At 37.6% G+C, this 72,089-nt stretch overlaps 3 protein-coding genes and 1 long non-coding RNA gene across 7 annotated transcripts; 3 read left to right on the top strand and 1 right to left on the bottom strand.

The window, feature by feature from the left end:
- Positions 1-17,999: 17,999 nt before the first annotated feature.
- LOC109073593 (gastrula zinc finger protein XlCGF7.1-like) lies at positions 18,000-22,013 on the bottom strand. Of its 2 annotated transcripts, none has more exons than XM_019089692.2 (3): positions 21,911-22,013; positions 21,418-21,527; positions 18,000-18,965 (listed from the first exon to the last, which is right to left on the bottom strand). In XM_019089692.2, exons 2-3 carry the CDS (start codon positions 21,500-21,502, stop codon positions 18,151-18,153), a joined length of 900 nt encoding a protein of 299 aa, XP_018945237.2. In that variant the 5' UTR covers positions 21,503-21,527; positions 21,911-22,013; the 3' UTR covers positions 18,000-18,150. The 2 variants fall into 2 exon arrangements, with proteins under 2 accessions (XP_018945237.2, XP_018945236.2); XM_019089691.2 differs by having other exon boundaries at positions 21,745-21,993.
- A 1,832-nt stretch (positions 22,014-23,845) lies between these two features.
- Positions 23,846-39,208, top strand: LOC122137092. 2 transcript variants are annotated; one of them, XR_006154600.1, is made up of 3 exons: positions 23,846-23,895; positions 24,409-24,565; positions 28,508-30,268. It is a non-coding gene; the product is annotated as an uncharacterized LOC122137092 (long non-coding RNA). The 2 variants fall into 2 exon arrangements; XR_006154599.1 differs by lacking the exons at positions 23,846-23,895; positions 28,508-30,268 and adding exons at positions 33,624-33,717; positions 38,590-39,208 and having other exon boundaries at positions 23,908-24,565.
- Positions 39,209-41,463: 2,255 nt separating this feature from the next.
- LOC109065335 (polyunsaturated fatty acid 5-lipoxygenase-like) lies at positions 41,464-61,298 on the top strand. 2 transcript variants are annotated; one of them, XM_042722525.1, is made up of 15 exons: positions 41,464-41,745; positions 48,608-48,806; positions 48,901-48,973; positions 49,319-49,441; positions 49,638-49,738; positions 49,890-50,062; positions 50,395-50,541; positions 50,640-50,849; positions 51,948-52,034; positions 58,122-58,300; positions 58,439-58,563; positions 58,713-58,813; positions 58,903-59,073; positions 59,173-59,365; positions 60,336-61,298. In XM_042722525.1, exons 1-14 carry the CDS (start codon positions 41,587-41,589, stop codon positions 59,350-59,352), a joined length of 2,028 nt encoding a protein of 675 aa, XP_042578459.1. In that variant the 5' UTR covers positions 41,464-41,586; the 3' UTR covers positions 59,353-59,365; positions 60,336-61,298. The 2 variants fall into 2 exon arrangements, with proteins under 2 accessions (XP_042578459.1, XP_042578458.1); XM_042722524.1 differs by lacking the exon at positions 60,336-61,298 and having other exon boundaries at positions 41,467-41,745; positions 59,173-60,308.
- Positions 61,299-64,279: 2,981 nt separating this feature from the next.
- On the top strand, positions 64,280-69,303 carry LOC109076258 (piggyBac transposable element-derived protein 2-like). Its single transcript, XM_042723017.1, has 3 exons — positions 64,280-64,318; positions 64,818-66,094; positions 68,736-69,303. Exons 2-3 carry the CDS (start codon positions 64,818-64,820, stop codon positions 69,301-69,303), a joined length of 1,845 nt encoding a protein of 614 aa, XP_042578951.1. The 5' UTR covers positions 64,280-64,318.
- Positions 69,304-72,089: the final 2,786 nt, after the last annotated feature.

The following is a 72,089-nucleotide window of genomic DNA, read 5'->3' as shown; positions in this document are numbered from 1 at the left end:
ATGCATAATCCATTAAACAGTCCCGCGCTGACACTTCTGCTCAATCGTGTTCTTAGCATATGCCTGAAATGAGCCATCAACACAAAATGGTTAAATAGGAATAACCGCAGTCTCATTTGGACATTATACTGCTTGACAAAATGAACACTCTTAGGCTGCATTAAATTAAAACTCGTGCAAATCAACTCACAGACACAGTGTTTTTGTATAAAAATCAAGAAAACAAAAACTTTACTTATGATACAGTGGATAACAATTTACAAATAAAAAACTATTTAGCTGGGTCCATAAAGAACACTATCAGGCAAAAGTTTTTGAACAGTAAGGTCTGTTTTTTAATGTTTTTAAACAAGTCTCTTCTGCCCACCAAATATTTCAAAATATTTAAATATCTGTATATATTTTTAAATATAAATTTAAATGTTTTAAAAGTGTTAATTTTTTGTTGTACTGTAGCAGAAGAGACTTTAAAAAAAAAAACTTTTAGACTAGTAGTGTGCGTTCACCTGTTGGAGCTGAAAAATTTCTTATTCATTTTTTTCAACTGCAATTCACAAATGCTGGTACATTTAAAGATGGTACATTCATACTTCATGCAATAGTCAAGTATTAATGTACCTGAATAATATCTGCATTAACAACAAAAAAAATTACACACGTAAGGGACAAGAACAAACACTTTACATCAGATAAAGTTTTGAAAATATAAAAGATATTATTGTAAAGATACGTTTTTAGTGACCAATTTATACAACCAAAAGGGATAAACAAATTTACCTCAGACTGTAACTTGAACCACCTCACGTGCAAATACACCAACAGGGATAGCCTATATAAAATAACAAAGAGTGGAATATTACATGGACAAAATGATGAATAAAAGTAGATTTATAATGCTTACCTTTGCCTTAACATCTATCCGTCCATCCGTTACGTTTAGAATTTCAAACTAACAGCCGCTGGGTCCTATCCTCTGTAGGTTTTATAAAGTGTCTTCTACGCAAAATAAAGTCAGCTACATTATCTTCAGTCTTTACTTATATACATAATTAATATCTTCAGTCTTATTTGCCTTAACACTAAGCAAAGCAAAATTGAACACTATAAAGAAACAACAGAACTGGGAGCAGAAGTTGGCATTGTCTCCGAGCATGAAAAGCCTCAGCCACTTTACATGGACTGAAGTTCTCTGGGACCCTTTGTACTCCACTTGACAAGCTTGAACAGGAGTCAGGTGGCACTCATGAGCCTGTCACGCAGACAACAGGAGTAGCATGAGTAACATAGAAAAAGAGCACACACACAAAAAATACAATTTTACACAAATCATAAAAGTAACAATATTCAGTTATTTTAGTTCTTGAAAATCTGAAAAATGTCCCACTAAATCCCAAAGGGAATCAATGTCTTAATTTTTCACTAGTATTTGTACGCCTTTCTGTAATGCTGTAAATGGGGCCCAGGGCTGCATTTCCCAAAAGCTTTGTGAGCCTAAGTTGGTGGCAATGCATCTACGACTTAGGCTTATGATGCTTTTGGGAAATGCAGCAGGTCAGGAAGCAGACAGACGAGATGACCTCTACAACCCTGAATGTTAGACCACGAGGAGAGGAGGAGAACCAACCCCCCTGACTAAGCCTGGTTTCTCCCAAGGTTTTTTTTTTTTTCATTTCTGTCACAGAAGTTTTGGTTTCTTGCATGTGTCACCTCTGGCTTGCTTAGTTGGGGACACATATTCTCCAGCGATATCATCCACTTGAAAGCAGATACTATTTGAACTGAACTGAGCTGGACAATGACGCCACTGAATCAATGTTGTCCTTTTTCATTATTACACACTATTTTAAGGGTGTTTCGTTTCTGAATGAACCACTCGTTTAAACCACTCGTCTTTTAATTTTTTTAATAATTTTAAATATCAGTATTCAATGTTTCATGTTTAAAAATAACTATAGTTTATGCATTTGTAACTGCAGGTTAAATGCATTCATGTTCATCTGAGCTGAATTAAATAGTGTGTAAATATTAGGCCTACATTTAAATGCCTCATCAGATACAGCTTCCGTGTTCAAGTTTTACACAGACGCATGCTCGCGCACACACTCCCGTTGTTGTGATGTGATCCTTGCTCTCAGCTTGTCCAGTTTGTTTTCCAGAGACCGCACGTTAGCTAACAAGTCAGTGGTTGATTACCGAAGGCCTTTCTAGCATGGAGCCCTCCCCTCGCTTGCGACACCGTTTCCGGAGCATTTTCTCGGGTCAGCTTCCTCGCTCGAGCTCGGTGCTTCGAGGCCTTCCTAGGGGTGGAGATGTTTTTTTTACCGTGGTATAAAACATGTAAATTCAAAATGGTTGGCTGAATTGGCGATGTCAGGATGATGATGTCCAACGATGCCTGTCTGTTGTATGTTAGCAGTGCACTGAATTAAAAAAATTAATGTATTATGTGTATTCATTTTTCTTTTTTATATCAATATAATTATTGTAATTATTAATCCAAAAATTAGGTTATTCTACACAATTTAATATTAAGATTATTTAGGTTAAATATTAGAAAAAACGTGTAGGGTTATATAATGATAAAGTGTATATATAATAATAATTCTCTTATCAGTCAGTGGATGTGACTTTTATTTTGACACCGGAAATCTTTTGTTAACGCGTCTACACGTAATTACGCGTCCACGCGTTATAACGTCTGTACACGTTACGTGTAAAGACATATTTAGTAATACGGCCTTCCATAAAAATGTGCGTGTCTACACGTACAAAAGAAACACTTTCAAAATTGCCACGTTAACGCGGTCAAATTGTGCGTGTTGACACGGTCAAATTTCACGCGTTCTGTTCAAAGACTTCTGGCCCCGTCCACCTTCCATAAGTTACGTCGCCACGACAAAACTTTGGTCACCAGATTACGTTACAGTTACGTGTTTTTGTTAGCTGGGGTGCTTGTTCACAAATGTTTTGTGCGATATTCCAATTTTGCGCATAAGTTAAAATTCGCAACTTTGGATGGAAACCCACCTGAGGCAGTGAGGTACAGGTTTGATTCGGATGGAGTTGTGGTGCTGCTCTCCGATGTGTCTTGCATTAGAGCTGGACTTCACCATCTCTTTGTGGGCAAAGCGGACAGCTCAAAGATCTCAAACCACTGGCATATTCTCAAGAAACATTTAGATCTCACACTGTACACTGCAAATGGAGTGAATGTGCTCTGTAAATCATTGGGGAGTGTACTGGCTTTTGTTGATGGTGGGTATTTCTTGAATATAAGCTGCGTCCCTGCCAACCCCAACCGGCACACCCAATGTTTAAAAATCCGACTTTAGTCTAGGGGTCACAGAGTAGAAGTAACAGAGTATAACGGATGTTTAAATAAACAAATGATGAGGAGGTTCCTTTTCCTCTATCCCAGCTTCTATCACTTTCACTATAGACATTATTAATACAGATTTACCTTTAAACCCCTCTACAAAAGAAAATCCAAATGCCTGAAATACATTTAAGCATTTTTATTAAGGGTTTAGAAATAACCCGAAAACAACAACGACAACAACATGTAGAAACTATACAAATGTATTGACAATTTAAAAAACTTAACTAAAGCATTGGGAGAGAGCAAAGGCCAAAATAACAAACAAAACAGTCTAACTAAGGGTTAAGCAAAAATAACTTTAAAACAAAATGAAAGACAACAATCTTACCTCTACCTAACTAAAGAAAAAACCAGGAGAAGAAATCGGCACCCATCTCCCTACACGGGTTTACAAAGTTAGACTCACGCCGAGTTTCCACAGTAACTACGATGTACCCACACATTAGGTTTACATTTCACAGATTGCTTAATAGCAAAAGAAACCACAATCACATCACTGGGATAGCGGATAAGAGACTCTTCCCGAGCAATGCTTCTCTCCCGCTTTATATCTGCTGATCGCTGGAGAACAGGGAAAACCAAGCCGCCACTAATTGCAAAAAGCAGTAGGCGAGCGAATGAGTATGTTTGAATCCTCCGTGTTCATAAGAATATGCCTAATGTTGTAGGGGAAAGAGTATGTGAAGAAAGAAGTACGTTCGAAAACCTCAGTATTCATGAAACAGTAGGTGAGAAATCCCCGGATGTCCTACTGTTTCAGCCCAGATTCTGAAGTGTTCATCGATGGACACTTTTCAATCCCAGGATGCCACGCGAGAGGATAGGTCATATAAATGTGAGTATTATAAACCAAAACACGGTTCCCGTGTGTTAAAATCATATTTGCTGAGCTACTGTAGAGTAAATTGTTGATTTGTTAAGGTGTAAAGACGCTAACCAGTAATGTTACAGTATATTTGTAATTTTTTTTTCTGTAAAAACATGTTTTATTATGTATAGCGAACAGCGGAGTGAGAGATGTGTGTGCTATTATGTAGAATTCACTGTCAACACTGCTTTAGATGAATGTAAGTAATGTAAATAAATAAATCTACATAGAGTAATTAAACATGAGTTATTTATTTCATTTGTCCATTAGTATTGTTGATAAATTGAGGAACATCTGTGCTGGATAAAAAGTGAGTGAACACATCAGCAGCTCAACATGTAAATGCAGTATATCACAGATACATTACAGAGGAGACGGACTCTTGTCTGGATGTTACAGGAGCAGATGAGACACACGTGTGTTTATCTGCTGAAGAGTGACTGATGAAGGGATGCTGCCATCAAAGACTCTCAGTGAGTACACTACATTCATCAATAAAACATCTTCTACATCTTAAATTGTAGTTTATTGTAATTATTGTAATACTAAAAACAGAGTTATTACAGCACTTTTCTGATTCTTGATTTCTGATCATTTGCTGCAGATCTTTTGCGGGGGAGCAGGCGACAGCGGCATCTGTGGAAAAATAAAAAAATCTGAAACCAAAATATAAAGTAAGATCATTCTGTTACTTCTAATACAGAAATGAAGTGACACTGTGCTGTTAAAATGACTGCTTTTGTTTTGTGTTTGTGCATCTTTGCAGGATCTGACATGTCTGCAGACTGGTGTGTGCAGTGAGGATGGAGAAGACCACAGCGGCATCCTGGAGATGGTCAAGTGTCATGAATGATACGCTCCATCACTGCATCTGCCCTTGTTTTCTCATCAGGACCGGATGCTGCTGTGGTCTCTTCATCTTCAGTGACCCCAGAGCCAGCGAGAGCATCTAGAGAAAGACCAAAAGACACTGAGGATGTGATTTTGGTCAAGTTTGTTCTGCTGGTTTCGGTTCATACAACATCAGTCAATGAAACCTGAGTTTCAGAAGCTTCTAAAGCATCATCAAATAATGTCATGAAGAAAATGAAATTAAGGCTCCATTGACTGATATCGTATGAACACAAGCCAGCAGGAGAAACTTGAACAAAATCACCTTTTGTGTTCAGGAAAAACACACACACAAGGATTGAACAGAATGGAGGTGAGTAAATAATGACTGAATTTATATGTTTGGATGAACTAGCCCTTTAAAGCCCCAAATAGAAACTGTATGAAATATATTCATTTTTAATAGGAAGCTTTATTGAGCGTTTGTGCCCAAGACACAAAAAAAGCATTTACAAAAATTACATTTACATTTATTAATTTGTCAGACACTTTTATCTGAAGTGACTTTCAGTGCTCTTATTACAATCCCTCTGGAGCCACCTGGAGTAAAGACACACCGGTGGAGACGACTGCAGAGATTGATCCAGCAACCTTCTGCCGACCAGTCCAGTTCACTATACCACAAAAAATGAAGATTTATCAAAAAATAGCATGTAATTGTAAATATTTAATTAAATTTAGCAATAAATATAATGCTGACAACATGAGATATAAAGCGTTTTACTCTGTGTTTCACAGGTAGTGGTGCTCATGGAGATGTTTGGAGCAGGCACAGCAGCAGTCAGATTGTCCTGCATGTGTTCTCCTGCTCTTGTTCAGGGTTGTGTGGTTCAGGGCCTTCATCATGGTCTTCCTCATCCTCTCTGTGCACTCTGACAAGGACTCGATGTCCCTCTCTCATCATGATCAGATTCAGTCTGACTGCAGCAGTGAGGGACGTGGATATGGGTTCACTGTCTGTAAACTTTCAAAAACAGAACAATGTTTGAATAAAGCTTTGTTTCATGTGTTGTTGACTTGTATTTATTTATTCTGATGGTTATTTTTATTTAATCTTTTACTCATTTATTCATGTTTCCTGTTGTTGTCAGTAAATAAAATAGAGCCTAATTGTTTCATTAACACAAGCATTCATTCATTACTGGACTGAATATTGAGATGTATTCATCTTGGCTGCATTTGTCATGCATAGTTATGGCATATGAAAAAAACTAATTACAATTTGTTGTATTATTGTTGATAAGTGTTGGGGTGGGCTAGAAATGCTTTCTGGGGTAATCATAATTTCTAAGTAGTAATACTTATATCCTTCAAGTGTAAAATCAACAGTCTTCTCCAAAGAAGAGATCTTCAAGCATCTGATCCACGTCTCCTTTGTGCAGATATTACAAATATTGCAAATGCTGAGGAAGAGGTAGGGTTGTGGAGTTACTGATGCTATGAGGTGTTTAATCTTTAAGGATTAAACTGTGGGTCATTTCAGTAGAGTTAAAATATCAAAACAACACAAAATGTATTGTTATACTACAATCACAATAAAAGGGCATCTGTTTCTTCAACAAGACCACAAAATGAGCAAATTGCATCGACTTTAAAACATTTACAGATAGTAGATATTAAACCTGTCGCAGTCAGTCATATCTTTGAAGTTGTTGCGCTTGTTATAACGTCATAGGTCACATGATAACGTAAACATGGCGGAGCATTCATACTCAACAAAATTTGGCTGTAGAGTACGTACTCTTTTAGCACTCGTTAGGTAAGTTCTTATTGAAGTTAAGTACCTACTCATTGAATATACGATTTCGGACGCAGCCAGAGTAAAGGAGGGGAGAAAAACACGCAGCCATAACCCAACATACATGCCTGCATACATACGTCACGGGACATAGGGTTAGGTCACCTTAAACTAACATGCAGGGGGCATAGTTGCAACATTTTGTGCATTCTTAATCTTTTAGTGTCATTTTAACACCTGTCCAATTCAGAGCATTTTCTTTCAAAACTTGGTTCCTTTTGTCTCTTTGTTGAGTCAGTTATACATACCATATTTGACTAAAATAACATGCCACTCTGGACCACTTAGAAACATTTACAAATGACTTATTTTCAAAAATGATTAATAAGAGCTGTGTCTCGAAAAAAACAAACAATGATGCTCATAAATAAATTTCACTTGAACGATAAAAACAAACACTTAAAAAAAAAATTATTCAAATCAAAGCAAGTATTAATCTGATTCTTGTGAGGAAAAAAAATAGTTTAGCTTTTAGTAGTCAACCAATATAATGTCATGGCTGATGTGTTTTAGACGCTAAATGATGATAGGAATTTTGATGTGCTGCACAGCATCTAAATGCATGTCCTCCTTCTCTTGGGTCCACTCAGGTCTGTCAGCCGCAAACAGCACCATGAGTCAGTATATGAAGGCTTTTCTCAGCCCACCACTATCCACTCAATCCACAACACAAAGACACAAACACAAATGAACCCAGGCCCACCAACTCATCACTCTTAAATAATATATAGAAGGGCAAGAAACAGCAACTGCAGTGAAGCAAAATTGGCCCGTACAAATTGTACACCAATAACCTGATGGGCTTTGGACCCGGGCAAACATATTTAATAAATTCACACCAGGGGCCAGTTGCACCAACTAGACGTAAAAAAGTTGGGCTTAAGAACTACACTGGGTTTTGCTGGGCAATGAATATCTTTCCTGAGGTAAACGTGCCATTGTTCATGTGCTTTTTTGAAGTCTTTCTGTGGCTGAAAAACAAATTGATTACATGAGACATCATACATTTCAGTATGTTGTTCTGTTTCTTTCAACAATTTTCTGATGTTCATTCATGTTTATTTCCGCTATGAAGAGTAGCAAAGAGGAACAGATGATCGAACTGAGCAACAGTGAGCGCCACATGAAGAGCGTCAAAACCACGTTTATAATTTGTATTTTGTGATAAAATTGACAGAATTTGAAAGCTAATGCATTATTTGCACATTGAAGAATAAATACAACCTTTTGATGGGAAAGGATGACAAATACGAAAAAAAAAACAACAACCTAAAAAATATCAGACTCAGTGTGCAAGGACCTTTACTGCGATTATTGGATGGCAGGTGTGCAACAAATAATGAATGGACTTAAAAACTTTAAATATTTCCAAGCATATTGTTCTCCAAACAAGATGACGAATGGTACAGTTTCTTCTAATTATCTTTTTAATTACGTACAGAAATATATTTTGCATTAGGTCCATTACTTTCGGCAGTGTGGTATAGTCTACACTGAGCTTCGTAATAGATGTCGCTTATCCTGTCTGAAAAGACCATAAACATTACAGTTCACGTCTGCAGTAATTATTAACAAACATGAATGCTCTGTGATCACTGTAAAGGGGCGTTGAGCTCCCTCCAGCCAGTGTCGCCACTCCTCCAAAGCCATCCTTGTCCAGCCCTGCATTATCATTATTATTGTTGTTGTTAAAACCTGCGGGTTGGTACATATGCTCTCTCTCTCTCTCTTTATATACATATCAATTCAGTTAAATGCAATTCATTTTAAGTGAGCTTTACTGGCATGACTTGCACACTATCACCAAATCATTGACTACTGCTTTGAACAAAAAATTAATTATTATATAATACATAAAATACAAAAATAGACCTATCAGTAAGTAGATAATTACATGAATACATTTTTAATAAACAAGAAATAAGAAAATAGTTAAGATATTGTCTGAACTAAAAAAATCTGTGTACGTGTAGATGCAAAAGAAAATTAAAAAATCTTGCATTAGTCTCTATCTCTCTGTGCACTCACAGCTCGCACGCAAAGCCTGTGAGACATCCCAGTTCTTTCCATATGTGACCAGATGAGTTTTATTATGGTTTGTCGATTCATTAGAATCAGTTTCCATTTTAATCTTTGCGTATTTCAAATGGGAAGACACGCCCGCTGGCGTTGAGTGATGTCTTGTCATTGATCACACCTGGCGGCTCAATCATTGAGGTGCGTTCTAGTGGAGGCCTAGTGGCTTTATAAGAAGCAAGTCTAAGTGTGGTATGGTCATTCTGCCCGGTTGCTGCTCCTTACAGCTGCTGTTTTACACTTAGCTATGTGTTTGTTATTAGGGATGTGTGTCCAAAGTGACGAGCACAGGTAGTGTAAAGCTTACTGTTGTCTAAGACTGAGGTAAGAGACTTTATTGTGGGTTTCCTTTCTTTTGAAGGAGGGGGAATTGTTTGAAGTTGATGTCTGTTTGTTTTTATATTTGTATTTTAGGTGTGGCCTAGCTGTTTCATAACTCTGTACCTACGGTTGTTTCTTACACTGGCTTCATCTACGGCTGTTTTTACAGCTGTTTACTGTCTGATCCTACGGTTTCATTGTCCTGTGCATGCAGCTGACTGTGTGGCCATCACGGTGCTGGACCGCTGCTCCCCTGAGTGTTGTGTGCATTTATATCCACAGGTGATGGTTTGAGCTGTGATCCTGAAGCTTAACAGGAGGGGAGTGTATTTTTCTTTTTGGTTTGTCACTTGCTTTATGAATTTGTATGCACTGATTTGCTGTGGGGCTTGTCCCTTCTGATAAGGTAAAGCTTTATTATGGTCTCTTTGTAACTGTGGGTATTTAATTGGTAATCTGTTGATGAGACCATTTTTTAGAATGTTTTAAGATTGAGTTCTGTGTAAAATGTTTAATTTGGTAAGTCACGTCTCTTGCTCCTTTAGTAGTAACGCACCTGTGTATCCTTGAGAAGCACCTGAGGGTGCGTGGTATTTCTCTGGGTGAGTCCTAGGGTGGCGTAGTCGTCTCTCCACTATCTGTTGCACGACGCCACGTTGCTACACATGCAAAGATTGATTGTAATCTTTAAGTTATTAACATTTGTACTATATTCTGTTTATATGAATTTAGTTTTATTCAATAAATACAGTGCAAAAAAAAAAAAAAGCTTCAGATTGCTTGGAGATTATTACTGTTTGTCCCAAATGCTTTGCCTCATTTCTTCAAACAGTCTTCACACTAAACTGAAACATTCTATGACTGGATCATTTTGCATGGATCTAAATAAAAAACAAGAGAACGAACTTTCACTTAAATACACACAGTGAGAAATAAACACATATATATATATACAGCCTACCCTGCATGGCAAACGTTACAAAACATAAGAGACGTCCTCGGAGCGTCCGGCAGCGAACATTACAAAGCAGACCAAATGTGAACCTAAATGGATGTTCACAACATCTGGGGGACATTTGCTGGGTGCAGACGACAGCCGAAGAGCAGTGGCAGACACACCAGTGTATGCTTAACTGAAGTTAAAGCAAAGTGAGGTTCTTCATAGGGAAATTTTAGAGTGTGTGTATTTATTATTTATATTAATGTGGGGAGTTAGAATCTGGATTTTCTGATCGTCTCTGCAGCCACATCCTATCTCTCGTCCCCCAGAGAGCCAGCATTTCACTATGCATTTTACTATAGTAATTGTTATTGTGTACCTGCGACAGTCTGATCTTGTGTTGTACTATATTTTACTGTGTTGTTGTACACCTGCGGCATTCACACATTCATCAGCTTTATTTAGACAGCGCTTTGTACAGTACAGATTGATCCATAGCATCTTTACAGTGAGAAACAAGAGATAGTGCTTATATTACATATTTATCCAATAAAACCTGATATCAAGATGATTTATTGTGTTTTATTATTTGAGCACAAAACAACACAGAAAAATCAGATGACTGATAACATATAAATGATCTTACTGTCTATATGAGGATTTCTGACACATTTATTCTGATTGATATTATTTGACTGACACCGTATTAATGTCATAAAGAGACTCCATAGCATCTGTTACTGATTGATCACGCGTGGGTAGAATCTGTCATCAGTCTATTCTGATTGTTGCTGGTCCTGGAAACAATGCTGGTGGAAGTGACTGTGGAAATCAACAGACATGAACAGTGTGAATCTCATGATCCTGCATCCATTCCTGTGAAGACAGTGATGGGTCTTCCCCAGTGATCGGTGTTGACTGGGCTCCAGCAGAAGAAGGGTCTTCTCTACTGCCCTCAGCCTGAGATGTATCTGAGAGAGAAACAGATCAGAATGAAAATACAGTGACATCAAATCACACAAACAGCACATCAGCAAACTAAGAGGACAAAAACAAGCACTTATTCTGAAAACATTCACTCTGTCAAACAATTCTAGAAAAGTATGAAAAGGACCTTGTTATATTAAGATAAAATAAATTCTTTAGTTCAACTTTTATTATTATTTTTAAGGCACAGTAAACATTGACAGTAACCTTGCTTGTTTTTCTTTTCTGACTCTTCAGCCAGATGGTTTTGGTTCATCTCCCTAAGGATGTCCACCTTGATCTTCACAGCTTCTTCTGGTCCAAAACGTTTCATCATCAGATCCACTGTGTCAGGAGCATCTGCCTTCTCCAGATCAGCATCTGAAACACAGTAATAATTCTTAAAGTGCCCCTTAAACCTCTTTTAGTTCATCTGAGACTGAATCATCCAGAATGTACAGAAGCTGCCTTGAAACAGACGCATGTCCGATCACATTCCATCGCATGGTCACTCTACGGTCATGTGACAACGATGTTGGTTTTAAGGACAATATCAAAATATGTATACATTTGTAACAATAATCACAGTATGTGTACACACATACAATCTCAATATTGTAGTACAACACAAATTCTGGAAAATGTTGGGACATTTTTTAATTTGAATAAAATGAAAACTAAAAGACTTTCAAATCACATGAGCCAATATTTTATTCACAATAGAACACAGAAAACATAAAAATAAATAAATGGAAAAATCTTACACTTTCATCCACTAAATGAGCTCATTTCAAATTTGATACCAGCTACAAGTCTTAAAAATGTTGGCACGGAGGCAACAAAGGGCAAGGAATTTTGAAAAGATTCAGATGGGAGAACTTCTAGCAGCTAATTAAGTTAATTGACATCAGGTCTATAACAAGATTGGCTATAAAAGGGATGTCTTAGAGCAGCGGTTCTCAATTCCAGCCCTTGTGCCCCCCATCTATACATAATTTGGCGGCCTGTTTTAATTTTAGTTTTAGTCTAGTCGTTGTGTGAAGCTGTCATTTTAGTTTTTATTAGTTGTAGTCACATTCATACTGTTTTTAGTCTAGTCAAGTTTTAGTCGACGAAAACTTATGACATTTAGTCTAGTTTTAGTCAAAGAAAATGGTATTTTAGTCTCTTTTTAGTAATGCAATTCTATTTAACCCAGTCAATATAGTACAAGTACCTGCAAGTATAGACGAAACCAAAATTTTCTTTTAGCCAAACCCATTTCAAACAAGGTTGTCTTATTATATTATTGTTACCTTTATAGACTCAAGAATACATCCATTCCAGACGTGGAAGACTCTCTGATTTGAATTTACATTTATTTTACCAACCAAACATCTTAGAAGTACACACACACAAATGTAAATAAATTAAAATAAATAAATAAATAAATAAAAATAAGGGGAAAAAATGTTGGACTTCTTACACTAGAGACCTATATTCAAATCCCGGCTCTGACAGAGCATTGAGGGAATTTGTGACCTTGGATATGTATCCATGCCTTCTACTGAAGAGACATTCACTAACTGTCTTTCAGTGGGGGAAATATCATTGAAAGCTCTGACTCTTCCACTCAAAAGGGATGTTACATACAGAGGTTTGGCAGAGTATACATGGAAGCGAACCTTGGAAAGCTCAGACTGGTCTCAGTATTTGGCGAGTAATGACAATTTTACCCAGATTGCAAACTCTTCTTGCTGTTAGGTGCCTTAGGGAGTGCTGGATTTGGAGTCCTTGGCTAAGCAGCTGCATTTCAGTTGGTGTAGCCTGACTATCCGCTGGCTCCCTTTGAGTTCCTGGTAGAGCCCTGCGCGGGACTGTTTTCTTAAACCTGCACCCGCCTGCTCCCACTGAATGTATGACCAGGCCCGCCCGCTCCCGCAATGTTTGTGTCCACTCCTGCCCACAGACTTTATCTCAGAGTTTGTGAAAAATGTACACAAACAGGTACTCAGACTAAAGTTAACACCCAGAATAACAGATTTTAAACATGATTGCAATTAAATAATATGAAGTAACCGATGCTAAACCAAAGCACCACACATGACAAAAACATTGGGGATTTTTTATTAGCGTTATAAAACATTAACCGTTAAAACAAAACCACAACTATAGCGGCACCTCAATTTTTAAACGCAGCCTAGGCCTACTGCATACATGCACCAAACGATTTACTAAATAACTTTACCATTATATAAATAAACACAGAGAACTTTGAAAAAAACGCTAGATATAATTTTAACAAAATGAAATAAAACTAAATAGAATGCTTTTTTTTAAAAATCTCACATTTCACATTTCACAATAGCATGCTTAACAGGCTATTGCAAAAAGGAAAATGTGTGTGTGTGTGTGTATATATATATATATATATATATTTAAAATGTAGAGTCTAGCCGTAGACTACTTAAAAAAATGAATTTGATCACTGGGCCTTATTGCTTTGCTTACTCCATATTACCATGAAGGAAAAATATATTGCTGACTGACTGCGTGTGCGTCTTTCTTCCAAGATCTGCCCATACACCTCTCTGACGGCGCACTAGATGCGGAATGCTCAAAATAAAACGTGTGAATTTTGAGAGAACAGGAAATCGCTCTTTCCCATTTTTTTCAGTGACAAATGAGAATTGTTTCCAGATGTCTGACTTACCTTGCTTTGCTTTTGTCATGTAAACAGCAGCTTTAATTTTCTTCTCAACTTCTTGTGTTGACTCCCTTTCTACTACACACCACCGTTCCCCGCAGGTCTCCCGCAAAACGTTCTGACTGCCCACACCTGCCCGCAGCAAAGGTAAAACCGTCCTGCGGGAGCCCAAACCCAATGCAGCCCTCTAGTTCCAGGTCCTCCAGGTTGAGTGTAGATTTAGGGCATATTATAGAAGGGTTTTTTTAGCCCTACTTTAAGGACCCTTCTTGCTAGGACGATAAATTTAATTCAATCTCCATCATGTGCTTTCAGATGGACAGCTTTTGCCTAATAGCAATTTCATTGCGATTTATTGTGCAGTCCTACTTCTTACTGTTAGGCACCTTTGGGAGTGCTGGGAATTTGAGACCTTGGCAAATGGCTGCTGTCTCAAGTGTAATTTGAACATAGACCATACTCTCCTCCCCCCTAAGGGTCCTCTGCTCCCCAGGGGTATCACATCTCTTTTTGTCTTATTAGTATCCTTTCCTATTGGCAAGTACCTTTGGGAGCGCTGAGTGCTAGTTTTTGCCTACACTGTAAAAAATTAAAAGTTGACTTTACTTAAAATTTCTTAAACTTGGTGCACAGCTCTTTTGAGTTTACTCAACTTTGGACTAATTCACCGAAGGTCACATGTCTCTTTTTTTGTTCAGCCAACAGTTTTGTTAGTTGAAAAAACTTTAAATGCTTATCCAATGTGTCTCAATAAATTATGTTCTGTGAACTTTTTGTCTGCAAGTTTTACGGATAAAGATGTTTTGTTGTAGTTAACATTTAGACGATGTTATAAAATAAAACTATAACTGCAGGTTTCAAGTTTTGTTTATTATTTTAAATGTAGAAAGAAATACAAACAAGGTCAAATAATACTTCCTAACAGAAAAAAATGACACAGAAATCCTGGAAAAAATGTCAAATCAATAGAAAAAAAACTGAAGATGCATAAATGAAGATTCACTTTGACTATTCCTTGGAATGTTTAAAACATTAAAACACCAATAAACATAAAATACACAGTTTTTAGAACTGCAACTTTAAAACACAGCAGTTCAACACTGGATGGTCTGCCCACCTTTGAACAATGTAACATATTCCTTACAAAATACACTGCAATCAGCATTAAAATTCTCAAACAATAAATTAAAAAAAAAAAATGGCACACTTAATAAAGAATCTGGGAATATGACAAATAAGTAAACACAATCATAAAAAAATATTGTTGAAATGTGAATATCATTTTTTACAATCCCTTTGAATAATTATCGTTTTATCATTAAGATGCTCACACTAAGATTTCGAGGATCACAGCAAGAGATTATATTTCAGGGACTGTACCCCTTGCAGAGCAGTGAGTGCCCATTTCCAAAAACACCTTCTCAATTACGTCAAAAGTATATTTGAGTTCTTTTGGGTATTGAAAATCCAAGGTGAAGATAAGGCCAAACAGGTAAGAAAGCAGACTGTAGGTCCGAAATGTCTTTGAGAACAATTGCCTCCTCCGAAACAACAGCAAAGTTTGTAAAGGTAGGCAGTGTGCTAGGGGTGACATCACATTTCTTCTGAAAAACACAACTAATTATATGAAACAACCAAATATAATAGTTTCAGTGTGGATGGTTTATGAAGTTTTTTTTTTTTTTTTGAGAATGTCATGGTAAACATTTAGCTCATCCTGCATGTGGATGCAAATGCAATATACCTAAGGTTATGTTGCAAGACGTTGTCAAGGCTTTATATCTGCAGAAGAATTAATGAAACTCCTTTAAAAGACATCCTTTTTAATCTTTGCAGAAATGTGTTATTCTGAATTCAGCATTTAGTTTTAGCAGCCCATGTTCACTTGAGAAATACACAATCAGTTTCCTCCTGAAAACAGCCAGACAATGCTATTTTCTGCTGATAAAACAAAACAGGGCTCTAAGAATCATACAGTTTAGAGGTTGTCATTAACATGTTACCTGTTGATCAAGCTTGTTAAGATCTTCAATCTCTCTCTTAAGATCATCGCGTGATCTTATTTTTTTTTTTTTTTTGCACTGTGTACTTTTAGTGAAAGTTTAAAACTGTTTATTCAAGTTTATGTACCACAATTTAACTTTTTTCCAGAGGTACTGTAATTTAAAGTAGCTGTAATTTGGTACTCTTTCCACCACTGGTTATGACCTCAAACTGTCAGAACTAACACATGCTATAATTACGTGCTGGAATAGTCAGAGCTCATTCTTTTTTGGTATTTAAAATCAGAAAGTGCAAATAAAGATATTCTACCAAATCTGTGCTTATAAAGTGGTCATCAACGTTCGTGCATATGTATCTTTAGTATATTTGTGTGTATGTATATATCTATATTTATTATTATATATTTTTTGTATATATTTATTTATCTATGTGTTTTTTATATATATATATATATATACACATAGCATTACAGGTTACTTAAATCTTCCTTTAAATAAAAAATAAAACAATACTGAAGGCAAAACCTTCAGTTAACATATAGAGAAATACACTTAATAAAATAATATTATAAAGAAGGATGAGAATTCCTTAAGCACTAAGCGTCCACACACAGCCCCTCATTGTCAGGATAGCAGGAACATGGGAAGAATCTTTTACACCTCTTTAAACAGAACTCCATAAGAATGAATGGACTTCTGCATGATCTCTCTCTCTTTATCAGACGGGGTTCCTGCAGGAATCTCGATCAGCCTGTATTCCATTTTTGCTCACATTTTTAGATTGATTCTGTTCTGCAGAAGCACATCGTAGGTTATTCCTGTCTTTTCACATGGCTTTAGCACTGTTCTCCTTGCTTCATGATGAGAGACAGGCCACTCGCCATCCACTGAGTAACTCCTCCATCCATCTGTGCCCAACCAGGCATTTCCACCTTAATGGCAATACGTTTCCACCCAAAGGGGCGTTTGTATGGATCATTCCCACTAACGCACATTGAGTCATCCTTTAAATCTGTGTAATCATACTCAAATCTTGGGTCTAGAAATGTATCTATATCCACAAATAGCTCACTGCAAAAACATCTTAGTGAGCCGGCTCCAGGAAATGTTTATTTCCTAACAATGGCAAAATATTACAAATAATACAAGGAGTTCACGACCATCCTTTGTTTCTTCTGAAAGGGGATTCACAGTAGCACCTGTGAAGTTGGAGAGTGCCTGCAGAACAATGCTGCTGTTCACTAGAGGCATACTTCAGTTTTGGGTTAGTGATCAAACATCAACAAACAGACAAAAATATCGGCTCAATCAGAATGCCAACTGCACTTTATACCAACTCAAATATGATGAAATGATGTGGTTGTTTGGAATTTCAGGTATGCGATTTAGGGAAGCTTAAATGTATTAATGTTGCTTCTAGTAAATATGCAAGGCATCCTGCAAATGATCAGTCGTTAACATTTTCCAAAAAGAAAAACAAACAAGAAACTTTAAAATATATCATGCTAACTGGAATACACTGGTTGGGGAAGGGGGTTATGGAGTGAGGCCATCCTTAGAAACTTTTGCATATGTAAATATGGCCGCTGAGTGAACTGACTTTACTTGAAATTGATTTTGGTAATAGACATTTTATGAAATGCAGGAAGAGACTGGATTGGTGCAGAATCTTGCCACTTTGCTCCAGTTTAATTAAGGATAACATATCAGTGTCAAACCAAACAAGTCCCATGCTGGTGGGAGAAACTGATTATATTGAGATGTGTTGTTAATATGGTTGGCCAAATACATGAGAGTTGGTAACCCTGCAGAGGCCAGTGTAGTAAAGTAGTTAAAAACATGATCCAGAGCTGAAACCTGTCTGTATCTTGAAGAATGCATAGGATTTTTATATATATATATATATATATATATATATAATATATATATATATATATATATATATATATATATACATATATATACATACACACAGTTTTTTTTTTTTTTTTTTTTTGCATGAAATGGATGCTGCCAGTCAAAAGTGCAGATAAAGAAGAGTCATGGTCAGGCAGATGAGGAAGCATAGACATGGATGCAGCTCTTAATACTTTAATTTCAAAACAAAACAGTGGAAAAAAAAACAAAGCAAAACTTGATGTTTGGAAACCTTATCACACTGAGCAACATGGCAATGTCACAGAATGAGCTTGCAAATGCTACATTTCACACTGGATACACATTTAAGGTCTCTCTCCAGTGTGAAGCTTCATGTGAAGCTTAAGTTTTCCTTTAGGTTTGCAACTCTTTCCACACACAGGGCAGGTGAAAGACCTTTCTTTACTGTGAACGCTCATGTGAGTCTGAAAGTTTTCTTTAAATTTGAAACTCTTTCCACACTCAAGGCAGTCGAAAGGTTTCTCTCCAGTGTGAATTACCATGTGAACCTTGAGGGATCTGTTGTTTGTGAAACCCTTTCCACAGTGATCGCACATGTAAGGCTCTTCTCCAGTGTGAGTTACTACATGATTCCTGAGGTGATTTGGGTCTGTGAAACTCATTCCACACTGACGACATGTAAAATGCTCCAATCTTGAATGAATCTTCCTGTGATTATCAATGGCTGCTTTATGTCTGAAGTGCTTTCCACACTGATCACATGAAAACGGCCTATCGCCGGTGTGACTGTTCATGTGATAGTCAAGGCTAAGTTGTGCAGTGAAGCTCTTTCCACACAGTTCACAGCTGTAAGGCTTCTCTTCGGTGTGAACTCTCATGTGTCTATCAAAGTTTCCTTGCTGAGTGAAACTGATTTCACACTGAGGGCAGGTGAACGGCTTCTCTCCAGTGTGAACCCTCATGTGGACTTTAAGGTTTCCTTGATGACTGAAACACTTTCCACACTCTGAGCAGATGACAGGATTTCTAATTCGAGTCTTCCGAATTTTTTTTTGTAATGAATTCTCTTCAGTCTGTGAACAGCTTAAAGAATTTTCTCCAGTACTGCAATCAAGTTTCTTATACCGATCTCTACTCTCCTCTATCAGCGCCATCAGGTCTAGGATGAAAAGAGACAGATACAAGTTAAACCCTGTTTAAAAGGAACAGAAGAGAGTAACAATGGCCCAGTTAGCCCAGCCATTTATTAAGGAGCATCAAACTCAGCTTGTGGACGGTCACAGACCTCCAGAGTTTAGATTCAACCTGCTCCAACCTACCTGTAGTTTAATTAGTAATTTTTGAAGACCTTGATTTAGATACAGATCAGACACAGATCACAACATTCTCATGGATAGCTTGAGAATTACTAGACATTTCTGGACAAGAAATTAATATGGTTTATGTCCTAATATGATTATGACCACTTTGTTTGTGTAAATGAAGAGAGTCACCAAACACGAGCATGGAGTGCCACAAGGCTCAATATCAGGCCCTCTGCTTTTCTCCTTGTCTATGTTCTCCCTTAGAGACATTATCATTAGATCTCACTGTTACACCAATGACACAGTTTTGGATTTCCCCACAGCTTGAAGAAACACAAATTTCTAAGTTAACGGAGTGTATTAAAAACATAAAATATGAGATGGTTGGTAATTTTCCTGCATTAGATTCTTTCTTTGAACTAAATTCTGTTATTTATCACACAGCTGTACTGCTAGCTCATGTTAAACTGTTTTTCAAATGCGTCACCATACATTAAAGACACAAAATAAGGGGCTTTTGCACCACTTAGTTATAGGATCTAGCCAGTAGGGTGGTTTTCTAGAGAACCAATTTCTCCCTCGGGCTGTTTTCCTGGTTGCACCGGCAGCAGGAACTCTGATAGGAGGATGGCGGATGCCATGATCTGAGCTGTTTTTGTTGTGTGTCGCGGTTCCATGATAACGGAGATGGAATGTAAACACAATTTACACGACCGAAAGAGCAAAAAGTTGTGCTAAAAGATCCAATTTTCTATGACAACTTGCAGTGTTACAAATCGTCGAGGATGTGAAAAAAATACAACATTGCAAACAGGTAAATGCGGTTGTAGTAGTAATAAATAAATTGTAAATAAATCGTAAGTAGTAAAATAGTTCCCAGCAACTCTGCTATTGCTACAACTACACAAACTAGCTGGGGTCTATTTTCAGGCGCTGTGTGATATCACTGCGCCTGCTGCGGCCATGTTACGGCAGCACAGTTCCTTGATTATTACGCCGGAACTGAAGTATAGTTCCTAATCATATCGGCCTAGAAAATTGCAACTTTTAATTTTCCGCTGGTCTTAGTACACGATATAACTACAGAAGAGACAAGTCTTAAATAGAAAAAATATCGAAACTCTTTGGTCATTTTTGAACGTGATGCTACTGGTCTAATAGGATTCAATGATGTATGCTAAGCTATGCTAAAAGTGCTATCCCCAGACCCGGAGATCCGCTGAATGGATTCGAAAATGGTAAAACTCAATTTATTGGAGTTGGAGAGTGAGACTATTTCCAAAAAAGTGGAGTGTTCTTTTAAACAGAGTTACGGCATACCTGCCAGCCAATCAGAATCCAGTATTCAGACAGACCATGGAATAAATGATTTAAAGTGTTAATCATTTAATTTAAATGTGCTCACGTGAAAAGCCTTTAATTAGTTTTGTTGTTTGTTTTGAGACGAAACATGATATTCCTTTTCAAATTACACTACAAACATTTTAGATCACCATTCAGAGACAATATTAAGACAATTCCAGAAACTGGCAGAACTTTGAAAAATACCATGATGTAAATTTTTGTTCATACCGCCCAGCACAAATTAATCGATTACGGTCTATTACTGCATCGATGCATCACGATGCGGACGTGGACGATCCTGCATCAATCGATGTAATCGATTATAGCCTACTGACATTCACATATGTGCTTGTCATGCAATTATTAAAAAATGCACTCTCCATTTTTAAAAATCGAGATCTGGGCACATTTTGGTAAAAACAAGCTTACATTGGCATGTGTGTGTGCTAGAGACAATCGCGGTGGGATTCATTGCACATATGCATGCTGTGAGACGTGTGCGCATTGCTTGACTTGTGCTTCCACCCGCCGCTATTTCAGTGTTTTATTTTAGTTATCCTTTCATTTCTGCCGTTTGGAGTGCAGTACGGATTAGATGCATGGAACTCACGCACTGACAGACTTCCACGTGCATAATCCCATCACTAATAACCAAACGGCAATAATGCTGAGAAAAAAATATATAACTACACAGTCTACACTGATCAGTGGATACATGTGTTTTAGCCTGAAATGTATGAAGTACTTAATTCTTGACAGCTGTAATAGAAACGTTTTCACATCATCTCAGATGCACTTGAAGACAGCGTCAGTGTTTGTCTGGTCATGTGATCTCACGTCTGTCCACGTGAAGAGACCTGATAAAACCACTTTAATTATGACATTGTTCAAAAGCATCATTCATTTCTGCAGATTTTAATACGGATCAGATAAGCGAGTTCGGCTTTGATTATTAAAACCAACCTATATCTTCGTCAGTCTCTTCAAGCTTCACTCCAAATGTTTCTTCAATCTTTATGTCTTCAGTCTCCACTTTAATAAACGCCATCTTTGTAACAGTGTCACACGGATTTCTGTGTTGAAGATCAGAAAAAGAAATAATTAACAATGCACACGAAGTCTCTGGGTGTGTTTCAATCAGCCTCCTAGTTCAGTGATAGTTAATGGTCTCTAATGACCTGATTAACCACAAACACTAAAAACTTACACTATTAATTAATTAATAGCCCTTGACTGAATTCTTGTTTATGATAAACTGATTGAGAATGCAGGAAGAGAAAAGAGACGCACCCTTTCTGTTACTGACGCGATGGACGCGCTTAACTCACGCGAAATAACAAGCGTTAATGTTAGATGAGGTGTTACAATGTTACACTCAATAACACCGAAACCATTTCAAACCGTGCTTAAATGGACTGCGTTGATTTAAACACTATAAACGCTTAAAAACGCAAACCTGTCTTCAGCCGAATCACAACAGATTGCGGGAGCGCGGCGCAGCCTCGTGACGTCACGGCGCCAAGCCAAAATAAAAGTCCGGTTCACACGGGCGCAGAAATAGAGGAAAAATACACATTTAAATACATGACGTTCAATCGTGTGCTGATACTAAGAACTACAAAAGAAACCGTGTGAGATTCTGTCTAAAGGGCAAAACATATAATGTGACTTAATGAAATCTAACCATTTATACTAGATAATAATGCAATGTATGCAATAAAAGAATTTCAGGCTAATACATTTTTTTTCATAATCAAATTAATAGTGTCTAAAATTACAGAGCCAAGCTGACCAACTTAACTTCCCCAATGTAACTTTATATGGTCAACAACACACTGTTGCTCTAAATGGAAAAACCCATTAGGCTCTTCAGTTTAAGTATACATAACTGATGCTCTAAAACATCATTTTAGTCTTTTACTAGCCTGAGCACTGATTCGCAGTGATATAGACTTACTATAATAGACTAGAGTTAACAACACAAATCAGCAACACTAAATCAAGTATAACAACTGATTAACCAGGTAATCAAAGAATAATTTACAGCTGCTAAAAATATAATTGTAAAGTTTTGGGTTTTTATTAAAAAACAAATACGCAAACTCAGCCCCAAAACAACGTAATGCATTACTTTCTATAAAAAGTAAATAAGTAATGCAATATTGTCATGCGTTACTTTTAAAAGTATTTTTCCCCAACACTGTCCAGCCGTTTTAAATTGCAATGCAAGGACCTTTTAGAAATTTTTGCAGTAGTTTTGAAATTACTGTATTACACAAACATGCTAAAGTTGAAAAATTTCATGATTGTGAGCCATAACATACTAAAGAAATGCAATTGTGTTAGCTACTAAATACACTCCATTTAATACCATGTCTTTTCATGTAATGCGTGATGACTTTACTATTATAATTTTTTATCATAGCTGTTGATGGAAAACTTGTAGATAACAGTTCATTTAAATGATTCTTGATTCATCACGATGCGTCTTTTCCCGAGTTTTTTTTTTGTCAATAATGTAAATGCACACACTATTTTTTAAGAGACTGTGCTGAAGTAATTTCTGACCAGCTAACAGCTGCAGGTTGTGAATTAATTCTGCAGTTTTGTGTCTTAAACAGAATTGAACTATTCTCTTAGTTCCTAATATTTTCACATGCACATGATGTGTGTATATATATATATATATATATATGTGTGTGTGTGTGTATATATATATATATATATATATATAATTTTTTTTTAACCATTGTTTGTTTAGTTGTTAGCATGTGTGTTTAGCAGTGTTATTTTTAGAATTAATGATAAACTACTGTCGTTTGATTTGTATTATTTGTATTTGTTATTTATTTGAATTTTAGTTAAATTATCTCTGAATTTATTATGTCTGTATTGGTTATTTATTATGTTTTAGTTTTATTTCATTTAGAGTTATTTGGTTTGGTGTTGTGTTAGAATCATTATTGTACTCTTTTACCTTTTGTTCTTTAATATTTTTAATTGTTTTTAGCTTTATTTTTTTGTTTTTGATTTGAATGTTAAGTTTTGAAATTTTGTTGTATGCATTTGTCATTTTTATTTAATTTCTTTATTTTTAAAATGTGTATAGGTAGTATATATATATATACAGTTTTAGCTTTTAGTTTTGGATCTGTTTGTAGTTGTTTCAATACTACAAGTGATTACTTCTGTTGTCCTCATTTGTAAATCGCTTCGGATAAAAGCATCTGATAAATGACTAAATATATATATATATATATATATCAACCAAGAAATAAACTCTGTTCTCATCCACTTTATTATTTACATTATTTGTGTGTTATCTTCTGTGCACCTTACTGATTTTAGAGAGCTGTGTGTAAAAGGGACTTTAATTTTGGTTTTGTGGCATGACGTCATAGGGCTGCGCTCTTGCATCTGTTGTGATTCGGATGAAGACGGGTTTGTGTTTTTAATCATTTAAAGGGTTTTAATAGATATTAAACGTTCACTCAATTTGGCAGCAACTGTAAAATGAATTAGTTGTTATTACGTGTTGCATTTCCTGACATTAATAAAGGATATGTTGAGCTCATAAAGCTCATGAGGCACAGCAAACGTGCGTCTCATTTCGCTCCATATATCGTGAATCGGTTGATCTTAAACATACATTCAGTCACTGGTCAGAAGAGATAACGGAGAAACGGAGCTTTTCCAAACTACGAGTCAACTGAATCAATTGATGCTTGAATTGATTCAGTGATTCGAATCAGCGCGCGCTGCTCAAAACAACAAACACAAACATCTGCAATGACGACTTTTAACAAACTTTTGCCTTAATTTGTATTATTTGATTAATTTGTAGCTATTTTTTTAGGTCATTAGCTCTCACTCTGACTGACTCCCTCAGCAGCTGATTGAGACACAACCAGAGATTTAGTTTGCATTTATTTATTTATTTATTTTCTTAAACAGCACAAAGTGTCCAAACGCACAGAAAAACAACTGAAGAAACAGCCAAGATCCATGTGACTCACTATTATTAAGATGGAGTTTATTAAAGAGGAGAGTGAAGACATGAGGTTTGAAGAAGCTTTCAGAGTCAAACATGAAGATACTGAGGAACAAACAGGTTGGTTTTCATTCTCAAAGCTGAACTCACTCCTTTGATCCTCAACAGAAATAAACAATAGTGTCTCAGGCGTCCCACCCTGCAAAAACTCAATCCAGGGAGGTATCACGAGCAACAAATCATGAAATGTAGTAGAATATGTTTTCAGCTTTGTCATCATTGCAAACTGGTATGTCTACAAATGGAATAAAATTGAAAATAAATGACAACAAAGGCAGAGTTGTGTTAGGCTATTTAGATTTTTCCATTACAGTCTCTTTACAGTCAGTGCTATCATAAAAATAGACTTAACTGTAGATTTTAAATTCTACAAGTCACATTTATTGTCCAACTACAAATATTTCAGCGTAATGTATATTTTAGTCAGAGTTATTGCGCTCCTATTTAATTGAGCTCTGCGGCGGCGCTCGTTCACTGAAGTCTGTGAAGTTTAGCGGAGAATCCCAGAAGGCTCATGCACTTCTGACAGCAAAATGGAAATATTTCCATGGCTTTCTAACATTTGCAGATGGAGAATATACCTGTGAAATGTTTAAGTTATGCATTCAGGAAGACAGCACATCTCAAACACATCAAACAGCGCGAGTAGCCTAGCGTCTCTGTCAGCGGCACACACAGCCTTTCTGTGACGGGCCGAGCCGCTTAAACTACTGCGAAACGAAACTATGTCTTACCATTTTCTAAAGGCCTTAATATGAAGCTTGTCACATGTTTAGAATGAATTGGATTATACACTTTCTCCGCTGCAGCTCAGTCTGTGTCCCCCGCTATATCGCCGCTATATTTTCAGATGTGCTCGTATCAAACTACTGTATATTTATATAAACTGAATTGCCTATCATTTGTGATCCACCTTCACCTCCAGAAGAATTGAGTGTAAGCTTTTTTTAATGAATCTTTTTGTTGAAGTTTCAAGATGAATGTGGCTAAAGTTTACCGTCTCTCAGAGAGCGGCTCGGAAGAGAGGGGCGGGGTCAGCAGAGCTCATTTGCATTTAAAGCGACATGCAATGAAACAGCTTGCTGTAGACAGAGCTGTTTTTGATTAATAAGGTAGTGGCACTTCACACTTTTGGAGTATTGGCTTTTTGCAGTTTTGCAGACGCACTGTAATTGAAAAAAAAAAGCCCCTAATATGGGTAAGGTCTCCCTGGTTGTTCTGTAGGCAAACATCAGTGCTTGACGTAACGGGCTATTAGCAACCAGTGCAAAGTGATGTGCACACTCTTTGGCTCATGAAAGGACACTTTCACTGCTGCATTCTGGATAAGTTGCAGAGGTCTGATTGTACTGGCTAGAAGACCTGTCCAGAGATAGAACCTGGATAGAACAAGAGCTTGAAGAAGTTGTGTATAGGAAGGGTCTAATCTTTCTAATGTTGTATTAATGCAAATCTGCAGAGGCGGCAGTTTTAGCAATACGGTCTGTGAAGTTCAACTGATCATCAATCACAACTCCAAGGTTCCTGGGTGTCTTGGAAGGATTTATAGTGTATGGTTAAGTTGTGATAAAACATTGGGTTGGCCAAAATCTCAAGCAATTCTGTCTAGGCTGGGTTAAGTTGAAAGTGATAGCCCTTCAACCAGCAAGAAGCTATGTTCACATCAAGCTGGACTGAGAAGGTAGAGTTGAGTGTCATTAGCATAGCAATGATATGAAATGCCATGTTTCTGAATGACAGGTCTTAGTGATGATCTGCAGATAGACAAGATAAGAGGTCCAAGCACTTAGCCTTGAGGCACCCCAGTAGCTAGATGTTACGACTTAGACATCTACAAAGTGCACGCACACATTATGTAATGAAGTCTAGTAGTTTAGAATAGTGCATGTGTGCATTTAGAGTGCATTCTTTCATTGCAAGATTCATTCTATTAAATTGCATTTAGAATGTAGGATGTCAAAATTCCAGACCTGCCAACCTGTATGCATTTTGCGTAGCGGCTACGCATTTTGCCCTCAAAGTACGCTGGTACGATTTTTCACTCTATACTACGTAAAAATCTAGTGACGCCTCTGTGCACACGCAGTACTCAAAACAAGCAATAGAAAAAGATGAAGAGTTCATCCAATCAGAGTGTTGTTTTTTTTTTGATTTTGCATTTAAATAATTTCTGAGTTTTATTTCTCTCCTAGTAGCCTATAGTTTATAGTTTCAGTTCAAAGCAGCTAGCGCTCGCCCCGTCTGAAGCTCTGACAGAAATGCTGTGTGTGAGGCTGACAGAGACGCACGGTTTAATGTGTTTGAGATGTGCTGTTTTCCTTAATGCATAACTTACATTTCACAGGTATATTCTTCATCTGTAAATGTTAAAAAAGCCATGGTAATATTTCCATTTTGCTGTCAGAAGTGCATGAGCTTTTGCTTTAGCGATTCTCCGCTAAACTCCACAGACTTCATTTAGAACGAGTGCCGCCGCGTGCATACGCGCCAAACAGACAGAGCTCAATGAAATGGGAGTGCAATAACTCTAAAATATACATTTTGCAGAAAAAAATTGTAGTTAGACAATAAATGTGACATGTAGAATTTTAAACCTACAGGTAAGTGTATTTGTATGATAGCACTAACTGTGAAGTGTAATGGGGTAATCAAAATAGCCCTTTTACCTAATTAGTCTGTTTTTTTTATTATTTTTTTATTTAGTTTAGTAACTTTAACTTCTGCTTTAAAATTATTTTTGTTTTTAGATTGCAGTGTTACAATGTAATGTGATTTTAATCGCTTTTTGCACATAATATGACTACATGCTTACATTCACTTTATTTAATCCAAATTCAAAATACCGAGATATAAAGGCAACCGTATAAAGCAAATCAGCCAGAAAATACAGAGATATGAATTTTTGATTGTACAAAAAAAAAAGGTTGGCAGGTCTGAAATTCTCTCCAGAGTTATCATCTTTGTGTCCAAAATGTTACTTACAGAACCTGCTGTTCTGAGACATATAACAACTATTAAGATTGATCCTACTATGGCATTGTTTGGTGTGGTGGCACCAGAAATGGGGCTGGACAAATATGAAGTACAAACTGTTGCCTTCAGCATGTTACTTGCAAAACGTCTGATTTTACAACATTGGAGGCAGTACCAACATTTGATATGTTCTTTGTTCATAAAAAAAAAAGATATGCCATTTTTTCTTAAAAAATTCAGCATGATTATGAGATTGTAAAAAAAATTTTTACAACTGCTCAATAAACAAAAAGTTATTTAAGAGACATGTGTTTTAGACACCATAGTTCCTGTTTTTTTTTCTCTATTTAGACAACAAAATTCTATCAATTACAACAAAAAAGACAACAAAAATCTCTATTTAGACAACTAAAAATACATTTAGACAATAAAAATAGCTTGATTAGCTGGTTCAGGTGTGTTTGATTGGGGTTGGAGCTGAAATCTGGAGGACAGTAGCTCTCCAGGAGCAGGTTTGGAGACCCCTGGTCTAGGATGTTAGCCTCCCAGGTCTCATTCACTCCAGTTTTACACATTATGGACCCTGGGTGCACCAGCAGTGGAAGAGGTGTACCAGACCTTGGGTGAGAACCTCTAGCTGCTTTGAACTGAAACTATAAACTATAGGCTACTAGGAGAGAAATAAAATGAAAGTTTGGTTTGACATACAGCTGTGTTTCTGTGATCAGCATAAAAAATCCTGAACGGAGCACCCCTATTAAAAGGACAATATACTTTTAATGTTTTAGACCACTAATGTCAAGCTTACAGCCCTGCAGAATTTAGTTCCTTGTCTAACTGAACACACCTGAATCAATGTCTTCATTACTTGAAAACTAAAGCAGGTGTTAGTAAGCGATAGAGCAGGTAGGAACTAAACTCTGCAGGACTGTGACCCTCCACAAGCTGAGTTTGACCCCCCTGTTTTAAACATTAATGGCTAATTATGGCATAGCTGTGTTAACTTGTATTTGTCTTTTTTCATCCTAGACGTGATGGGGCTGAAAGAGGAAAGTGTAGAACTGAATGACATACGAGATAAAAATCAGTATAAGAAACATGATTTCATAACTGGACAAACATCATTTAGTTGTTCACACACTGAAAAAACTTTTTAAAAATTAAATAAAGTGCATTCACTACAATATATATATATATATTTTTTTAATTTAAAGCGGAACAAATCGCTCATTTATTTACGGTGATATCACACCTGGGGAGTCGGGACACCTAACACGCGCGTTTTAAAGCGCGCCAGAATCTCGAGCAGCACGAGTATGATGAGTACGCTGTGACTGATGCTTGTGTGGCAATTTTCTGGTGATTTTAAACATGTCCAAAAGAAGAAATTTGACCTGGAAGGGCAGACAGGCTATTTAAGGAGAAACGGAAAGAAAGGTTTTGTAATCTCAACTCCGACAGGTATGTTTAATCACAACTCGAGGCTGTGGTAAATGTGTGCAATATTAAACGACACTGACGCACTGGACAGCTTCGCATGAAGTAATTGAGCGAGGAGGGTGCGATATTTATCATGTACTAATATCCTAACTGTTGTTTTAATGATGTGCAAGCTGACATTTTGTAATTTTGCAAAAAAACAAACAAACACATCATGAGAGTTTTTCAGTGCTGGTTGAAAGCTATCAGATTACAATATAATTCAAGATATGGGGGCAAAAATGCCCTGTAAGAAATTTTATATAGTTAAGTAATGTCTAAGTGGCCCATTCATAAAGACAATGCCTGCGTCCCAATCTGCATACTATCCATCCTAAATTCTATGTGATATTAGTAATTTTCAATACTATTTAGGGCAGATAGGGTGGATAGAATGCACATTGGAAAGCAGGGAATCAATAGCTTCGTTTCTGAACGAGTCAGCCGTTCTGAATGATCAATGGATCTGAATGAGTCAATGGATCACTCATTAAGACGGAGACTTGCTGCCACCTACTGGTGGCTGTAGTGTCATGTTTATTTATCCATGACAGGTTTAAAACAACCAAGGTGCTCAAAATCTCAAAAAATCTCAACAACACACTATGCAAAATATGGTAATTATCACTATCAAAAAAATAAATAAAAAATACATTTTGTGTCAATATTGCACACCCCCTAAAATAACCTAGCATCATCTTAAAAAAAAGTTTTCCTAGAATTTTTTTGTTTGTATGGTTAATATGAATGTAATTGTGAGCACACTAGGGTTTAACAAAAGGTAATTCGGCCCGCACAAGGGGACATTTTCTCCGATCCGGCCCTCAACCTTAAATGAGTTTGACACCCCTGCTATAGACTGTGAAGTAAAATACACTGTCAAGCTCCAAAAAAGTATGAAAGACTAGTCCATCTGTCATCAGTGTTTCAACCGTAACATTATGAAGCGACGAGAATACTTTTTGTACGCAAAAAAAATGAGGACTTTATTCAACAATTAGCTGAACGCAAGCAGCGTACGGTCTTCTGTGTTAACCGCGCCACAAGAACACGTTTTCTACGTGTATTTACGCTTTGATTTGAACGAAAACAGCACATTTTGTGCAGCACGGCTGACAGAAGTGCTTACCCAACATGGTTTCTTCCATTCAGACGGCCCATACTATGCTTAAATACATTGGGTTTAAAACAATTCAGGTTTGGTCACTGGCGTATCACAAGCAGGTGAGTTATTTGTTATATTGTGTAATCCAATCTGAAATAAATACTTTAAATCCAACTTAAATGTGTATTGTGGTTATTCAGGGTTGGACAAATTTCAGCTTGGAGTGAGATTTTTTTGGGGGCGGCTGGGGGGGGGTTCGATCTCATTTCAATATCAATTTATGTTTATATACTGTAAAAATAAGGGGATAAAAATATTTTGTTGAATGTCTTTTTAGCACCATTTTAAACTTGGTTTAAATTCAGTATTTGCTTGCATTAATTGTGTGTAATTATGCAAGTATTATTAAAAAAGGATGTAGGCCTAAGTTATTAACTTTTTAAATTTCTCATTTGAACATCTAGTGTTTAATCATGTCTAAATATTTATTCCAATAAAGAGCTTAAAAAATCAAGCAAGTATGACCTGCAATATTCTATATATATTTAGTAAAGAGCCATACATGTACCTAGTGGGTAAACATGGCATTACAAATGAAAATGATTTTTTTTCTGACCCAAAATGACTCTAATTCTAACTTAAACCCATTCAAATGTATTGTTAACGCTGGTTAGTTTGTAGTGCTCTATGGATCAGTTAATTCAAATAAATGTAATCTTACTGCACTACTTGATATATTTGTCTGCGCTTATTTAAAGCGAGTAGAATGCTACATCTAACAAATTGTAACTGACGAAAATAACCGTCATTTTTATCATTCCGGTCAAATATTGCAGTGCAAATATTATTAACATCTTTAATATGTGAATGCAGGCAAATGACCATGGTATAAGCGGGATATTCAACGGCTAGCTGTGCATTAAACGATTTGAATGCACTTCGTGGCGGGAACCCGGTTCTTCGCCTCCATGTCGTGCATTCAGATCAATTAATGCACAGCTAGCTGTTGATTATCCATTACTTAATCACCATTGGTAGGGCAATGTTAAACTTTTTTTTCCCTCAGATGGTCAGAACAAAAATGTCAGACTTGTTCTTTGTTTAGTTGACATTTTCCGGTGAAAATTCTTATTTGGGTGATACTTCCAAGACGTAGAATCTGTGATTCCCAAGTACTGGTGCGGACATAATCCTCAAAACATTAGATTCATCCACGCTGAGAAGCCGTGCTGATGCGCAACCCATGTTAAGATAATAAATCTGCAAATAACTGCAATTGCAGGTTTCAAACAAAGCTGGTGACAAAGAGGCATAACTGATGGACTACAGCTTTAAATACAAATTTAAATATACATTTTTTCTGATTACAGTTACATTTATTTTGTAAGTAAATTACATAATTCTGTTACATGTTATTACTTTCTCACCAAAACTGGTCGAGTGGTTTAATAGAACCTGGAAAAGCAGAAAGGTATTTAACAGCTCCATAGACATTCACATAGACACAGGAATACAACAGCAGGGAATAATATCAATGGTGTGTTTTATGAGGAGGAATTACAAAAAAACAAGACATTTAAGGTGGAAAAACAAGAAGAAACAAGGATGCAAAACAGCACTGCTTTTACAGTTGCTTGAATAGCCTGCAAAATTCTTGTTAAGGGTCAACCAGAAAGATCTTATTGATGTACAGATACCACAAAAACAAAAGGTGTGGGTAGGATGAACATATTCATGTTAAAACCAGCCATGATATCCCGGGGGCAGTGTTGTGTACAGAGCTGGTTTGGGAGGTGTATTTAGAGGACATACACACCATTACTAAAACGAGGATTTAACATAGCCAAACCACATACACACACCCCACATTCAACATTACAGATAATAAGATCAGAAACATCAGAACACAAAGCATACAAGACTCTGAGATTAAAAACTTTACCACTTACCACAGGTCAAGTCTGGGTGATTTGAACAGTGTATCCTCTGGTTAATTAGAATGTGTTGTTGGTGCACTCAGGTGCACACTGTTGTTTTTTAACTTTTTTGTTTTTCATTATTTTTTTTACTTTTGTAATACATGAATTGGTTGTTGTGGGCGTGGATTTGGTTTTGAAAGAGTTAAGTGTATGACTAATAAAGTGGTTTGGTAACAGGGCTCTCAAGTCTTGTGCTGTTGAGACACACATAGCAACCAGTTCACACACTCACACGCCACACCTTGTATTTCTCACGATGAGAAATAACGGCTAACTCGTCCCACTATATACAACTAATGGACAAGGTGCAGGCATACGGAGGGAAGTTCTTTGCATAACTCAAGACAACTATGAAACCGGCAAAGTTATTAGGTAAAATATACACACACATATGGATTGAGGCTAGAAGGGATACAGCTACAGCTGGAAGTGACGCAAAACCTTGCCATAAAATAGCAAAAATTAAAATTTGTTACCAATCACATTCTGTTTTTTTAACATCTACACCTACCCCAACCCTGAATCTACCCCTTAAAATAACGCAAATACAGTAATTATTGTTTAGCATGACAAAAATGAATATTGGTGTGGGCATGCTCAGTTAACCCTGGTGGCTGTAGCTCTGTCTCAGCTCAATTTTTTTGCATTTTGATTTTACAGCTCCTGGACAATATCACTTGCCTGTGATCAAAGTGATATTGGGGAATATAGCTAAATTATTATTGATACAGTCAAAAAATTTCCAACTGCTTTGCAACCAGGGCCCATATTCACAAAATATTTTATCTTACCACCAAGAGTTTTCTTAAATAGCAGTAAAAGTTCTTAGATAAGAGTTTTCTCTTAATATTTTAGAACGTTGTTTTTTTTTGTTGTATCTTATGACCCATAGTGAGTTTTTTTCAGGTGAGCATTATTTTTCCTGAATCACATTCTAATTTCCATGGCAACACATCAGCCTTGCCACGTGATACAACGCAGTTATAATGGCGCCCCTGAATTCATTCAGATTTAATGAATATGTGCAATAATGTGGATGTTCACATATCTGCTATTCTGTTGTCAACGCTGTTTAGCACAATACAAATTATATTGCTCCCTGCATTTAAAGTCATATACAGTACCTCACTCAAATGTTGTTGATGTTTAGGGAAATGTAAATGTAAATATAGCTGTTATCTGCTTTGTTACTAAGAAATCTGTAGTATAAGTTTAGCATTATTCATACCGTTAAACATAAAATTTGTCAAAAAGAAATCCAATGTTTTATTACATTTCTTTCGATCTATAATTCCTGTAGTTTATAAATCAAAATGACAAATTTCATTGTTTTTTTGTTTTTTTTACATTTCTTTCAGTCTAGAGTTCCTGTAGTTTATAAATAACAAAATGTACACATTTCATAGATGTTTTATTACATTTCTTTCTTTTGTTTGTAAAGTATAGTCAATGTTTTTTGTTTAACATTTACAAAGTTTACAAAAAATGTACAAATGTAATTATCAATAATGTAAATATGTTCACAAATACAAAGATTAAAAAAAAACAAAACTCTTCACAAACTTTTCTTATTTTTTTACAGGCTTAGTAATGCTTCACACACTGGCTTCATATTTGGTTGCCCAGTGATGTGATCAAGCCTCCCTGTGGCTGCCATTCCTGTTGGGTGGACTGTGGTAAGGACATGAAAATTTAACCCCAAATCTGTGTCTTTTATATGGAATGAACTGACAAAATGCCAGCCTGCCTTTCCACTTCATCAGGGACTCATCCATGCAGAGATCTCTGTATGGCACAAAGATGCGATGAAAGGAGGAGATGAGAGTACTGAATAATTTTCTGATTTTTTTCAGAGGGTCATTTAAAATTTCTGTTGTGTTGTTTGCAAAGTGAAGGCAGCGAAGAAGTATGAGAAAGCGGTCCTGTGAAAACAAAGACCGTAAGAATGGTGTCAAGAGCACAGGGTCTGTGCTCTAATAATCCCGGAGTGACGTTTTTTTGACCAGCCCCATTAGGAGAACTAATGCCAGAAATGTGTACATTTCAGGGATGGTTGTAGGAGCCCATTTAACAATTTTTCCTTTCATCTCTCCTTGTATTTCTGTGGCATAGCGGTTTGCTTCCTCAAAGATTTCTCCAACAACATCATCTGTGAGGAACATTTTAAAATAGTTGACCTCACTGGGGGATTCTGGAGGATTTTGCACTCCACACAGTCATTGAAATTCCCTGCGCCTGGAGGATTAAAAAGATTCCCTTTCAAGGGAACTTTGAACTGTCAGTAACTGCCGTGAATCTTGTATGATTTTTTTTTTTTTTTTTAAATATCGATATTCCGTTTTTGAGAATTGATACAGTATCGCCAAACAAAATATCATGATACTCACGTGTATCAATATTTTCTTATACCCCTAGTCAGCATGCTTACTAACTACGCACACAGTGATTGGCTGATAGTCTCTGTCAGAGATTTATTCACGGAAATATTGCAGAGCGCAATATTATGTTACCGTATTAAAATAAAGGTTTAAAAATATAAAAATGTTAATGTGTGACCTTGAGCCACAGTGCTTTAAGTGGGAGCCACCTACCCCTTTCATCAAGGCATCAAAATGTGCATCAAACACAACACAAAAAACTAAATTCATAAGCTGAAATGTATACTCGGAACTTTCTATTTTTGCTGATCAATTATGAACAATAGGTACACTTGGGGAAGCTATTCTAACTTATTAGCTTGTAACTTGTCAAGATGCAGTTTTAAAGTAGTTAAGCTACAGTCAAGCTACACTTCTGAATAAGTAGCTAGCTACACTACAAGTTACTACCAAGAAGTAGCTAGCTACATTCAAACTACTTTTAGTTAGTAAGTGTATAAGCATTCATAAGGAATGTTGTTTTGATATTTATAAGAACAATGCTAAACAAAATGGCAACAAATGTAGCACTGCAATAACAAAATGTTATTTTTATTTAGTACATAGAAGCATTTTCTCAGAAATACTGTGTTTTAGATGGTTGCATTATGGCAAGAAATTATATTGAATTCTGAACAACCGCGCACATGTGGCTCTGACAGGGAAAGCAGTAACAGGTGTGGTTTGGGGAAATAATCTTAATGTGATTTTCTCTATAAAATTGCAATTTGTGATTTAGAATGCGATTTTTTAAGTAAATGAGATACAATGATGTGGCTCACTACCATCAGTTAATTCATTCTGGAATAAATACCATGTACGTGTTCACCAGCCCTCTAAGTCTTTCTGGTAGAATTAACGTTCCTATAACATCAACACCATGATGCAGTGTTGAAACTCCACTCCGAAAGGGAACATCTCAGGTTACATATGTATCCCAGTTCCCTGAGAAGGGAAACAAGATGCTGTGTCTTTTCAAGATGTGAAGGCACGTGCTTGCCCTGCACATTATCCCCATATTCACTGTGTATATAAGCCAGTGTGTTTCAGTTGTGTTTTGTGAGTCATCATTTGGTGCTCTGAGTTCTTGTTTCCTGCTAGGATCTTGTATGTTCTAGGTTTGTGCTCTTGGGGATTTTTGCCTGTTTTTTAGCCCTGGACTTGCTGTGTTTGTATTTGTTATTAAAAGTGGATTCTTGCTTTCTGCCTTGTCTCTTTTGATTGTTACAGATGTTATATGTTGCTTATGTGAATAATAATACATTAAATCACTGAAACGTTGAAATGTTTTCAGCAATTGGCAAAAAAATCTACATTTACATTTAAACAAATATTTTTTTAAGTATTACACAGTAAGGACTTTTCCTGCTTCAATAAGATAATTAACACTTTACAGTTTATATGTTTTACATGGAAAATGAGACAATACAAAAGTACACATTTAAATAGAAGACAATGTTTTATTTTATTTTTGTATTTGAATATACAAATTAGTCATAATTATATACATAATTATTCTCTATTTTAGTAGTCTATGATTTAGTTTCTGGCACCCCTGCTGCCAGGAAAATTACTGTTTATTAATAAATTATCTTTTTTATCAGTGTATTAACAAGAATAATAGTAAATTTACTGACATTTCAGACAGAGAAATGTTGGTTTCTTTGGAGGTGTTGACCTGGTTATTATGTTTAGAAGAAAAGGTATCTGACAGGATGGGACATCTTGCATCATTACACAACACCATCAGCCAAGAATGTATTTTCCTTTAACATGCTAAGACACAACTCCTTCATCATTTCTGTACTTTGAGGTGGGGTGAGTTTACTTAGCAATTCCATTCAAGTAGTTAGATTTACCTTTTTATGTGCAGGAGAGATTGCAGGTTATTCAAGTTGTCAACAGTTAGAAAGATCAAAACTTTATATAACTTGTTGATAACTTCCTTTTCATGAGGAAAAGGGGCCAGGACATGTTCTGTACTTTTAATAATGTACATTTTTCATTGGGCAAGTGAGTTCATGTGGCAAATGTATGTATAAATCCAGATTAGCAGTTTTTCCTCAATTTGCTCAGAGACATAAATTCATTTCATTAGCCAAATATCTTAAACTATACGAAAAATAATTTCTCTATAAACACTATTCCTGTGTTTTAAAAGAAATTCTCCAAAACTCTATTCACAGAGTCGGCAGTTCACACTTTGCAATCAGCTGTTCAAAAACGCAATGCATCACAGTTCTCACCATTTGAACAGTATTCAGCAAATTTTCCTCAAAATCAGTCAGAAAATAGCCACATATAAGTTAACTGGATTTGGAAACTGTTTCCTCATACATTAAAGAAAAAAAGCATTGTATTGTATAGTGATGACAGATAAGACCCTTTTTCTAAACAAAATAACCTGGGCTGCGTTTTCCAAAAACTTCTTAAAGGTGCTGTAATTAGGATTGCAGTTCAAATTCAAAATATTGGAGAGGGGGGTTTTTTTCACCCGGCCCCTTGACGCACGCGCCGGTTGCCAGATTGACAACACCAACAGGAACGAGTGCACTTGATGATGAATGAAATGAAATACGCTGTGTTTTCGGCCAACTGGCAACCGAAATAGAATTGGGTAAACTGGTGGTGGGCAGGTTTCACAAATCAAAACAAAGACTGGCATTCCGGCCGGAACACACATTTTCAGATAAACAAGTATGTTAACTCTGGCTTTTAGGACACACTCAAAGAGCAAAACACCGTGGCAGGTGTAAATTTAAAAGTATGCACATTTCCTACTTGTAAATGAAATTCATCTCCAATCCTTCTTATATCGTTTCAGGTTTATCTATCGTTACTTGAATGCTAGAAAAACATACAGCTGCCTTACCAAGTAAAAACAACCAAAAAACTTTTACACGTAGTTACGTTATGAGTCAAAATATTCAGAGAATGGGGAGATGGGGGGATTCCCCCGGTATGTCTCTGCATCCACTGAATGATTTATTTTTTATTTTTTTATTCCCGGTGAACAGGACTTAAAACTCCCAACTGGTTGACACTACTCCAATAATAGACCATGCAAAACACCAAAAAATAATAATATTATCTTTAAAATATTGCCAAGTAATGTTTCAAACAACAAATTCAGAGAAGGACTTCAACTGTAAGTGTCACAAGCATAGCCTGCGGAAAACAAAGGTATTGTTTCCGCTTTTTTCCTGATGTTTGTTATTATTTAAAATTTTATATACATTTTTATAAAAAAAATTTTTATTATTATTTATTTACCACTTAGGCATGTTGACAATAAAGTATATCTTCAACATATGACCGGATACATTTTCAGTGGACTTTTAAAATTTGTTTTGCTTGAGAAAGCATGAAAATATACAGTTATGATGTGTTTTTCATATGATTTCATCGAGTTAGCTTTGTATCAAACACAATGTAATTTTTGGCAATAGAGATCTGGCAGCAACAGTGCATTTTTCCTGTTGGGCGAGTGCTTTGCAGACAGCTTACCTTGCACATGAAATCACACACATGCCAGCAAAACACAGAGAACGCACTACAATCCTGACGAGTCATAGCAACAGAGCAGAGGCGCCAAAGTTGTTGAGAATACGCTTACGCGTAAGCGACCTTAACTGATGTAGATTTACAGAAAATTACCGTTTTTTTTTTCTTCAAATAAATAACTTTACATACTTATTCCTAACACTTTATTAATCTGTAAGTTACATCTCAAATGACAAGGGTTCAACTTTTAATCATGTTTATATTAATTAACTCATTCTCTCAGACGGCCTGGGTATACGGCATATTTGCAGCTTATATGGACGGAACGCCACTGAAGTATACCTTCTGTAAGCCATACTTTAATGAGGTTGGACAGGATCACTCTTAGCTATAACTTATAACTTTTGACAGTTCATAGTGTTTTATATCTCATTCTATAGGAATATAATAGTTGCGCAAATTCAAAGACGCCGCCAACCGCGGAGCCATTTACTAAAACTTTAGAAAATAAACAAATAAAAATTTGCCAGCACGGCAGAAAATTTTGTTGCTTTTAGATCTGTGGTCTGATTTTGTCGAGACAAATCCAGCTGCTGGCAGCTCACCTCTTTCTCTCTTTTTCCTCAGAATAACCTAATAGCCACAAGCAGAGATAAAGCATATAAAGACTTCAGTAAAGAAGACAATATAGGAGAAGATGGAAGAATGTCTGGCTATTGGACACGAGTCACAGAGATTGATTTTGAATTGGAATTTCCCAAATATAAGTATAAAAGGTCTGAGGGGTAAGCAGATACTGCCTGCATTAAGTGTGAAGGACACCTGATACCCTAAGGGTGAGTACTTCACAGTTTTGGCTAGATTCGACTATCCTAACCCTACCTGAAAAATCATAGGGTTAAAGGTATGGGATAAAAGGACACACCAAGGAACAATACAAAAAAGCAAAAATGACTTTAGATAAACATAACATTTGTTTATTTTAGTTCTGTCAGTCAATTCAAATGTTAACTAATTAATCACAATTTTTCTGAGATGAATCACGATTAATGGTGATGAATCCCACTTGACATTAAAGTTTTTTAATATACTTTTATATTGCAATACTTTTGCATTTATATTGAAATACATTCAATCTTCAAATTAATGTACAAACAACATAAAGGCAGAATATTTTTAATATTTGTTTTTTTTATGACTGAAAGCCAGTACCAATAATACTGATGTCTCAAAAAAATAGTTTTTGCCCCTTAATATTTTGCCACTTACTATAGCCATTCAACCTTACAGTATGAATGAGAGCTATCAATTTGAACATTTATTAGACTTTAAAAAAAATCTTTTAATTTAAGTAAACTTAAAACAAACTTCACATAAACCCATTATAATAAATGTCATATTTACCTGTGCCTATCGGCAGAAATATACAGAAATTGAAACTGTCAAAGTTATCAAACACTAAATTCTAAATTAAATATAAATGCTAAAAAATGCTTAATGCTTAAAGCTATAAAAGTTCTTTTTTGTTGCTTTTTTTTAAGTTATTGATTTATTTTCTTTTTTCTCTTTGATGAACAGAAAGCAGCTGGTTATTGGATTATTTTGGCTGGTATTTCTTGAAGAGCTGCCGCTGCTGAATATGACGCAGGTCTGACAAGCATCGTATTTTCCCTCAACTCTCTTTACCTTTTCGGACCCTCTTTAGGTCTTAAAGTCTCAATAATAAACTGATGAGTTGAATCGAGTGTGTTAGATGAGGGAAACTGTGCTGGGCTGCTTCAGAACAGTTTTGAAAACCATTTCAGAGACATGTTCTTAATGTAACTCATATATAATTTATTAAATACATGCACAGTTTTAAGGGAACTTTAATCACCTTTTTGATAACTTCATGACTTAACTGACCATGACATTGCATGCTCGTAGTGTCTTTTGTGTTTTGATATGAATTGAAACCGGCGCATGTGTGTGTGCAGTTGAAGAGCATGGGCTATAAGCACATTACCATTTGAGTTGCACCTGGTGCTTAGATGAAGTGGAGCACACATCTGAATCATCTCCCATTTCATGTGATCATAAAGACGTTCTGCAAATAAATAAATGCACTTCTTGACAAGAAGAAAAGAGACAGAGGCAGCAGTTGTGAGTGGGGTGGCTAACTCTAGTTCCGCTACTGCGTTGCATATTTTAATGCGTTAAAATGAAAAAAAAAATAATTAGTTGCCTGTTAACGCGCTAATTTTGACAGTACTAGTTTTCCTTTTTATTGCTGAAGAGTACTGCAACTTATTCTTCATGCAATCCAGAATGGCAGCACTGCTGAAAGGTTTGTTTGAGCTGCACCCTCTACTGTTCAGATGTGAATAAACATTCATATCCTTCAGCCTGAGGCTTATTCATTTCACTTTTGGTGTTTTTACATTTGCCAAAAGATAACATTTTAAATTAAAATACAAGGGGAGAAAAAGTAATGCAAAAGTACATAGCACTTTCCATAATTAGTAACACAATGTTACTTTTATAGAGATAAATGCAATATTGTAATGCGTTACTTTTAAAATTAAATTTCCCCAACACTGTTAGCGACCAGCAAAAGCATACACTTGTTTTACTTCTAATTTTGTAACACGTTTGTTAAAAGTAGCATGATATGGATTTAAAAAAAAAAAAAAATTATTTTAATGTTTCTTGAGGTTTAATTATAATTTTAATATAGTTTTTGCAGTATTTTTTTTTTTTTTTTTTTTCAAACCCCATTCTGACCCTCTCTGTAATACAAGCTGTTTCAAGGGGCGGGTCCTTTAAGACTTGTCAGGAATCGGCCACAGTTATGATTGGCTAACACCATTGCATAGGAAACAGTATCAACGCCCCCCTCACTATTGCATGAGAGTCTTTTGCCAATAAAAACAAACTATTCACTTGTTCCTTATGCTTGGATCCTTCAGATGCGATCTTTCACTCTATTTGTCCTGACGACAGACGCAAGCGTGTGGACTGTCAGAAAGTGAATGCCCATCTGTGTACCGTATCCACTGTAGACAAGATAATGGCAGTGATTGTAATTTCTATTTGCTTTTGATGCAACACTCACATTCAGCGTGATCAAGTGTCAGTCGTTAAGCAACTGAACACCAGTGCCTGTCTTGCTCTGTATTATGCACCTCATATCCAAACGAGCAATTTTTGGAACTTGATTAAATAAATGCTTTGTTTATGAGGAGGATGTTTTAAATTATGAAATTTGCAGGATGTTTTAATGGTACAAAGACCGCTTATATGCCAAAAGATCAAGGCTAATTTGATTTCTCCTGCCATGACCCCTTCTTATAATAAGTCTTTTATTTCCAAAAATAATGTGTTATCAGAGCCCTTCAAATTAGAACAAAGAGAGTGAATGTTAAATTTACATGTTCATATCCTCTGTCTAAATCAGGCTTTAGAATGTAGAACATTTTAAAGAAAATATAAATATGAAGGAATTGATTAAATAATTGTACATTGTTGGTGCTTTGACCTCTAGTCAAAGAACACACAGATATCATCACAAGTTACATTGATAGACCACACCCCTAAAACAGCAGTGAAAAAGCAGAGTCTGTTATACAGTACTTGTCCTTTCATATGAGCAGGATGTTCACGTACACGGTGTCTGTCACTACTGGCAAACAGGAGTTTGCTGAGACAGTTAATGATATATATTTGACTCTGGTGGGCACGGAGAGAAGCAGTGACCGAACTCTAGTGGACAAATCTGTTGTGGACCATTTTGCAAGAGGATCGGTAGGAATTGATCTTTCCCTTACAATTTCAAGTCAAACTCAATGGAAACTGCGGTGCCATGTATTAAATGAATGAAATATAACACATTAAATAGTACAGCTTGAAATTATTTCATTTATTTACTGTCAGTGGTGGACAATAACTCATTACAAATACTTTGGCTACAGCACTTGAGTGCATTTTTACATTTTCCTACTTTCTAGAGTTTAATTCAAATGTTGTACTTTTACTTGAGTTAATAAAAAATAAAGTTTTCAACTTCACTACATTGATTTTTCACCAAAAGTACAAAGTACAAAAAGGTGTTGATGGAGAAACAGGGTGAGCCGGCGTTTGACAGGCACTTTTCAAACTATTAGGTGGAGCCCTGCGCTGCAGGCAATCACACACAGGTCTGACTCAGGGGTCAAAACCAATCAAAACATCCAACTGATCTGAGGGGCGGGGCATTCAAACCGTGCTTTGACAGTCAATCACTGGCATTGCTGTTTTGAAACAGTAATGTTAATGTTTCAGTATTTAAGTTGAATGTAAGAAATCTATGCTCTGATTTTAAAGGCAAGGCAAGTTTATTTATATAGCACATTTCATACACAATGGTAATTCAAAGTGCTTTACATAAAAAAAGTAAAATAATCATGAAAGAAATTTTTTAATAATAACAAAGTAAAACAAGGAATTTAAAAACTTTGAAAATTATTGAAACATTGATTTAAAATGAATTTAAAACAGTTAAAAATAGAAAATGATTTTACATAAAATACAGGGAATACATAAAATACAGTAAAATACAATCAGTTCGGACATTGCGCAGTGCTCATTCAATAAATGCACAACTAAACAGATTAATTTTGACTCTAGATTTAAAAGTGGCTAATGTTTTAGCACATCTGATCTCTTCTGGAAGCTGATTCCAACTGCGGGTGGCATAATAACTAAAAGCTGACTCCCCTTGTTTTGTGTGAACCCTTGGTATTTCTAACTGACTCGATCCTAATGATCTGAGTGCTCTGTTTATATTCAGTGAACATATCTGCAGTGTATTTCGGTCCTAGATCATTGAGTGATTTATAAACGAGTAAAAGTACTTTAAAATCAATCCTAAATGTAACTGGAAGCCAGTGTAAGGACCTGAGGACTGGTGTGATATGCTCAGATTTTCTGGTTCTAGTCAGAATCCTGGCAGCAGCGTTATGGATGAGCTGCAGCTGTCTAATGGTCTTTTTGGGAAGGCCGGTGAGGAGACCATTACAATAGTCCACCCTGCTGGTGATAAAGGCATGAACAAGTTTCTCTAAGTCTTGACTGGAAACAAGACATCTAATTCTTGCAATGTTTTTTAGATGATAGTATGCTGATTTAGTTACTGCTTCGACATAACTACTGAAACTAAGGTCTGTCTCCAGAATCACACCAAGATTGCTGACTTGATTTTTAGTTGTTTAAACCCCTAGAATCAAGGTATGCATTCACCTTGAAAACTTCATCTTTGTTTCCAAATGCAATGACTACTGTCTTTTTCTTGTTTAACTGAAGAAAGTTCTGGCACATCCAACTATTAATTTCATCAATACATTGGCAGGGGGAGTCAATGGGGCTGTAGTCATTTGGAGATAAGGCTAGGTAAATCTGGGTATCATCAGCATAGCTGTGATAGGCAGTTTGGTTCTTTCTCATTATTTGACTTAGTGGGAGCATATACAGGCTAAACAAGAGCGGTGCAAGAATTGAGCCTTGTGAGACTCCCGCATTTCATGGACGTCCACTTAGACTTATGCTCTCCTACACTCACATAATAACCTCTCCCTTCTAAGTATGACCTGAACCATTTGAGTACCATCCCAGAAAGCCCGACCCAGTTTTCCAGTCTCTCTAGTAGTATGTTATGATCAACAGTGTCAAACGCAGTACTGAGATCTAGCAATACCAGCACTGATATTTTGCCAGAGTCAGAATTTAAGTGAATATCATTTATTATATTAATGAGTGCTGTCTCTGTGCTGTGATGTATTCTGAAACTTGAAAATTGTACAGGTATCCATTTGAGTTTAAGTTTTTGTTCAGCTGATTAAAAACTACCTTTTCTATAATTTTGCCTATAAAAGGAAGATTAGATATTGGTCTATAATTGCTCAAAATGGTGTTATCAAGATTGCCCTTTTTCAGGAGGGGCTTAACAACTGCAGTTTTCAGGGAGTTTGGAAATGTGCCAGAAAGAAGTGAGGCATTCAACACTTCTAAAAGATCTGTTTCTAAACAGATAAGCACCCTTTTGAAAAAAGATGTGGGTAGTGTGTCAAGATAGCAGGTTGACGATTTTAGATGCTGCACTATTTCTTCCAAAATGTTGCTATCAATTGCTTCAAAAATAGACATAGTATCTCTGTGACCTCTTCAACAAAGGCTGGAGAGTATTTTGGAGGCCTGTAAATAATGATAAACAGAATGCATGGAGCACCTTTCAGCACAATCCCTAGATATTCAAAAGGCAAGTACTGACCAAATGACACTTGCTTGCATTGGTAGACATCTTTAAATAGAGCAGCTACACCTCCACCTCTCCTAACAGTCCTGAACACACTCATGAAAGTAAGGTTAGGAGGGGCCGCTTCATTGAGGACTGTTGGACTACAGCTGTCTTCTAGCTATGTTTCGTTTAGAAACATAAAATCCAGATTGTTTGTGGTTATTAAGTCATTAATTAGAAATTATTTATTTTTAAGTGACCGAATGTTTAAAAATGCTAACTTGATGGCAGTGCTTTGTGTCTTTACAGCAATCTTTGTGTGATGCATTATAGGCCATAGATTAGATAAGTTAGCCCTTTGGCTTGAAAAGGCCTTAGACTTTCTATCACATGATAACAGAAATAGAGAAAGCTACAGGCACACTGGGTTCCCGCTTGTTCTGTAAACATTTGTGAATGTTGCTGATATTATAGCGGGGATCCGACACATATCACTGAGAGCTGCTATCAGTTGTTTTTGGTTCACCTTCAGCAGATGGAGGGTTTGGGCCCTGGCATTGTGGCAGCGGTCGGAGAGCTCTCACAGGAGCAGGGCCCACAGGCTTTAGTGGTTGGGGGGCCCGCCTTTTTTTGTTGATATCTGCGGGCTTGCAGCAAAAGAGTGGGAGAGTTTGGTCCCAGCATACAACAGTTCCTCCATTTTCTGTGAGAAGCATAGGAGTGGAGATGCTGGAGAGAGGGATAATGTGTCTGGTGAGATGGGCTGTGTCTCTGGTGTTTCTGGTGACTGTGATATGTTGTCTTGGCTTCCCTGGCTGTTTTCCAGAAAGTCGTCCTTGGGTGCTGAGTCTTGGAGTTGTTTTGATACATCACAGTCTGTCTGTGAGGAGCTCTGTGGCCAGGGCTCAGCCGGATCAGCGTCCATGAGCAGTGCTTGTTGTGGCTGCGTCATGTTATCAGTGTCCTTGTGGTATGTGTCAACCACATGATGACTCTGACCAGGTGTGTGTGTGCTGAAGGGATTGACACACACTGCTGAAGGATGACGTAGGGATAAGTAGATATTGTCCTTAACACTCTAGCACCAAGTTTGTTAGGGTGGAGGCCATCCGGTTTAAACAGTTGTCTATGGCCTCAGAAAAGATTGAGGTTGTCGATGAAATTCACTCATTTTATATTGCACGATCTTTGTAGCCATGTGTTCAGCCAAAGCAACCGTGAAAACATATTTGTTCCCCTTGCTGGAAGTAGTCCACTGATGAACGATTGAACTTTGAGTCTTTGAAGTGTTTCAGAGAGTTCACTGAAGTCCTTCTTAAGGAGTTCTGACTGCTCTTTCCGAATATCATTCTTCCCCACATGGATGATGATTCGATTTGCAGTCTTGTGCTTCATCAGAATGTTCTGAAGTTCCTTGTTCACATCAGAGACCGTTGCTTGGGGAAGGCAGCATGTTGTTGTATTTCTGCTACTAATGTTTCTGATAATAGAGTCACCCACTATCAGAGTCCTGGGCTCGACTGCGCTCTGAGCTGAATGTCGTTGTCTGCTCGACCTCGAGCGCCTGTTAGTAGCAGTGTTAGCTGCTGGCCGATCCGATCCATGTTTAATCACATTTGGGGATTCCTCACCCACATTCATTAATGCTTCAAATCTGTTCTCAAGATGTATAGGGGGTGGTAAAATACCAGTATTCACAAGTCTTGTCATACTCGAATCTGGGGTAGAGGATGCTACAGCAGCAATACGAGAAACTCGTGACAATCTGATGTCTCGTGTTCCTTTGGGTCTTGCTCCTTGTTTGTGCCATCAATTAGTGTGGCGATCAGTTTCGGCTTGTTCTTCTACACTTGGTATAAACTGTTGAGATTCAGAAGATTCATGGGACTCAACGGCTGTATGCTGAGAGGGTCCATGACGACGGTCTCCTTAGTGTTCCGCCTGTTTTGGAAGTCCAGCAAGTAACTTTGTTTCAAGAACCACAATCCTTTGTAGAAGTTTGCAGCAGTTCATGCAACAAGTAGATCCAACAGGAGGCAGTTTCTCTCTCTTCTGTTTGAATGTAGGCAGTTGTTTTCCTGTCTCCGTAATGTAAGCTGCTGGCAGTGAGAGGCAAAGTCTTCTTTTTGTAGTATTATTCCAGTCCCAAAGAGTTTTTAGTTTTAGTGTTTGTGCCAAAAATATGTTGTTTGAGCTCTGTGCTGATCTGCTGAAGTTAAAATCTTAGAAAAATCAGAGAAAAGTACAGAAATAAGAGGCAAAGCACAGAGCAGTAAGCAAGAATGTCCAAACGGTAGTGAAGCCGGAAGCTGTTTTTCCAAGAAGTCGCTAGATTTGTTGCTAGTCGCTTTTTTGGAAAAAAGTCGCTAGGGGGGTCTTAAAGAGACAGGCACAAAAAACAGCGTGTTTCTGCTTCCACTCAAAATAGGCATTTTCAAAATGATATAATAAATGATCTGTGCAGTATTTTGAGCTGAAACTTTACAGACACATTCTGGGGACACCAGAGATTTATATAACATGATGTAAAAAGGGGCATAATATGTCACCTTCAAATTGTAATTTTGACAGCTCCTGAAATGGGTCATACCATTGATATTACCAGAGCACTCAGCAGTGCTGAGTGTCTAAAATGCATGCACACAATTCATTTGAATGGTTAAGCTCAACCCTCTTTGTCAGTGCAGTCAAACTAGATGAATGAAACAAACTTACTACAAAGCTGAAACATTTAGAATTTTTTAAAATCGTAGCTTCACCAGAATGGTATGAAACTGGTGACTTTTATGACACTTGGTATGTGAACACACAAATAAATTGAGGGCATGATTCGAAAAAGCTAAGTGGTCATAAAAAAAAAGTGACACTCATGGTCTTCGGTCAAAAATGACTGACCATAGGAAATGAATGGGAATCGAAAATACATTAAATAATAAAATTTTTATGTGTACAATCTTTCAATCCCCCACAATGCAGAAAAAAATTGCACAGCAATGTAGGGGTGAAACTCTAAAACATCTTGAGTGCAAAATCAACACACCAACTCACACACACACACACACTCACACACACACTCACACACACACACACCTATGAACTGGTGTGACTGTAACACTGCAGCTATGTAAAATAAAATCAATAATTCAACTACAATGCAGTAAAAAAGTGGACAGCAAGGAAGGGGTTACACTCTGAAACATCAAGAGTGTAAAACGGATACATCGACTCACACACACTTCCTTACACACACACAGACACACACATACAGAATTATACATACTCAAATGAATTGGTATGGCTATAACCATGTAGCCAAAATGAGTCAGAAGACTGAAATAAGAGGTTAAAATCAGATCAGACCCAGAAGGATTAAGCTCTGATAAAGCATTCCTGTTAATTTGTGTTACATTTTTATAGAATTTTTATGTTTTGTGTAACAAAGTGCTTTCTGTGTTCAGGTTTGAATGTAGTAATAATAATGCGAGGACCATGAGTGTGACTCTCATTTGAGGAGCGCACAAGACAGATAAACCATGATTTTGATTCTGCTTATCAGTCCTTTAATATGACTTTAAACCATTCAAGTGCAAGAAGACTGTTTTCACTGCGGCACACATACTGTATAGTGCATGATACTGTGTCCTCTTACGTGTCTTTTTGCATTTGAAATGACAAATACACACAAAAATATGTAAAAATGTCCTTGTTAAATGTCAGTTATGTCTTAAATGAACGTAAACAGTTGAGAAAGAAAATGCATGTGTAACAGTATACTGGATCTCTGCAACTCCTAAAGTGACAGCAGCCAAATATTCCTGCTGCCATCTCTATAATGACATTAATCAAACAAAAGACAGAAAGTTGACTCACTGTTCTTGCCTGAATCAATTCTGTAACTATATTTGTATTGTATTTTTATTACAATTTCTCTACCTGAAAACCTGACAATCTTAAAACTCTGTTTATTTCAATCATAAATAATTTGTTCAGTTGAATTTGTGTAATTGCTAACTTGTTTATTTGTAGTAACTTTTTAAATTGTTTTAAAACGAATTTAAAGTTTTTATTTGTCTTTAATAATGCTTGAAATTTACATTATTATCTGGTGTGGTTGCACGGCCCTAAGGACCACCTTGCCCATACCCCACATTATGTACATCACTCTGATTTAATTGTCATAAAACACTTTTGTTTCCTCACAAAAATTGAGAAACTTATCCTCATTTATCCACTTTTTTTTCACAGCATTATGTCATATAATCAAATTTAAAAAGGATGTTCGTGGAAAATACATGTTTCATAAAGAAAAAAACGATATTATATGACAGATCCAGTGATAATTTTTGCACACAAGCTGTATGATTCAGTTATGGCTAACAGAAGTTGTCGTTAAAGGTGGTATCTGTTGACATCAGAGTGAAGGAGGTCCTTGGAGACATAGTGCTGGTGAAACTTGGGAAGGAGAAAATCTTGTTCAATGATCATTGGTACTGCAAATGCATCAGTGTGACGACACCCTCCGGAGACTCCTTCGAGTTCCCCTGTTATCGCTGGATAGACAAGGAACAGGAAGTGGTTCTTCGAGATGGCAAGGGTTAGGCCTATTTCAATCTGTTCACTATCCAGTCCTGAATGAAGCATGTCATAAATACTCTTGTTAATGTGTATATATACTCATGTTCGTTTAGATCGATTGCCTCAGGATGATAATATGAAAGAGTACAGGCGCATGGAACTGGACTCAAGACAACTGCTGTACAGGTTTGATGCAACAGTTACAATCCCGTGTAAATATTCAACAGATATTCAGTCATATGAAGGTGAAAGTGTTTTTCAGCTTGCAAGTTTGTTACACCAAGCAAGTAAAAGAAACAAGTAAAAAACCTAGTGGAGGAACACATCTTTGTTCAAAAAAGCATTGCTTAGGGACAGAATGGATTTCACTGAAGATTTTTCAGTTGGTTGGATAATACCAAGGCACATGGAACCAGACAAAAAAAAATTCATATCACCTAAAATAATTCTAAATTAAATTAAATTTCAATTTCAATTTAAAATAATTCTCAATCCAAATAACTGAAAGATTAATTTTGCGGTTTCTTGAAGGTGGAAGGAGTGGCGCCCTGGTTTCCCCATGAGCCTCGACGCCAATTCAAACACTGAACTTCCTTTGGACATTCGGTTCGAAGCTGCAAAATCTGTGGACTTCTCTTTGAATTACATTACAGCGTAGGTTGTGTTCATACTTTTGCATGCCTCTCCAACAAGTATGCATGTTATAGATTTCCTCTGACACCGTTCAACTCTTGCTAGGAAATATCTCAAAATAAATGGAGAAATAAGCGTGAGCTTAAATTAAACCAGACACTGAAAATCTGATTGAGAGCATTCAGCTGTAATTTTCCATGATCATCTTCTCTTTCAGGATTAAGAATCTTGGACTTAATAAATTTTTGCAGTTGTCCTCTTGGAAAGATATTGCAGATTTTGAAAAAATATTTGTGAAAATCAAGAACTCTGAGTCAGGTTTGAAATGTTTCTTTTCTTTTATTTACACAATCTGTCCACTGACTGAGTAAAAATTATTGTGAGAATGCAAAAATTAACAGACTTAGACAAACATCGTTTGCATACTCCTAAACTCACTGGCAGCTGACTTTATTATTCTCTTTGACAGAGTATGTGATGCAGAACTGGAATAAGGATTACTTCTTTGGCTATCAGTTTTTGAATGGCTCCAATCCGGTGATGATCAGCAAGTGCATGAATCTTCCAGACAAGTTTGCAGTCACACAGGAGATGGTGGAGGGGTCCCTGGATAGAGGTCTTACACTACAAGAGGAATTAAAAGTCAGAAAAAATTACACCACACTAATAAAATAAAATATTTTTATACACCGCTTATCAGGGTGCTCGGAGACACTTTACATGAGTTAGAAATATTCATAAAAATGGTACAATAAAACTTATAGTGCACAACATAATCGCAAATTAAAAGCATTCCTGAAAGATGCATTTTGAGTGAAGTTTTAAACATGGATAAATTTGGGGGGTTTGATGATGCACCAAAAAGAAAGCTGTCGCAGTGGTAAATTCTGGATGTGAATGAGTTATATAGACTGGAATAAAAAAATGTCCAGTGTCACTCTATGGCTCCAATACTCAATACCTCTCTGTTACAGGCAGGAAACATCTACATAGCAGACTATGCAATAATGGAGGGAGTACAAGCCAATGCCACAGACCCAGATACCAAGCAGTATTTGGCTGCTCCCTTCTGCCTGCTGTACAAGAACAGCCAGAATGAAATCCTACCAATTGCTATTCAGGTGCCTGTAGAAATCATTTAGTAAAACATTACTTAAAAATAAAGAGTTTGAGTTTTTATCAAATACTCATTTTGGGCTTATTTTGCTATCTGAAACAGCTCAGTCGTCAGACCACTGTAGGAGTGGGGAACACAGTCTTTCTCCCAAGCGATAATCAGTACGACTGGATGCTGGCCAAGATGTGGGTGAAATACGCTGACTTCAATGTACACCAGCTGGTCACACACCTTCTCAGGACACATCTGATATCGGAGGTTTTTGCCATCGCCATGTACAGACAGCTCGCTGCAGTCCATCCCGTATTCAAGGTAGCCATCTTTTAACGCTTTCATTGCTATGAGATTTAGGGGCAGATTTACTAACACCTCGCACCAGCGCAAACCCTCTTTTGACGTGAAAAAATACTGTCAGTGTTTACCAAAGAGATGCAGTGAAACATTAGTGACAAAAGGGCAAGGATGCAATTAATTTGGTGACTACCCTTATTATGTATGCATTTGTTGGAATTTTTTATTTCATACACAATTTATGGGAGGCGAGTTTTTAAGTGAATCACACAACATGATTTACTAAGTTTGTGAATGCACCATTATTAAAATGTCCAGAGAAAGCATGTCTAAAAGAATTAGTACACTTCCAGAATAATTTCTCTATCATTTATAAGATGTTCATGTCTTTCTTCAGTCAAAAAGAAATTAAGGTTTTTGAAGAAAACGTTCCAGGATTTTTCTCCATATAGAGGTCTTCAATGGATTAAAGGTTAAAAATGCAGTTTCAATGCAGCTTCAAAGAGCTCTTCATAATCTCAGACAAAATTCCAAAAATAAATGAAATTCATATACTTTTTAACCCCATGCTCATCTTGCTGTAACTCTGCTCGCGCATTACTTACTTCGCACATTACGTAATCATATTGAAAACATCACTTGCGGTTAACTCTTCGTCTTTGTACTTTGGTTCAAAAATGTAGGATATGGCGGAAAACACATCTCATCTTCTCATTTTCAAAATCATGACATCATTGTTTTACTTTTTTTGTAAAGGCTGTTTGATCTTCTTCACACATTCACTTTGTAAACACTGGGTTGGAACTTCCGCCTACGTCACACGTGACCTTTCCAATGTGATTACGTAATGCGTGAGGACGAGTTGGTTCAAGGTGATCCTTTGTAGTTAGAAAGTATATAAATTTAATTGAATTTTTTACCTTCAATCCATTGAGCACCATTGAAGTCCGCTATATGGAGAAAAATCTTAGAATGTTTTCCTCAAAAACCTAATTTACTTTTCGACTGAAGAAAGAAAGCCATGAACATCTTGGATTACATGGGTGTGAGTAAATTATCTGGAAATTTTTATTCTGGAAGTGAACTAATCCTTTAACCCATTTAGTTTTCTTCTTACAGTTGCTGATACCTCATGTCCGTTTCACCATTGCCATCAACACAGCAGCTCGTGAAAAACTCATCTGTAAATCTGGGCTCTTTGAAAAGGTATCTTTAACCCTGCATAAACAGTGCCTTGAAAGGAACTACAACTTTTGCATCTCTGCTTCGTTCACCTGACTTCAAGGTCTGAAGATGCAACTAGGTTTAAGCTGTCTTTATTTAAGCTTGGCTGTCCTTATGGGTATTTTTCTGTTTTTCTGGTTTTTTCTTTTTTGGTAATTTTGCCTGTGTTAATGCCAACTGCATACATTTGCACACAAGTGCATATTTTTTATTAGAATTTTTATATTTCACCTGTATGTCCTTTATTTTTCTATATTATTTTACTCTAGGTACACAAAATAGCTACAGTCAGGACCACTGAAACCCATTAAAATGGCAATTTTTAATCCCAGTGCCATTTAACAATTAAAAGGATGAACTCTTTGCTAATAGGATTTCATTCTATTGGCAAGGCTTCAAAATTAAAATTTGTAATAAATGTACTAGATGTTGCAATTTTCTCAGGTTAGGCCTAAAAAAAAAAGCAAATGCTCGCGTTGTTTTCTGTTTTTGCTGTATTCTAAAGCCAACTGGCTAAACTATGTGGGTATAATTATGGGTGTGATGGTATGGATGTCAGACTGTGGGTTGTATGTGTGTCCTAAAAAAAGTGTGTGTTGAGGGGTTATGAGGGGTTGAAATCACCAGAAAATCCACAATACAATATTATTATGATACTTTAGCCACAATACAGTTATACTGATATTGTGAACTTTTGCAATAAGCTAAAATAGTGATAATATATAGTAACTTATTTATGTACATAAAGCTAACATTATTCAAAAACATGCACAATTTCACTTGAGGGCTCAAAAGCCAGGTGAAATGGCTGAGAAATATTTTCCTTGCCTCCAAGTTAATGAACACTTTGGTGATGCCAAAAATAAAAATATATTTACAACAGGTTTGTGATTGAGATTCAAGAACGAAAGCTATCTGAAGGGCTTCAGTTAGTGCATGACTTCACACTCAGGGTTCATTCACACCTAGTCTGAATCTGAGTTCAGTTTCTCCCCCCCTCCGCCCCCACTGGACTGCGTTCATATTATTTTATTTGGGTCAGAACTGCAGTTCGTTTGCCTCATCAAGCCAACAGCTGTTTACCCCGTTGCTTAGTAACGATGGCACAGGAGAAGGCAGCAAAATGCATAACATTGCTATCTTCACTTTTATAGTTATTTATGATTTTGAATGATATGTTTTGTTTGCAAAGCTTTAGTACATAACAGCACTAACGTCTGTCTTGCGAATGTACTGCAAAAAATCCCACCCTAATGTAAGAGACAAAACAAAAGCAGAATATGGTCATACTTCCTGGTTCTAGTAAGAACTCTAGCTGCTGCATTTTGGACTAACTGAAGTTTATTTATTAAGCGCATTAAGTGCAACCACCCAATAAAGCATTACAATAATCTAACCTTGAGGTCATGAATGCAGGAATTAATGTTTGTGCATTTGACATTGAGAGCATAGGTCATAATTTAGATATATTTTGAGATGGAAAAAGTTTTACAAACGCTAGAAATGTGGCTTTCGAGAAAAGATTGCTATCAAATAGCACACCTAGGTTCCTAACTGATGACAAAGAATTGACAGAGCAGCCATCAAGTCTTAGACAGCATTCTGGGTTATTACATACGGAGGTTTTTGGACAGATAATTAACACCTCTGTTTTTTTTTGTTTTTTTTTCAGAATTTAACAGTAGAAAATTACTAGTCATCCAGTTAGTTTTGCAAATTGGTATGTTTTGTCAGGCTGCAAAGAAATATAAAGCTGAGTATCATCAGCATAACAGTGAACACAATTTCAACACAATTAACATCAATTCCATGTGACAGTATTAAATCTAGAGTATGATTTTGACAATGAGTTGATCCTGACACGTGTCTAATCCCAGTAGAATTCAGAATGTCACGACACGCACACAAAAAGGTAGATCCAAGTGCAGTATGTTTATTGAGGCAATCCAAAATCAGAAAACATCCAGGCAAAGGTCAACATCCAGGTAATCCGTCCAAAACAAGAAACATAACTCAGGCCAGGAAACACGAACTAGAAGGTGACATACAACAAGGACTCCGTAACACAGACAGAAACAAACCAGGTATTTATAGACAGGTGATTACAATACTAACGGGGAATGGCTGAGTGCAATGATTAATGACCAGGGACAGCTGAGTGCAATGAGCAGTGATGAAACAAACAAGACTAAGGGAAATGTAGTTCTGAGGTGGGGTGACGCTAAGGGGAAGTGAGACCTCTAGTGGACACCCAGGGATACACAAACCAGACACTGTGACACTACCCCCCCTCTAAGGAGCAGCTTCCAGATGCTCCCCAGAACAAAACACCAAAAAACAAAACAACGAGACCAGGAGGGAGGTGGACTGGTGGAGGCAGAGCAGGGGGAGGGATGGCGGGCCAGGCCCGTGTAGGGGAACTGGGACCGGCAGCAATGGCTCCCCTGGCAGCCCAGGTGGCTCGGTCAGATCAGGGGGCCATGGTGGACCCGAAAGTTCAGGGGACCACGAGGAACCAGGCAGTTCAGGTGGCCACGGTGGACCCGAAAGTTCAGGGGACCACGAGGGGCCAGGCAGTTCAGGTGGCCACGGTGGATCAGTCCATTCTCGTTGTGCAGATGGCCAGGGAGGAATTCGCCATTTGAGTGGCCCGAACGGAACCTGCCATTCGGGGAGCCAGTGAGGAGCAGACTGTGGCGATGGCCAGGTCACGGCATTGGACACCGCCTCAGGAACGGCTTTGGACAAGGGCACCGCCTCAGGAACGGCCTTGGACACGGGTATCGCCTCGGGAACGACCTCGGGTTCGGGCACCGCCTCGGGCACGACCTTGGGCTCGGGCACCGCCTCGGGAGCGGCCTCAGGAACGGCATTGGACAAGGACACCGCCTCGGGAACGGCCCTGGACACGGGCATCACCTCGGCCTGCGCATCGGGCACTGCCTCGGCCTCCGGAACCGCATCGGGCACCGCCTTGGCCTCCGGAACTGCCTCGGCCTCCGGAACCGCCTCGGCCTCCGGAACCATCTCGGGCACCGCCTTGGCCTCCGGAACAGCATCGGGCCCCGCCTCGGCCTCCGGAACCGCCTCGGGCCCCGGTTCGGCATCGGGCACCGCCTCGGTCTCTGGAACAACATCGGCCACCGCCTCGGCCTCAGGAACCATCTCGACCTCTGGAACAACATCGGCCACCGCCTCGGCCTCAGGAACCATCTCGACCTCCGGAACGGCATCGGGCACCGCCTCGGCATCGGGAACGGCATCGGGCACCGCCTCGACCTCCAGAACCAACTCGGGCACCGCATCGGACCTCGCCTCGGTCTCTGGAACAACATCGGGCACCGCCTCAGACACCGCCTCGGCCTCCGGAACCATCTCGGGCACCGCCTCGGCCTCCGGAACAGCATCGGGCCCCTCCTCGGCCTCCGGAACAGCATCGGGCACCGCTTCGGCATCAGGCACCGCCTCGGGAACCTTGGGCACGTCCACCTGGACGACAGCGGCCTGCTTGGGAACATCCTCCTGGACGGTAGCGGCCTGCTCGGGAACGTCCTCCTGGACGGCAGCGGCCTGCTCGGGAACGTCCTCCTGGACGGCAGCGGCCTGCTCGGGAACGTCCTCCTGGACGGCAGCGGCCTGCTCGGAACCCCCCTCCGGGCTTTGAGGAACGGCTGACGCCTGTCTCCTCCTCCTGCGGCCTCTATGATGGCGAGCTGGTGGCTCCTTGACGGAAGACTCAGGCGTTGAGTCAACCATCTTGTGCTGTGGTGCTGGGCTGGCGGCCATCTTGTGCAACAAACCAGGTATTTATAGACAGGTGATTACAATACTAACGGGGAATGGCTGAGTGCAATGATTAATGACCAGGGACAGCTGAGTGCAATGAGCAGTGATGAAACAAACAAGACTAAGGGAAATGTAGTTCTGAGGTGGGGTGACGCTAAGGGGAAGTGAGACCTCTAGTGGACACCCAGGGATACACAAACCAGACACTGTGACACAGAAAGTCTATAAATGCTGATCTGAATGCATCTTTTTCATTATCAACATGCCACACTGAAATGTAAAGCAAGTGCATCTTCTTGATCGAGAATTCTGTCACTGCAATCTGTTGTCATTAACCAGCAGGTGCAACTTGGAGGAAGCATTTTCAAATGACAACCTCTGTTGTTAATGGTCATCATAAAGACTGATGCACAGATGAATGCATAAACCAGTTATAAGTCCCTGATCATGTATTCAATATGGCTAGGGAGCTGCTGCATTGCCTTTTGGGCTACAATGTCCAGAGAATGGCATACACATACGCATACACTCAAGGGCCCCTGAAACATATGAAACAGTCTCAGTCCCAGCATCAGCTGGGGATACTGATACAACTGTTTCCACCTCTGGGAGAAACCAGCAGTTCAAGCAGATAAAATCCATGCCTGCAAGGCAGGGACATTTAAATTACAAAATATGGCAAATGTGGACAGCGATGACCAGCTGGCGGCTGTACAAAATCCTCACCAACGGAAATCCCACTGGACCATGCCCAGGAGAAACAGAGAAACAAAGAGAGACATAATTAGCGTAGCTGCTGTTCCAGCCAAGTAAAATTAATTAGTTTAACCCAAGATAAAGAATAATAATGCACATTTGATCAGATATAACTGCAGTCCAAAATTAATTATGAGATGCATTATTTGAGTGCTTGGCCAAAGAGGTGTGTTTTTAATCTAGATTTAAACAGAGAGAGTGTGTCTGAACCCCGAACATTATCAGGAAGGCTATTCCAGAGTTTAGGAGCCAAATGCGAAAAAGCTCTACCTCCTTTAGTGGACTTTGCTATCCTAGGTACTTATCAAAAGTCCAGCGTTTTGTGACCTTAGGGAGCGTGATGGGTTGTAGCGTGGTAGAAGACTAGTTAGGTACACAGGAGCTAAACCATTAAGGGCCTTATAAGTAAGTAATAATATTTTGTAACTGATACGGAACTTAATAGGTAGCCAGTGCAGAGACTGTAGTATTGGGGTAATATGATCATATTTTCTTGACCTGGTAAGGACTGTAGCCGCTGCATTTTGGACTACCTGTAGCTTGTTTATTGAGGATGCAGGACAACCACCTAGCAGTGCATTACAATAGTCCAGTCTAGAGGTCATGAATGCAGTATTAGTAGACAAGTATTAGTAACCCTTAATAGAAAGGGACCTAATATTCAATAAGCCAAGTTTTATCATTTGTTTCTCTGTATTTTATAAATTTTTTATTTGCTGAACATCAATTAAATTGTTATTCTCAAATTGGTTTGGAGGTTTTTTTGTATTTGCTAGTTCAGGGAACAGACACAGTATCTGTAGTGTGATATCTAGATGAAACAGTCTCTATGTGCTGAGGAGGCCTTTGAAAATGTAAAACACCTAGTTACAGAAACTCCCTTACTAACACTCCATGATGTTACAAAGCCCACAGTCATCAGTACAGATGCGAGCAACTATGGTCTGGGTGGGTTTTTACTGCAGGAACCTGATGGACACCTGGAACCAGTCCAGTTAAAACAGTCCCAGGGAGAACAAAACCTCCTAATCTATAGTTCCTACCTCCTTATATACTAAATCTTGTGAATCAAATGCACTGACCAGAGATGAAGAAACCAGGAAATCACAAATGGTTGCAGTACAACATTATGGGTAATGGAGTTAACATAACTTCACAGTTTTAACAGTCAAGAGAAAAACATTTGACATGCTTAATAATTCCTCCAAAATCCCATTACACATGAATATAATGTTCGAATTCTAAGTTCAGTAGTAGTTATAGGATTTCTTTATTACAGAATAACTTCTGTATGTTTTTTTTTTTTTCAGTCTCAGAAAGATTTGATGTGCTTCCAGGAACTTTTATTTATATAGATTTATTAATAAATGTACTGCAATTCTATGTTGCATTGATTATTCCTCCACACCTGCTAGCTCTTGGCTCTGGATTCTTTTTTTTTTTTCAAATTCACTGCACTTCTTAAAAAAAAAAATTATAAATTGTTATCTGAGACAAAAAATTTACTGTTGTCCTTCTAATTCAAAGGCTAATGGTACCGGTGGAATTGGAATTGTTGAAGTGATTCAAAAGGCCATGAAAACTTTAACCTACAAGTCCCTGTGCTTCCCTGAGGCCATGAAAGCTCGAGGAGTGAACAAGAAGGAAGATCTGCCCAACTATTACTACAGAGATGATGGCATGATGGTCTGGGAGGCAGTGAAAAGGTAGTTGATAAATTAAATTTACAGATGTTCAAACTCTAATGGTGATAATTAATAACAATGAAATAATTAGTAAAGCATTTGAACATCAAATTTATTTTGGAATTTGCTGATTCATCGTTTAGTTTGATCTTCCTCCAGTTTTGTTTCTGATGTGGTCAAGATCTACTACAGCAGTGATGAGACAGTTCAGAAGGATGAGGAGATCCAGGCATTTGTTCAAGATGTTTGTTTCTCTGGTCTGAAGAATTCTCCCAAGGAATGTGGTGAGTACAGGGTAAATTTACTAAAATGTAAGTATCTTTATATGTGTGCAAGCACGCAAGTGTGAATGTTTGTATGATATTGTAATAACATGGCAGACAAGACCCCTTTAATTGCATGCATGAGGTTAAAATGTTGCCAAATTTCACAGAGTTTCCAAATTCCCTGAAAACCCGGGAGCAGTTGGTCGAGTACTTGACTGTTGTGATTTTCACAGCTTCAGCACAACATGCTGCTGTCAACTTTGGACAGGTGGGATTGGACACTTTTCTGGATGAATATAAACTGTGGCTGGGTTACTATCTATATGCTGATATGTGTGTGCTTGTCCTACGTTCCAGTATGACTGGTTTTCCTGGATCCCCAACAGTCCCTGCACCATGCGGAAGCCTCCTCCCACACAGAAGGGCCAGGTGGATATGAAGTATATCATGGAGAGTCTGCCGGACCGAAGACGTTCCAGTTGGCATCTAGGAGCAGTTTGGGCCCTCAGTCAGTACCAGGACGAAGAGGTTTGATGACCGATTATTCATAACTAGTTTGACTATACTTGCTTCCCACAAAATTGCTGAAACAAAGTAAACCGTGTTTTGTCCACATCTTCTCCCCAGCTGTTTTTAGGTGTGTATCCAGATAAGCACTTCACTGAGCAATCAGTCATAGAAGCCACTAAGACTTTCCGCAAGAAACTATTTGAAGTGACCAACATCATCAAGAGCCGAAATGAAAAACTGAAACTGCCCTATTGGTATCTGTCTCCAGACAGAATCCCTAACAGTGTGGCCATCTGAGAGAGCATCTATGGTAAACATATATATGCATATAGTATATGCTTAGCATCTGAAGAAAATATGTAGAAAAGCTTGGCGGAAACGGATTTAACTGGGCTATTTGGATCCACATCACAACATAACTCCATAAAGAAAATAATTGCTATAGTAATTGTAAGAATATTAGTAAAAAATGGTAATCTGGTGAAAAAAAATAATAATACAAATTATTCCAAAAAATTAAAGAGTAAAATAAAAACAAATAAATGTGCAGTCAGCATTCACAGTAATTGAAAAGTGATGTATTTATGGATTCTCATCAGCAACATTTGTGTGTTGATGTGTTACTTCAAGACAGTAAACATCTGTTTTATTTTTTCTGTTTTTTTTATTATTATTTTATTCAATTTCATTTTTATAAAAAAAAAATTAATAATCATTACTTATTGTTAATGTAGTTATCATTTGATCATATATTCATGTATTCATTTTGGTCACACTTTATTTTAAGGTCCAGTTTTGGCTATTAACAAACCATTAACAATGACTTTTGACACAATAAACTCCTAATTTGTTTGCTTATTAATAGTTAGTAAGATAGTTAAGTTTAGGTATTGGGATGTAGAATATGTGCTGTATAACTATTATTAAAAAGCCAATATGATAATAATAGGCATGCAAGTAAGAAACTGGTTTAGGGACCAATTCTCACTATTAACTAAAGTGTTATCTTCATTTTATTACATTAATCATTTATTCCTCATTTTATTATTCTTCATTTGTCATTTTATGTTTTTATATTGCATATTACATATTTTTTAATAATAATTTTTATCATTTCTATTGTTGTTTAATCTTATGTTAGTGGGGTTTCATAACATAATAACACTTGTTGGATTTGTACTGATCGTATGAGCATTGAAACACATGCAACTGAGATTATTCAATAAACCAACTCTGCTCATTTTTTACCATCACTTTTGTTTTCTGCTTTCTGCTTGTAGCTTTCTTGGTCAAATTCTCAGGCTGATAGAAGACTGATAAAACATCTTTGGTGACCAGACAAGACTTGCTGTTGATAGATATTACTGGTTTGGATACCACACAAAACAGATATTTTCTAATAGGATTTGACATCTGAGGTTGGAGGTTGGAAAGAAATCTAACAGTAAAACGAATAAGATATTATTCTGGCATCGACGCTATAATATATGATGCTTGAGTGAGGAGGGATATTTCTATTTTTAGATACATCTTCCTTCAATCTCCATTCTCATTTTTTACATCTCTTCATTCTTGCATCCTAAGATGGAACTACTGTAGGATACTAGGAAAGGAAACAATGGAGGGACTTGAGGATGCACATTAGTTTTATTAAGTATACATGATTAAGAGAGAAACAGATACATCCAATCCAATCTAGTTTGTTGAACTGCCTGACATTCTCTTGCACAATTCAATAATCTACTATTACTTTAATGTATATGTATTGGCCGTGTTCATTAAAAATTTAAAGGGGTCATATGATGCGATTTCAAGTTTTCCTTTCTCTTTGGAGTGTTACAAGCTCTTGGTGAATAAAGAAGATCTGTAAAGTTGCAAAGACTAAAGTCTCAAATCCAAAGAGATATTCTTTATAAAAGTTAAGAGTCAACCACATCCCCCTAAACTACCTAAACTACACCCCCCGAAACTACATTGTTTGGCCTTCCAAAAGAGGATGCAACTAGAAATCAGTGGTTAAGTTTTATTTACAACACAAAAATCCATCCAAATATTCAGATGTGTGCTGCGCATTTTATGGAGGATGAGGACTGTTTCCTGAACCAGTAGCCTGCAATGCTTCTGTGGCACAACGGCTGTTTCTAAACTTTACAAGGACAGCCTGACGCTTCTGACTCACAGCCTGTAAGTACGTTTTTTATATTTAAATAATTTGCCAATGATGATTCAAACATGAGTTTTGAGCAGTAGAGTAGGCTTGTTTCTCTGATCACAATTGCAGACATGGTTTTATGTTTAAGCAGCGCGATACGCAACGCAACGTGTAAAAAGACAGTATAAGTCATTATAATCAGTAATTATGTCCCCACTGGATGCCTCATTTATAATGGATTTTATTTGTTTTGTCTCGTCTAGTGATGTCTGGATCGCAAACAAATCTTTCGCAAATAAACCAGTCCACCAAATCTATCTGAATCGTTTGAAACGGTTCGCGTCTCCAGTACTCACCGATCCACAAATTAAGTTATTTGATTTATAAACGTGAAACATGCCTTACACTCCCTCTGATGTGAAATAAACCAATATCCCGACTTATTCAGTTACATTGACTGAACTGCTAAAAGAGAACCGATGATGAGATGTGCACGAGCAGAGCATCACAGTATGTTGAGGCTCGTAACATTTCCTTTACATGCTTGAGGCATTCGGCCAATCACAATGCACTGAATAGCTGGCCAATCAGAGCATACCTCACTTTTCAGAACAATGAGCTTTGTAAAAATCGACGCGTTTCAGAAGGCGGGCCATAGCAGAGCAATAATAATGTACATCATATGGAAAATAATGTGTTTTTTGAACATTAAACCGCATAAACACATTGCAATACACCAAATACACAAAATAATGTTCTTTTTAGCAGCATCATATGACCCCTTTAAGCATTACTCTTGCTATTGTTATACAACAATATATATGCTGGTGATGATATATGGAATCAGATTTGTGCCAAATAAAACGAACGCAACTTTTGCGAAAACAAACAAAAATCTACATTGTTTTTATTTTCAGTGTTTTCTCATTTATCAATCAACTAAATAGCAAAAAAGTAACATCATCTTCAAATAAACTGCATTCTTTGTTGATTTCACTTTCAGCTTCACTTTCGCTAAACGCAGTTTTGAATGCGCTGCCAGCGTTTTCTAAGTTTTTGTTTCCGCTTCGCAAATTTAAGTTCGCCATTCTGTCACAAACCGCTCATGAGGGCGGGCTTAACAGCAGACGCTCTTATTGGCTTGTGAGATTTTGATCAGCGGCTCATTGAATCAGGCGTTAACTGCAAGTCAGCCGCGTGTTAAATTCATTTGCGAAACTACCACCAGGTGGCGCAGGGGACAGATTGCGAACTGAATGTAATTGTAAAATGAGATAAAAGGAGGAGGTAAAAACAATAACATTATGATATAACATTGTACCATCTTTAAAAACCATTAAAAAATGTACAGTGAGTTAATTTCAAAATGTAGGATAGTCTTAGGCTATAGTGTACTCATCAAAAATTAAAAGAAAGACCTTTACACAAAGGATCTTATGCTTGGTATTGTTATTAAACAGTCATTAAATATAAGGCCTATATATACAGATAAAAAGCTAAATGTTTTCATTTCGGTTCATTCTTGGTTTAAAAAAAATCCTTCAGGTTCCATTTGCAGATCGAAATGAGAACGGTCCAGCATTTAGCAATAATTATTATTCATTCTGTTATTATTCTTGATTTTTCAAACTGCTGACACTTTGCATTTTTGAATTATGCCTTTACTGTGTGACCAAAAATTTTGTATTTTCTGTTTTAGCTGTTTGATCGCGCTGGTGCCTCGCGCACATTCATTGGAAACAGTAGCCGTTCACCGTGCCATCCGGCACGAGCAGCGGTCCACTTTGGCATATTTTTGTTAATTATGATTTTTTTTTTTTTTTTCGTCGATACTGAAACACACGCGTGAACTACAAAGCCTATTTTTCCTAATGAATAATAGTTAAGCTTGAAATAGGCAACATCACGAATATGGAAACGTTTGGATTTCTCCCGAATGAGAGCCCAACCTTACCTTATGGTTCACTTTAAATTATTATTCATTTATTTTTTTTGTTTGTTTATAGTTAAGCCTATATTATTATATACTGCAATTTTATTTATCCATTAGAATTATATATTTGTAATTATTGTTCTGTTCTGATAAATTTGTTAAATTTAAAGGATTTGTTGTAAAGTGAAGAGAACTAAAAATATCCTGTTGGCACATTATAACATTATTAGGCCAGCCGTTATTATTTCTGAATGTAATAAAATGCAACTTATACATGAATTATATATTTTTTTCCTCTCACAAACTTAATTTATTTTTAGCCTGTTTTAAAAAATAAATAAATAAAATAAAATAAAATAACATGCAGCAAACGAAAATAGGCGATTAATCGGTTAAAATTTGTTACTGTGGGGTAATTATAATTATTATATACTTAGGAACAGAGTCTGGGCCTAATCTAGGCTATCCAGGTTTTTTTATTTTTTTTATTTTCATTGCATCTGAAAATGACTTTGTGCAGCACATTCACTTTGCACGCTCAACCTGCCTCGTGCGTTGCTTCAGCTGTGGACGATTTAAAAATGTTTGCTATAAAGGTTGCTGTCCCATTTTATGCAGGAATTGTTCATTAAAAAAAAAAAAATCGAATTATATTGTTAGTTCTAATTATATTGTTAACACAAGTTCATTTAGGCTATTTAACATGCACTGTGACATTTTACCTTTTTAACTTATAAACTCCTTGTGATTTTAAACTCAGTTTAATAGTATTGAAGTTCAAGTTTTTTAAAAAAAGGTTTTAAATGCTTAAATTATTTCTATGAATGAATAATTATGTTATCAGGTTTTAATTGCTTAAATTATTTATATGAATTAATAATATGTTATCATGTTTATTCTTGTAGAAAATAAGTGTTTATTCTTTAACCCTTTAACTGCCTGCTCGACCAAATGGTTGAGCACATTTTGAGTCACTATATTTTATTGAGAGGAGTACCTGCTGTAACTTAAGTCAAGCTGATTTCTGAGCCATCTCTTCCATCTGGTTGAGGTATGTTATGCCAAAAAAAATCCACTAGAGGTCACAAAGTCAATCAACATCACTTCTTCTAACCTGGATGTCAGAAACAAAGAAATCACTCCTGCCTTGTGAACTGTTCTTGGTGAAATTTTGCAAGGTAAGCATATATATATTTTTTTGACATATTACACTGTAAGAGCTATAACTTTACAAAATGATGTTACTTGGTGCCATGAAAAAACTTTAGTATTGTTTTCAATAATTTTTCAAAAACGTGCTCAACCAAATGGTTGATTTGTCACTTTATGGTAAACGTAGAAAAGCTAAGCTAATGTTTTCAGATAATCCATTTCTGCTGTCAGAATGTACTATTTGCTGAAAAATATAACTTTCTGATCATTCACAGCTATGAATATGACACAGCTATTGTTATTTCTTAATGAATATATTGAGATAATTTCTTAAATATGTATTTTTCTGCCACTTTTGGAGATATTTTTTGAAATAAATATAATTAATTCATATAATTAATATGTGGAAATCATAATTATCAAAGGAAATTACTTCTTAAATGACAAATGCTGGTGTACTAACATTACTAAAATTGTAAGAGATTGTTATTTATTTATTTATTTATTTATTTCTACAATTACTAGATGGATGTCAACAGTTTCTATGGTACAAGAACACGCACTCTTCAGGCCCTTGTACCAGAAAACCCCCAAGACTCTGATGCTGATCTCAGTGATGTTGATGATCCAATAGAGGATCCGGATTATCACCCTGTCCGAGAAGAGGTAGCTGGTGACAGTTCTTTTGAATCCCTGGATGAAGATGATGCTCCCTCAACAAGCACATCCTCTAAAAAGCTTCCATGTAAGAAAAGAAGAAAAGGAAAACACACTCTAAAAACTGTTTCCTTGAAGGAGCCAGAGGATAGCCCTGGCTCAAGTTCCCCCTCAGGCCCACACAATGGCACAAGAAGAATCTGGAAGCATGAAGACATTGAGGAATTCCAGGTCACAGAAGCAAGATTTGAACCCCCTGTGGTTGTACAGTCACCCTTCCAATACTTCAGAATGCTCTTCACTGATGAGATGATTCAACATGTTGCTCATCATACCAACCTGTACTCTGCCCAGGAGCTGGGGGATCCAATCAAGACCAACCCAGAAGAGATTGAAGATTTTCTTTCCATGCTACTCTTTATGGGTGTTTTCAAATTTCCATCACTGGAGGACTACTGGCACCATGAGTCACGCTTCAGTGTGATAGCTGATATCATGCCAAGGAAGAGATTCCAGCTGTTACGCAGTTATATTCATTTCAATGACAATCAGCAGTGCAACGAGAATCCAGATCGATTTTACAAAATCCGTCCACTCTTTGACATGCTTCGCAATCAGTGTCTCCTGATACCATCCACTTACAAGCACAGTGTGGATGAGGTCATGATAGGATACAAAGGCACAAGAGCTGGCTCCCTCCGCCAATATATTGGCAATAAACCAGACAAGTGGGGTTTTAAAGTCTTCTGCAGAGCCAGTTCATCTGGGATCATTCATGACCTGCTGATGTATCAAGGGGCATCCACATTCTTCAATGTCACCCTCAGTGAGGAGGAGCAAATGCTACCTTTAGGAGCCAAAGTGGTGACAACACTATGCAAAACTATACAACAGCCACGTCTTTCGGTTGTCTTCTTTGACAACTTTTTTACAAGCTTTAAATTGGTCCAGACCCTGCAAACCTCCTTGGGTGTCCAGTGCATTGGCACCGTCCGACCAAACCGCACTGGTGGAGCTCCTTTGATGACAGATAAAGAGCTGATTAAGAGAGGGCGTGGGTCTTATGACTACAGGTCTGCTGAAGGAGTGATTGCAGTAAAATGGTTTGACAACAAGTGTGTCAACCTTTTGAGCAATGCCAGTGGGATTGTCACACCCAGGGGCTGGCTATGCTTTGACTAAGCCACACCCCTTCTCAACTTCCACCTCGAGGAGGTCCCCAAAGCCAACCCAATGGCCAAACAACACGAGAACAAGTAAGTGATAAAACAATCTTTATTTAAATATTTAAAAATAGCTTGGGGAATAGGGAAAGGGCAATTAAAACTAAACTCTGACTCGGCTCTCCAGATGGGCTATGGCCGGGAAGAGGTCAGGGAGCAAGGGGGCCACGGGGATCCGGGGCGTGGGACTCGGGCCCCGGCCTGAGTCTTAGGTATCCGTAGCGCCCTCCTTCTTCCTCCTCTTCGCTGAATACAGCTCACGGTAAGTACTGGTTCACACAGTTCGTTCTCGGGGTGCTCACTCTCTTTCTCTTCCTCCACAGGCAACGGCTGGGACACAAAGGCACAGTTAATTCGGCTTGGTTTTGCTCTCACCTCTTCGCTGATTACAGCTCACAGTAAGTACTGGTTCACACAGTTCGTTCCTTGGGTGCTCACTCGCTTTCTCTTTCTCCACAGGCAGCGGCGTAAGTACAGGTTTCCTCGGTCTCTCCTCGTGTTACCCACTCTCTCTCCTTTTCTCTCCACAGGTATCAACTTGGGCACAATAGCACAGTTAGTTTGCTTTGAATGGCTCTCACCTCTGAGCTGGACACAGCGTACTGTAAGTACAGGGTTCGCTCTATTCCTCCTCGTGTTATTCACTCTCTCTCCTTTTCTCTCCACAGGCATCAACTTGGGCACACTAGCACAGTTAGTTTGCTTTGAATGGCTCTCACCTCTGGGCTGAACACAGCGTACTGTAAGTACAGGTTTCCTCTGTTTCTCCTTGTGTTACTCACTCTCTCTTTCCTTTTCTCTCCACAGGTATCAACTTGGGCACAATAGCACAGTTAGTTTGCTTTGAATGGCTCTCACCTCTGGGCTGGACACAGCGTACTGTAAGTACAGGGTTCGCTCTATTCCTCCTCGTGTTATTCACTCTCTCTCCGGTATCAACTTGGGCACAATAGCACAGTTAGTTTGCTTTGAATGGCTCTCACCTCTGGGCTGAACACAGCGTACTGTAAGTACAGGTTTCCTCTGTTTCTCCTTGTGTTACTCACTCTCTCTTTCCTTTCCTCTCCACAGGTATCAACTTGGACGCAAAGCACAGTTACTCTGCTTTGGATGGCTTTCACCTCTGGGCTGGACACAGCGTACTGTAAGTACAGGGTTCGCTCTATTCCTCCTCGTGTTATTCACTCTCTCTCCTTTTCTCTCCACAGGCATCAACTTGGGCACACTAGCACAGTTAGTTTGCTTTGAATGGCTCTCACCTCTGGGCTGAACACAGCGTACTGTAAGTACAGGTTTCCTCTGTTTCTCCTTGTGTTACTCACTCTCTCTTTCCTTTTCTCTCCACAGGTATCAACTTGGGCACAATAGCACAGTTAGTTTGCTTTGAATGGCTCTCACCTCTGGGCTGGACACAGCGTACTGTAAGTACAGGGTTCGCTCTATTCCTCCTCGTGTTATTCACTCTCTCTCCTCTTCTCTCCACAGGTATCAACTTGGGCACAATAGCACAGTTAGTTTGCTTTGAATGGCTCTCACCTCTGGGCTGAACACAGCGTACTGTAAGTACAGGTTTCCTCTGTTTCTCCTTGTGTTACTCACTCTCTCTTTCCTTTCCTCTCCACAGGTATCAACTTGGACGCAAAGCACAGTTACTCTGCTTTGGATGGCTTTCACCTCTGGGCTGGACACAGCGTACTGTGCTATCTCCGGAGATCTGAAGCACGCTCACAACATATACTGTACTGAACTAGGCTAGGACCAGCAGTCTCCTTGTCCTCCCGCGACGAAGTGCGTGAAGGCGGGGGTTTATCTGACAGGACACACGGCAATACACAGCAGCCCACAGCAATATACAGCACCACGTCAAAATTATAGGTTTTCACAGCATGAAGACTCACCCACCACACTCAGTGTACGAAAAGGACACCCGTCTTCCTTCACTTCGCTTGGTTCGGATCTGGCGATGGAATATGCGGCCTAGCTAGTGATGTCGTCGTTGTGACTACTTCAATAAGTATTCCTTCGGCTCTCCCACCACGCTATATTAGGGGTAGGGCCGCCCTCCTCCTCCTGGAGAGATCTACACAACGCCAGGTCAATATACAGGGCACTTTCGACTGGCTCTTAGTACTCACATCAATGCCGCTTCCAATCCCCTTTTTCACGTCGTCTCAGTTCGCCGTATAATCCGTTCACTTCTCAACCTTTAAGGTTCGCGATGTCTTCACAATCATACAATTCCAGCCTGAGGGGGAGAGAGAGAGTTAGACAGCCGCCAGCAGCGCACCAAGACGGGCACAACACAGTGCTTCACACACACCAGAAAGAGCGCTCCGACTGTGAAATAACTTGGCCTTAAGTACTGCCTTGTCCAGCGTATCCTCCAATCACCAACCGCTGTCCCTAACTAGGCACAGGTGCATCGAATTCCCTGATTTTCCTTCTTACGGCGCTACCGGAAATTCCGGTGTTCTGTTTTTCCGGTCCGGGCGGAAACACTTCCGGGCGGAACCAAACTTCCCGAATTTTGGTTCCGCCCCTAAAGATCGTCACCTTGTGACAGGATCATGCCTCTTTCAGCTGTCAAACGTTGGTGCAAAGAGTCCAAGGAAAAGATCACTGTCCCATGTCCATCACTCATCCCTGCTTACAGTGAGCATATGGGTGGGATTGATCTTTCTGACATACACTTGTACAAGACCCCAGCCAAGTCAAGGAGATGGTACATTCCCCTCTTTGGATACATCCTTGATCTGTCCATTGCAAACTCCTGGCTGGTCTACAAGAGGGACTGTGGCCTACTAAATGAGAAAGCAATGCCTCTCAAACGGTTCCGCCTGGCAGTTGCCCATAGTTTGAACCAGGTCAACAAGCCTGCATCCAAAGTCGGTCGACCATCATCCAGCTCTCCACCACCACCAAAGAAACACTACACTCCAAGACCCTCACTTCCAAAACCGCAACCAGATGTGCGATATGACAGCTTGGGACATTGGCCACTACACTGTGACAAGCGGGGGCGGTGCAACTACTGTCCGAAGGGGGTGTCAAGATGGAAATGTCAAAAATGCAATGTTTTTTTGTGCTTGAACGCAAACCAAGAATGCTTTGCAGCATACCACCAGAAATAAGAGGGGGGTTCTCATGTTCATTGAGCACTCATGCTGTTGCACCATTACACATGTAAGAGATATTGCTGAAATGTTTTACAATCCCTAGTGTTTTATATTGTTTGAAGGATTGTTTCTAATGTTGGCTTACTCTACACAGCATTGCTGGTTTACAAAGAAATGTTCATTTATCTAAAAAAAAAAGAAAGAAAAACAAATCCTGTTGCACTACCACACTTGACGGTGTGTTTCTTGAATCATTAAAGCCTAAAATGCCATTATATTACTATCTTTTGTCTTTTTTATTTTAGGTTTTGAATGCAGAAAGAATGTAATGTCTTTTGGTTTTGTTACTTTTAGTTATTTATTTTTGTTTATTGTTAAAAAAAAACAAGAAAACATGTAATTTCCTGTGTTAAAATGAAAACCTGAAATATTTTATGGCATACTTCAATAAATAAAAAAGAATTTTATTTTGATTATGTTTTTAAATAATTAGTATTATAGCCTAGTTCATATTTTCTGATTTTCATAGTATGTGTATGAATTCCAGTACTTTAACCATAAAGTGACATATCAACCATTTGGTAGAGGCTGATATTTAAAAAATTATGGAATGTGTTAAAAAAAAATACATTGAGTGTGGTAACTAATGACATAAGGAGATAAGAAATGCAAACAAAAAATTTTTCAAATGCTTTTTTCTTGGTGGGGCAGTTAAAGGGTTAAGAAAATAAGGGAAAAAATAAGGGACGATCCAAATATTATTCATATTTGTTTTGCTTCACCTATTTATGTAAGCTACAATTATTCATAGAAAAAAAAAACAAAAAAAAAACAATGTAATTAAAAGTGCCATCGGCCTGTGTAAATTTGACCATTATAGAATTGTGACTTTAAAGGTTAGTGATTTAGGAGGTGAAAATACTGTGAAATTGCAAATGTTATGGGATTTTAAAGCATAACAACTATGAAACGTTAGACAATAAAGCATTTTTTTTAAACAATGGCACTTAAAGTTTTGAACTAAAATATTATTTCAACCATATAGCCTGTGAATAAACAAAATGCATACTTTTCAATGAAAGAAGTTTGCTTCTGGTGTTTGGATTTGTACTTCAATATAATGAGCTCCAAGTTTAGGAATAGCCAACACAGGGTTTTTTTATCTCTCTCTCTCTCTCTCTATTTAACTCTCTATTTAACAGCAGTAGCTCAATGAAATACATCTTCCTTCAGGTAGACTGAATGTTTTTCTGTCTTGCTAAATGTTGGGCTCATGATCAGTAAGTTGTATTCGCTCAAACTGATTTAGTTAAATCAAAACTTGCGGACTTTGAAGCTGGATGTAGTTAGCGCGAGTCTCGCGCGCTGTGAAGCGGGAGCAGCTGACGGAGGACTCCGCTTGGTCTTAAAGCCTTCCGCAAACGCTACGTTCACAAATAACAATGATTTTCGTAAAATAATGATTAATTATCAGTTGATAATTTGTTATTATTATGGTCTTGTGAAAACAATAATATGGGCTGCTGGAAAATAATGAATAAAAAGAGTACGGCTGCTGTGAGTGCAGGCATGTTTCAACCCAGTAACATGACAACACACCGTTCCTCACAGCCAAAAAACAGACCGAGTTCAGTTCAGCTGGAGGGGGCTGGGGTAGTTATGTATAGCTTGTGGGGGTTGATATAAATGTGTGAATCTCTTGGTCTTTCATATGGACAGTGTCTTATGAGGGTATCAAACTTGCAGCACAGGTTTAGATAGGACTCGTCATTTTGGTTTTAGGGCAACTTTGAAGAAAGGTTTTGATCCACTTCAAATGTTGACTAATGTATAGTGCAATATAGTTTATTAGTTATTATAACTTCAGAGGAAGTTGCCTTAACTCCAAAAAATAAATAAATAAATTAGCAAACTGTTGCGTTAACTTTTTTTGGTTTCGTCTAAACAATATTTTTTTTAGACTATGAAATATAAATTCTCACAGAATGTAGCCTTTTCATAACCAATATATTGAACCATCTCTTTGTGTTTTTCTAAATCCCAAACAGAGTCCAGACATCAGTATGATCCATTTTTTAGAGGCTTTTTTAGATTTGGGAATACACATGCGTTACAGACATGACAAAAAAAAAAACATTTTGGAGTTTTTGGAGACATTATTATTATTATTTTTTTATTATTATTATTTTTTTTGTAGCCTATTTACAATGCACAAACCAGAAGCAACAATATCTGCAGAGAAGGGTTGGCCATTCTCAAAAAAAAAAAAAAAAAAATTTTATTTCAATTTTCATTTTTGTGTTTCAGAGGAAAAATCAGTGTTAAGGTATCTCTCCATTACAGAACATTCTGAAAGAAGAATTTATGCAAATGCGTATAAAATGCCTAGAGGGTATTTAATAGGTCTGCCTCCCATGTAAGATTTTTCTAGTTACTAGTCGTTCATTTGTCATTATTCAACTAATCGCAGGTTTATATTACATTTACATCTATAATCCATAATGAGCCTTAATATATTCCGCGCTCAAGCACATGCATTAAGTTTGCCCCAAAGCACAGGTAGAAGTAGCCCAATAATTGTAAAAAGGAGACATTTTAATTATTTATAAACAAATGTTTTCTTGTCGGCTGCAAGATGAAATTCACTGTGCTGACTCTCTCCACATGGACGCGCCTTTAAAGAGAAATACAACCTTCACAGATTACATAATGCTTTCGTTCTGAATTGATTCGTTTAAAAGACATTTCAAGCTTTCTGTAGATATATTTATCATGTATGTGAGACACCACAATTTTAAGTT

Source organism: Cyprinus carpio, chromosome B4, assembly GCF_018340385.1.
Source record: "Cyprinus carpio isolate SPL01 chromosome B4, ASM1834038v1, whole genome shotgun sequence".
NCBI classification, from domain to species: Eukaryota; Metazoa; Chordata; class Actinopteri; order Cypriniformes; family Cyprinidae; genus Cyprinus; species Cyprinus carpio.
Note: the sequence above shows the minus strand (reverse complement) of the source record. Positions and strands in the feature narration are given on the sequence as shown.

Bases quoted from the DNA above. Each gene is read 5' to 3' on its own strand.
- LOC109076258 (XM_042723017.1), top strand. From the start codon at position 64,818: ATGGATGTCAACAGTTTCTATGGTACAAGAACACGCACTCTTCAGGCC. The intron at 66,095-68,735 runs GATTGTCACACC...ACCTTGTGACAG, and splicing joins CTTTTGAGCAATGCCAGTGG to GATCATGCCTCTTTCAGCTG.
- LOC109065335 (XM_042722525.1), top strand. From the start codon at position 41,587: ATGAGCAGGATGTTCACGTACACGGTGTCTGTCACTACTGGCAAACAG. The intron at 48,807-48,900 runs GTTAGGCCTATT...ATGTTCGTTTAG, and splicing joins GGTTCTTCGAGATGGCAAGG to ATCGATTGCCTCAGGATGAT. The intron at 50,542-50,639 runs GTGCCTGTAGAA...TATCTGAAACAG, and splicing joins TCCTACCAATTGCTATTCAG to CTCAGTCGTCAGACCACTGT.
- LOC109073593 (XM_019089692.2), bottom strand. From the start codon at position 21,502: ATGGCGTTTATTAAAGTGGAGACTGAAGACATAAAGATTGAAGAAACA. The intron at 18,966-21,417 runs GTTGGTTTTAAT...TTTTCATCCTAG, and splicing joins AGAGACTGACGAAGATATAG to ACCTGATGGCGCTGATAGAG.